Genomic DNA, 72,089 nt, shown 5'->3' on the forward strand with positions numbered 1-72,089 from the left:
AGCCTTTCTTTCCCTGGTGGACCGCCTCGGTACAAATGTCTGTTCTGGTGTATTGGCTGTGCCCTCGCTGGGCTGGCGTGTTGTTGGCCCTGCAGGGCTGCTAGGTGAGCCTGGCCTTGCTGGGCTGTTGGGCGTGATGGGTTCGATTTCCTGGTCCGGTGTGGTGTCGTTGATCCTTTGGGTGTGTGTTGTGGGCTCGAAAAAGGTGGTGTCTGCTGTGGGTTGTTCAGGGCAGTCTGTGAACCGCAGCCTTGTTTGGTCCAGGTGCTTTCTGCAAATTTGTCCATTGTCTAGTTTGACTACAAACAGCCTATTCCCTTCTTTAGCTATCACCGTGCCCACGATCCACTTGGGACCATGTCCATAGTTTAACACATACACAGGGTCATTCAGATCAATTTCCCGTGACACAGTGGCGCGAACATCGTTTACATTTTGTTGCTGCCGCCTGCTCTCTACCTGATCATGCAGGTTGGGGTGAACCAGCGAGAGTCTGGTTTTAAGTGTCCTTTTCATGAGTAGCTCAGCCGGGGGCACCCCTGTGAGCGAGTGGGGTCTCGTGCGGTAGCTGAGCAGTACTCGGGACAGGCGGGTTTGGAGTGAGCCTTCTGTGACTCGTTTAAGGCTCTGTTTGATGGTTTGTACTGCCCGCTCTGCTTGCCCTTTGGAGGCTGGTTTAAACGGGGCCGAGGTGACATGTTTGATCCCATTGCGGGTCATGAATTCTTTAAATTCGGTTCTGGTGAAACATGGCCCGTTGTCACTGATCAATATGTCAGGCAGGCCGTGGGTGGCAAACATGGCCCTCAGGCTTTCAATGGTGGCGGTGGCGGTGCTTCCCGACATTATTTCACATTCAATCCATTTTGAAAAAGCATCCACCACCACCAGGAACATTTTACCGAGAAACGGGCCCGCATAGTCGACATATATCCTCGATCATGGTCAGGAGGGCCAGGACCACAAACTTAGTGGTGCCTCTCTGGGCGCGTTGCTCAACTGAGCACACACGCTGCATTGCCGTACACAGTACCCTAAGTCAGAGTTGATACCGGGCCATCACACGTGGGATCTGGCTATCGCTTTCATCATTACTATACCCGGGTGTGTGCTGTGGAGATCCGAGATGAACGTTTCCCTGCCCTTTTTTGGTAGCACTACGCAGTTACCCCACAACAGGCCGTCTGCCTGAATGGACAGCTTGTCATTTCGCCGCTGGAATGGCTTGATTAGCTCTTGCATTTCAATGGGGATGCTGGTCCAGCTCTCATGCAGTACACAGTTTTTTACTAGGGACAGCAGAGGATCTTGGCTGGTCCAAGTCCTAATCTGGCGGGCCGTGACAGGTGACTTATCATTTTGAAACGCTTCCATGACCATCAACAAGTCTGCGGGCTGTGCCACCATCAACAAGTTTGCAGGCTGCACCATTTCCACCCCCGTGATGGGCAATGGTAGCCGACTGAGAGCATCCGCACAGTTCTCGGTGCCTGGCCTGTGGCGGATGGTATAGTTATACGCTGATAGCGCGAATGCCCACCTCTGTATGCGGGCTGAGGCATTAGTATTTATCCCCTTGTTTTCAGCGAACAGGGATGTGAGGGGCTTGTGATTGGTTTCCAGCTCAAATTTGAGGCCAAACAGGTACTGATGCATTTTCTTTACCCCGAACACACACGCTAATGCCTCTTTCTCAATCAGGCTCAATCTCGGCCTTAGACAAGTTCCTGGAAGCATAGGCGACAGGTTGCAACTTCCCTGTAACGTTAGCTTGTTGTAATACACACCCGACTCCGTACGACGACGCGTCACATGCTAGCACAAGTCTTTTACACGGGTTATTCAATACAAGCAGCTTGTTGGAGCATAAAATGTTTCTGGCTTTCTCAAAAGCAATTACTTGTTTCTTTCCCCATACCCAGTTCTCACCTTTGCGTAATAACACATGTCGGGGCTCTAAGAGAATGCTTAACCTCGGTAGGAAGTTACCAAAAAAATTGAGGAGTCCCAGGAACGATTGTAGATCCGTGACGTTCTGTGACCTGGGCGCATTCCTGATAGCCTCTGTCTTGGCGTCTGTGGGCCGAATGCCGTCCGCTGCGATCTTTCTCCCCAAAACTCCACTTCTGCTGCCATGAAGACTCATTTCGACCTCTTCAGTCGCAGCCCTACGTGATCCAGTTGCTGGAGGACCACCTCCAGGTTTTGTAGGTGCTCGGCAGTGTCCCGACCCGTGACCAATATGTCGTCCTGAAAGACCACTGTGTGTGGTAATGACTTGAGTAAGCTCTCCATGTTTCTTTGGAAGATCGCTGCAGCCGAGCGAATTCCAAACGGGCATTTGTTGTAGATGAACAGTCCCTTGTGCGTGTTGATGCAGGTGAGGCCCTTCGAAGACTCCTCCAGCTCCTGCGTTATGTAGGCCGAAGTCAGGTCGAGCTTGGCGAATGTCTTGCCTCCTGCCAGCGTCGCAAATAGGTCGTCTGCCTTAGGTAGCGGGTATTGGTCCTGTAGCGAGAAACGATTAATAGTTACTTTATAATCGACGCAAATCCTGACCGTGCCATCACTTTTGAGTACTGGAACAATCAGGCTGGCCCACTCGCTGAATTCCAGTGGGGAGATGATGCCCTTGCGTTGCAGCCTGTCCAGCTCGATTTCCATTCTCTCCCTCATCATGTGAGGTACCACTCGTGCCTTGTGGTGAATGGGTCGTGCCTCTGGGACCAAGTGGATCCGCACCTTCGCCCCGGAAAAGTTTCCAATACCTGGCTCAAAAAGGGAAGGAAATTTGTTAAGAACCTGGATACATGAGGCCTCATCGACATGTGATAGCGCTCGGATGTCATCTCAGTTCCAGCGGATTTTGCCCAGCCAACTCCTTCCAAGCAGTGTGGGGCCATCGCCCGGGACAATCCAGAATGGCAGTTCGTCCACCGTGTCCTCGTAGGTGACCTTGACCATGGCGCTGCCTAGGACAGTGATAAGCTCTTTGGTGTACGTTGTCAGTTTCGTATGGATGGGGCTCAGGGCTGGTCTGAATGCCTTGTTGCACCACAGTCTCTCAAACATCTTTTTACTCATGATGGGTTGGCTAGCGCCAGTGTCCAGTTCCATGGCTACGGGTAAGCCATTCAATTTTACGTTTAGCATTATAGGTGGACATTTCGTCGAAAATGTGTGCACCCCGTGTACTTCAGTATCTGTCTCCTCTCTCTGAGGCTCGAAATTGCTTTAGTTCACCATGGGCCGATCTTCCTCTGCCACGTGGTGGTTAGCAAGTTTTGCAAGCTCGTTGGAGGTGTCCCATTGTTCCTCAGCTCTTGCAAACATACCCTTTGAAGCGGCATGAATAGGCTGAATGGAAGCCTCCACAATGCCAACAAAAGTGTGAATTGTCTTGCATTCATCCTTCGTTGGGTACTCTGAGTCATCTGGGTCACCTGAGGCCTGCTGGCAGTTGCAGACTCATGGTTTCTGCCCTGTACATTTATGCTCGCAAATACAGTTCCAGTTAATTTATGAACATTGCTAGCACTTGTGTGCTGAGAGATTTGTTTGGTGTTATCACTGGTGGACATAAACGCCTGTGCTATCGCAATGGCCTTACTGAGGGTCGGTATCTCTACAGTCAAAAGTTTTCGTAGGATGGTCTCGTGGCCAATGCCCAGTACAAAAAAGTCTCTGAGCATTTGCTCCAGGTAGCCATCCAACTCACATTCTCCTGCAAATCGCCTTAGCTCGGCGACATAGCTCGCCACTTTCTGACCTTCAGATCGCTGGCACATGTAGAACTGATACCTCGCCATCAGCCGGAAAGCAAATGATTTTGTGGAGAAAAAAGCAGATAATAGAATATGTGGGAGAACTGAGGCGGTTTCTGCACGCGGCACTGATCCATTTAGCACATGGAGTAAGATGCTCCCGAACCAGTGTACACAGCTCTTCATACGTCATATCTGTGGGTTTCACTGGAGCCAGAAGATTCTTCATGCGGCTGTAGGTCGGTGCCCCGCAGACTGTGAGGAGGACCGTTCTCCTTTTTGCAGCGCTTCCTTCTCCGTCCAGCTCGTTGGCTACAAAGTACTGGTCTAGCCATTCTGCATAGACTTCCCAGTCTTCACCCTCTGAGAACTTCTGCAGGATGCGCATAGTTTGCTGCATCTTTGCGTTGGATTCGTATTCTCGTCGCCAGTTATTGTGTTCCTAACACAGATGAGACTGCACACAGGGAGCTTAAAGTAACAGTGACCTCAGTCTTTATTAAGACACTCCAGAGTGAGGAACAGGCCTTAGGGGCCAGCTTATATACAATATAAGTTCCAAGGGATGCTTATATAAGCATCCCTTGGGACTTCAGGGGATGAGCTCCCTGGTGGCGGAACATGGGAGTGCATGCTTTACAGATACACAACAAAAGGGAAGAAAGAAAATATTCAAACTTCTTCGACCCACACACAAACTTCCCCACTGTTACAACGAATGAAAAAATGAAGAATTAAATAAAGAAAAAAAACGTACCTTACTCTCTGGCCGATTCCGCCCAAGTTCCGCAGTTTACTCACCACTTTTTCCAGGCTATAAGAATGCCTGCCGGAAGGCCAACATTCAAACTAAATACCATGATAGAGGCACCAAGGAGGCGTTGTATGCTGGATGACATCACCACGCGGGTGGCGTTAGCCGGCGCAACGTTGCCTCTTGGCACGTCTGCCAAAGAGCCGACTGAATCTCAGCCGGGGTGTGGACGGCGCTTACCATCGAAGGTGGGCTTTTGCCGTCCGTTTGCCGCCTCCTGCGCGCGGTGACGGGTGGCATCCACAACTGAATTTCGATCCCTCGATGTCAAAAGGAAGCATAGGATTTAATAGGAGTAGCCCCACCCCCTTATGGCAATTGAGGGCTCTTCAATAAATTGTCAATTTTGATTTGTGACAGAGCCATCAGAAGCGATATTAGGTAGTCCCTCCTGTGATCGGGTTATGGCAGTCACAATCCGAGGGACACCATATTGATTGCCTTATTGACTTTATTGATATGGAATAAGTAAAGCAAATATAATCATTTGAGCAATGATACAGAGGAATAAGCAAAACAGTATTACTCAGTCCTCTGCATAGAGTTGAAACCCTTGACTCTTCATAGATTCATAGAATGATACAGCACAGAAGGAGGCCAAGTGCCTATGCCATCTCTTTGAAGGAGCAATCCAGTTAGTCCCACTCCCTTCTCTTTTCACATAGCCCTGCAAATTATTTCCCCTCGAGTATCCAATTCCCTTTTGAAAGTTATTATTGAATCTCCTTCCACCATCCTTTCAAGCAGTGCATTTTAGACATTTTACACAGTTGTGCATCACAACTTTAAACAAAACAAATTGTAATCACCTTGCCTCAGGTTCCTTTGCCAATTACCTTAAATCTGTGTCTTCTGGTTACCAACTGCCACTGTCACTAGAAACCGTTTCTCTTTATTTACTCTATCAAAACAGTTCATGATTTTTGTGACGTCATTGTAACCCATGTATAAACTGACCGAAGTTGTACACCGTGAGAACACTGACCACTAGGTGGTGAACTTGTGGGCTTTCAGGTATAAAACGGGAAGCTTCACCCACCTTCATCACTTCAGTGCTGGCTAATAAAGGTTACTGGTCACAAAGTGACCTTCTCTCAAGTATGGGCCTCGTGTGCATTTGTACTGTATAGTAAGGACATATTATTGGCGATGAGAAACTAGGATTTAAACCACGCGAGCATGGCCACTAGCAGCACAGACGAGAGGTACTGTGTTGGTATTGATTGGGACGATTTTATTGAGAGACTACAGCAAAGTTTCTTCATTAAGGAATGGCTGGGACAGCATTCGGCCGACAAACGCAGGGCTCATCTCCTGACGGTTTGTGGATCCAGAATGTACTCCCTGATGAAGGACCTTCTAGCGCCAGAGAAGCCAGCAGACAAGACTTTTGAAGAGCTCAGCAAGTTGATTGGGCAACACTTTAAACTGGCGAACAGCATGCACATGGCGAGACACCGGTTTTACACGCACCGGCGGCGAGAAGGGCAAAGCGTTCCAGACTTCGTAGCAGACCTCCGGCGACTGGCGAGCCTATGTAAGTTCCCAGATGCATGCAGAGCGGAGATGCTGCTAGACTTTTTTTTATTGAGGGCATCGGGCACGCTGGGGTTATCAGGAAACTGATTGAGACCAAAGACTTGACCCTGGAAACGGTGGCTTTGATGGCCCAGACATTTATCTCAGGGGAGGAAGAGACCAGAATGATGTTTGACAAAAATCTTGGTTTAAATGCAGCAAATGGACAGGGAGCCAACATTGTTAATGCGGCACACAGTTCTCCAGGCAGACAGGGGCAATTGGATATGCCCAAGCATGTAGTCGAACCCAAAGGGGGAATTCAACAGAAACAATGGCTAACTGAACGGCGATGCATGCCATCGCAAGGGACAATGCGGCCAGTAATGGGGCCATCAACACCTGTCAATGGTGCGCTTAAGGACAGTTACAGAGACAGTCAGAGACGATCGACTGGTAATGGACCTTTTGTTTCCAACAACGGCTCATGTTGGAGGTGTGGAAGCAAGCACACAGCCAGAGCTTGCAGGTATCAGCAATATACCTGCAGAAACGGCAACGTCAGCGGTCACTTGGCGCGTATGTGCAGGAAGCCTGCAGCCAGGTTGATGTACGAGGAGGACGGGCCCGATGTAAGCCCTACGAGGCCAAATGAATACTGGGGGAAATTGCTGGAAGTTGAAGTGCAGCGAGTTCATGTGGAGCACATATACAGTTCATATACCAAGACGCCACTGATAATGATGAAAGTGCTCCTCAATGGCATCCCAGTATCAATGGAGCTAGACACGGGGGCCAGCCAGTCCCTGATGAATATCAAACAGTTCGACAAGTTGTGGGCGTCCAAGGCCAGGAGGCCAAAATTATTGCCGATTGACGCACAGCTACGGACATATACAAAGGAGATCATTCCGGTGCTAGGCAGTGCCACGATAGTCGTGACCCACAAAGATTCAGAGAACAGCTTGCCACTCTGGATTGTCCCGGGGGATGGTCCCGCACTACTGGGGAGGAGTTGGCTTGCTGTCATGAACTGGAAATGGGGCGATGTCAATGCAATTTCTTCTGTGGAGCAAATATCATGCTCACAGATCCTGGACAAATTTGACTCACTATTTCAACCCGGCATTGGCACTTTCATGGGGACCAAGGTAGTGATTCACATAAACCCGGATGCCAGGCCAGTACACCACAAGGCCAGAGCGGTGCCGTACGTGATGCGGGAAAAGATAGAAGACGAATTGGACCGCCTGATGAGAGAAGGCATCATCTCGCCAGTCGAATTCAATGACTGGGCGAGCCCGATAGTGCCGGTGCTCAAGGTGGATGGGTCGGTCAGTATATGTGGTGATTACAAGGCCACCATCAATCGGGTGTCACTCCAGGACCAGTACCCGCTACCGAGAGCGGAGGACCTCTTTGCGACGCTATACGGTGGCAAACTTTTTTCAAAATTGGACCTGACCTCAGCTTACATGACCCAGGAGCTGGCGAGTGAGTTGAAGAAGCTGACCACTATCACGACACACAAGGGGTTGTTTGAGTACAACAGATGTCTGTTCGGGATTCGCTCGGCCGCGATCTTCAACGAAATATGGAAAGCCTCCTCAAGTCGATTCCAAGGATGGTGGTTTTTCAAGACGACATCCTCATCACGGGTTGCGATACTGAAGAACACCTCCGCAACCTGGAGGAGGTGCTACACAGACTGGACCGGGTAGGTCTGCGACTGAAAAAGGCGAAGTGCGTCTTCCTAGCTCCAGAGGTAGAATTCCTGGGAATGAGGGTAGCAGCAGACGGGATCAGACCTACTGTGTCCAAAACGGAAGCGATCCAGAGTGCACCCAGACCCCGTAACACGATGGAGCTGCGTTCGTTCCTGGGGCTCCTGAACTGTTTGGGTATCTTTCTTCCCAAATTGCGCACGCTGTTAGAACCGCTACACGTGCTCCTACGCAAAGGTCGCAAATGGGTCTGGGGGGACAACCAGGAAAGGGCTTTTGATGGAGCATAACAAATTGCGTGCTCTAACAAACTGTTAATGCTATATGACCCATGTAAAAAACTTGTTTTAACGTGCGATGCGTCGTCCTATGGTGTCGGGTGTGTGTTGCAGCATCTTAATGCCAAGACTCAGTTACGGCCGGTAGCTTATGCCTCCAGAAGTCTGTCCCAGGCAGAAAGGGGCTACGGGATTGTAGAAAAGGAAGCGCTTTCATGTGTATATGCAGTAAAAAAAATGCACCAGTACCTGTTTGGCAGGAAATTTGAGCTGAAGACAGATCACAAACCCCTTGCTTCCCTTTTGGTGGACAACAAGGCCAAAAATGCTAATGCGTCGGCCCGCATACAGAGGTGGACACTCACGTTAGCCGCCTATGACTATACAATTCGGCACAGACCGGGCACTGAAAACTGCGCCGATGCACTCAGCAGGCTCCCATTAGCCACCATCGAGGGGGCTACCGAGCATGCTGCTGTGATGGTCATGGCTGTTGAAGCTTTCGGAAGCGAAGGCTCACCCGTGACTGCCCGTCAGATCAAAGTCTGGACAAATAGAGACCCACTACTGTCTTTAATCAAGAAATGTGTCCTGAATGGGGACTGGGCAGCCACGTACGGGGCATGCCCTGAGGAATTTAAACCATTTCACAAGCGCAAGGATGAACTCTCGATTCAGGCCGATTGCCTACTATGGGGAAACCAAGTAGTCATGCCCCAGATGGGCAGAGAGGTGTTCATCAGAGAACTCCACAATGAGCACCCGGGCATTGTCATGATGAAGGCAATTGCCAGGTCACACATTTAGTGGTCAGGGATAGATGCAGATCTGGAACTTTGTGTTCGCAGGTGCAACATGTGTGCTCAGCTGGGCAATGCGCCCAGGGAAGCCCTCCTTTAGCTCCTGGTCCTGGCCTGCCAAGCCATGGTCACGCATCCATGTGGACTACGCAGGTCCTTTCATGGGAAAAATGTTTTAGGTTGTAGTAGAAGCCTACTCCAAATGGATCGAGTGTGACATTCTTAATTCAAGCACATCCTCTGCCACAGTAGAAAGTCTAGGGGCAATGTTGGCCGCCCATGGTTTACCTGATGGCTTGGTCAACGACAATGATCCGTGCTTTACAAGCATTGAATTCCAGGACTTCATGGCAGGCAATGGTATCAACCATGTCAGAACGGCACTGTTCAAGCCGGCCTCAAACGGCCAGGCGGAGCGAGCAGTGCAGATAATCAAACAGGGGATGCTCAGAATCCAAGGGGGTTCCCTACAAAGCCACTTATCATGCCTCCTGTTGGCCAATAGATCCCGACCACACTCGCTCACAGGGGTTCCACCTGCAGAGCTGCTAATGAAAAGGACGCTCAAAACCAGGTTATCCCTTATACACCCCACCATGAAAGAAATTGTTGAGAGCAGGCGCCAGTCACAATGTGACTACCATGACGGGAATGCGAGGGCGCGATGTATTGATGTCAATGACCCTGTCTTTGTCCTCAACTACGCTGCAGGGCCCAAATGGCTCGCAGGCACTGTGATTGCCAAAGAGGGGAATAAGATTCTGCTAGTTAAACTTACCAATGGACAAATCTGCTGCAAACACGTGGGTCAACCAAAAAGAAGGTTCAGCAACCCTATAGAAGAAGCAAAGGAAGAACACGATGTAGAGTTCACTCCACCACAGGTGACCGAACACCGGAACCAAGTGGAGGAGAGCCCAGTCACTGTGGGCAGTCCGGACAGGCCTGAGGCACCGCAAACAGGAGACATTCAGGCCAGCGCCCAACAACCGGAGCCTCAACTCAGGCGCTCTACAAGGGAGCGTAAACCACCAGAGAGACTTAACCTGTGATCCCAATAAGACTTTGGCGGGGAAGTGATGTCATGTATTCAACTGTCATTGTAACCCATGTATAATCTGACCTAAGTTGTACTCCGTGAGAACATTGACCACTTGGTGGTGAACTTGTGGGAGACACTCCTAACCTGGATTTTCAGGTATAAAAGGGGAAGCTCCACCCATCTTCATGACTTCAGTGCTGGCTAATAAAAGTTACTGGTCACAGAGTGACCTTCTCTCAAGTATGGGCCTCATGTGCATTTGTACTGTATAGTAAGGACATTTTAATTTGAACACCTATCAAATCTCTCCTTTACCTTCTCTGCTCTAAGGAGAACAACCCCAACTTCTCTAAGTCTCTCCACGTTTTCATCCTTGGTACCATTCGAGTAAATCTCCTGTGCACCCTTTCTTGGGCCTTGACTTCCTCCCTAAAGTGTGGTGCCCAGAATGGGACATGATATTCCAGCTGGGGCCTATCAAGAATCAGCATAACTTCCTTCCTTCTGTACACTATGGCTCTGTTTTTAAAGCCAATGATCTCGTATGCTTTATTAAAAGCCTTTTCAACTTGTCCTGACAACTTCTAAGGTTTGTGCATGTACACCCCCAGGACTCTCTATTACTGCACTCCCTTTAAAATTGTACCATTTAAATTATATAGCCTCGCTTCACTCTTTCTACCATTAAATTTCATCTGCCACGTTTCTGCCCACCAGTCTGTCCATGTCTACTTGAAGTCTGTTACTATCCTCCTCACCAGTTACTACATTTCTGAGTTTTGTGTTCTCTGAAAATTTTAAAATTATGCCCTATATACCCAAGTCCAGTTCATTAATATATATTAAAAAGAGCAGTGGTCCTATTACTGACCAGGGAGCCACTACTGTACACTTCCCTCCAGTCTGAAAAACAACTGTTCACCACTACTCTCTGCTTTCTGGCCCTTCGCCAATGTTGTATCCACACTCCCACTGCCCTTTTAATCCCGTGGGCTTCAACTTTGCTAACAAGTTTGGTATTGAGCCGAACAGACAGGAAATCAGGCAGTTAAGGTCTCAATTCAACGGCCATCTAAATAAAAGACGGCACTTCTGCCAGCACTGCACTCACTAAATACAGTAATGAAGTGTCAGCCGAGTACTCAAGTCCTGGAGTGGGACTTAAACCAAGGACCTCTCGACTCAAGGGAGAGGGTGCAATCAATTGAGCCAAATCAACACTTGCAAATTAGTAAGGACTTCTGAAAATACGTAATCCTGAAAAAACAATAAAAGTAAGAAGGTAAACCAAATCAAAATGCACCGTCATTTTCGGTCCTCATCCCACAGAGAATCAACTAAAAATAAGGAGATAGATTTTTAACTTGCCCCAGGCATAAAACTGGCATTGCAGATTAGTTGTCTATTGTAGAAACTGCCCAATTTTCAGTTCCTTGATTTAAATCTAAGCAAGTGCAAAGTTTTCCATTGTGGATCAGTCAGACTTCTCTGTACAAGTGGTGGACTGTCCCACTACTGGAAGTGTATTTTTCATCATCAAAAGAAACATTCTGGCTGTGATTTAACCATCCTTGGCAGGGGTCTGTGGCAGACGGGTCGCGACCCCACTGCTGTCTTCATCCCGGCCACTGAAATGAATTTACTCTGATTGAGCTTGGTAAGCCTGCCCAGTACATTTGCCAGCCAATTAGAGGAAGTGGGTCTGGTGATGTCATTTGATGACATGGCATCAACCGATTTCCTTAAAGGGACCGTGGCCAACTTTAATTTGACATTTGTGCTGTCAGTGTTCTGTAGCATTTCTCAGGCAAACATGAAGCTATGATTGCTATCACCATTGGCTTTTGATACTTAGAAAATGTACATATTTTAATCACAGCTGCATAGTTCTGTATCTAGATTCAATGTGTACAGAAGCTTTTTTAAGCAAAAGTGTGCTGCTTCCTCACTCTGAAATGTCCATTAACCAGCAATGCCCACAGTGGGAAGAGAAGCCATTGCTGGAGGCAATCAGTCCGAGGCAGTTGGGAGTTTGATAGCACAGTTCTGAGTGACTTAACAACGCACCATTCATTTTAAAACAGCTACTCGTGTGTGGATACATTTTAACTTACATTTTTCAACATTAAATATAATCTATAATTCATGTTATAGTTCAAGGTCTCCCCCAACTGTTCACAGCAAGGTGGTCGTTTCCATAAGTAGAACCACATCTTCTGTGACCAAAGCTTGAGAAGTGAAGGGAGTATCATGCCGCAGAACTAACAATTACTTTTACAGTGTCTGCTGTGGCTCAGTGGGCAGCACTCTCGCCTCAAAGCTGTAGGTTCAAGTCCCACTTCAGCAGAAAAAATCTACTGCAGTACAGAGGTAGAGGTGCCAGGGCCAAAATTGCTATTACTGTCTTTGTGGACGCAGTGGCCTCTTGAGCAAAATTCCGCTCTTTGGCTTTCTTTCAACGGACCGGAAGTCGGTCATAGTCGGTCACAGTCCAGAGGGGTGGAAGTGGGGGGCTGGTGCAGTGGCTGCCACTATCAGTTGTCAGTGTAGCGCTGATGATGTCATCATGGCACCGCATCTCCATGGCTCTCCCCTTCACTTACAGATTCTTTAAGTTCGATCCACTGGGCCACCAGGGAGGGTTTCGGCCGGGCCAAGAGGGGGTGCCAGGCTCCCTGTTGCTGGCCCAGCCAATCCCCGGGGGCAAAATTGTCGGCCCGACATGGCAGTCAGCCGACAAAAAACACATAGCAGCAGTGGCAGTAGGTCTTTCCCTTTAATGGGAACCGCACTGCCACTTTGGAAGAACTCCAAGCTTACTGCACTGGCAGAAAAAGCTGCTTTTGGCACCGCTTGGCGGGAGCAAGATTTTCTCGGCGGAATTTTGCCATCGGGGGGCGGGGGAACATCAGCGATGCACACTTCGGACGAATCGGTGGTAGCGGAATGGGAGGGGGGAGTGGGTCACCGTCGGGATACCGCAGGAGTAGAATTTTCAAAATGGCGGCCTTTACACGATTTCCGGCAGTAACAGGCCTTAGGGAAGAGGCATTTTTGGCCCTGCCGTCTTTCGGATGAGACGTTAAACAAAGGAACCATCTGATCCTCTCAGGTGGATATAAAAGATCCCACGGCACTATTTTGGAGAAGAGCAGGAGAGTTATCCCTGGTATCCTGGCCAATAGTTATCCCTCAAGCAACATAATAAAAACACATTATCTGGTCATTATTACATTGCAGTTTGTGGGAGCTTGCTGTGTGCAAATTGGCTCCCGCGCTTCCTACATTACAACAGTGACTACACGCCAAAAATACTTTAGTGGCGCGCTGTCCGGTGGTTGTGAAAGGTGCTATAGAAATGCAAGTCTTTCTTTTTATCACATCTTTCACACCAGAGATTGCTGTGCACTTCAAAAGGCAGCGCACTGCTTAAGTGTAGCATTCAAGCTAAACTAATAATTATGTTACTATCCTCCTCCCTGTTTATTACATTTCCGAGTTTCGTGTCAACTGCGTGACTCTTCTTGTTGTTCTTCCTTTTATCCTCTAACATGAGCTCCCTCTTGCTCCTAATAATTTATATCCTGTCTCCTTCCGATTGTACTGTGTGCCCACCCACTGTGATCGAATGGTCTCTCATCAGTAGCTCACATACTGTGATCAAATGTTCACAATGGCCCTGAATGTATGCCCGTAGGGGTCCCCCAAATTCCGGGTTTAGGCATGTGCGATGCACCTAAACCCGATACTTGCGATCGGTCAAAAATCCTCTTGACTGATCGCACGCATCCGGAAGTAAAGGGCCTCCACGGGCGGAGAGTTGGGTTATGGCCCAGCAAATGCCCGTGAAATTTTTACGACTGATAAAAGCAATACATATGGAACTCACCACACGTCTGAATGGGAATACCCCTACTTTGAAAGAAAGAAAGAAAGATTTGCATTTATATAGCGCCTTTCACGACCACTGGAAGTCTCAAAGCACTTTGCAGCCAATGAAGTACTTTTGAAGTGTAGTCACTGTTGTAATGTGGGAAATGCAGCAGCCAACTTGCGCACAGCAAGCTCCCACAAACAGCAATGACCAGATAATCTGTTTTTGTTATGTTGATTGAGGGATACATATTGGCAAGGACACCGGCGATAACTCCCCTGCTCTTCTTCTACATAGTGCCATGGAATCTTTTACATCCACCTGAGAGAGCAGACGGGGCCTCGGTTTAACGTTTCATCCAAAATACGGAACCTGCAACAGTGCAGCACTCCCTCAGCACTGCACTGGAGTGTCAGCCTTGATTTATGTGCGCAAGTCCCTGGAGTGGGACTTATAGACCGACAACCTTCTGACTCAGAGGTGAGTGAGCTACCCACTGAGCCACAGCTGACACTTGATTGGTTTGATTTACTCTAATTGGTTGGGCCGTCCCACGTGATTCCAGGGACATGTGCAAAGCACCTATATCCCTAGAATACTTGGGCCGCTATGCAGGTCTTCACGTAGAGGTCCAAGACAATGAATCTCCGAACCTCTTGGACCACCAGGTAAATTTGTAGAAATTTTTCATGTTGGAGGCATCCGCCCGCAATTTCTGGGCCATTGTGATCAAGCAGGTTGCAGCTTAGCAATTCTAGCTTATTGTTGCAAAACCTAAAACTTATTAAACTTATGTTTGATCTAACCTAATACTTTCTAAAATGTAGTTCTACTAATGTAGAAAGGACAGGAATTAGATGAAGGGAATTAAAGCAAAGTCGACTAGCATGGTGTTTGAAAGCGTGTGTGTTAATGTGAAGAGTGTTGCAAATAAGGTTGGTGAACTGCAGGTGCAAGCTATCACATGGGATTATGATATAGTGGCTATAACGGAGACCTGGATTAAACATGGGTATGAATGGGAGCTAAGCATTCCTGCCTGCAAAGTACACAAGAGGGTTAGAGAAGGAAAAAAAGACAGGAGGGATCAGGATGTGTGGCTGTATTGATCAAGAATAATATTACAGTTCTATAGAGGGACAATCCATGAGAGGGTTCAAAGACTGAATATATTTGGTTAGAGTTAAGGAACAGAAAAGGAGCTGTACAATGCTGGGTGTTTGCTGTAGACCCCCAAATAGTGAGAAAGAGATAGAGGAGCAAATCTGTAGGCAATTTTTGTAGAAATGTAAAATTAATAGCGCATTAATAATAGGGGACTTCAATTACCCTAACATAGACTGGGAATAAAAAACAGAGCAAAGAGCAAGGAGGGTGAAGAAATCTTATCTTCCAGGGCCCCAAACACTCCTTCCAGGTGAAACAGCACTTTATTTGTACTTCTTTCAATTTAGTATACTGTATACGCTGCTCACGATGTGGTCTGCTCCACACTGGGGAGACCACACGCAGAATGGGTGATCTCTTTACTGAACACCACCATTCTGTCTGCAAGTGTGACCCTGAGCTTCCAGTTGCTTGCCATTTTAATTCTCCGTCCCACTCTAACTCTGACCTCTCAATCCTCGTCCTCCAATACTGTTCCAATGAAGCTCAACAGAAACTTGAGGAACAGCACCTCAAATTTTGATTAGGCGCTTTACAGCCTTCCAGACTCAACATCGAGTTCAACAATTTCAGATCAAAACCAGTGCTCCCATTTTTTCAGACAGCAGGTGTTGTTTATGATTTAATAATAAAAACAGAAAATGCTGGAAATACTCAGTAGGTCAGGCAGCATCTGTGGAGAGAGAAACAGAGTTAACGTTTCAGGTCGATGACCCTTCGTCAGAACTGGAAAAGGTTAGAGATGTAACAGGTTTTTAAGCGAGTGTAGGGGCAGGGAAAGGGGGGAGGTGAGGAAAGAACAAAAGTGAAGGTCTGTGATAGGGTGGAAGGCCAAAGAGATTAAGAAACAACAGGATGAGGGTGTAAGGCAAAAGGAGATAGTAATGGGACAAGTTAAGAAACAAAAGATGAGTCTAGATAGTGTGTGAATGGAGATGGCAGAATCATCAATAGTTGCCGGGGGAAAGAGAAGAAAAAAAAAGACAAAAAGTAGAGGCAGAGGTTATGGTTTGAAATTGTTGAACTTGATATTTAATATTTAGCAGGACTAAAAATAAACTTACCTTAATGGACAGAGTTTTTAATATATAAATGAGAGATAACATTTTATTTTTCTATTTTTTAAAACTCTTATGCTGGTAAAAGCAGGCATTACGCCTACATTTACCAGCGTAAGAATTTGAAGGACCTTCTCTCGGCAGAAGTTGGACAAATAGCCCAACTCTCCACCCACGGAGGCCCTTTTCCTTCGCATGCGTGTGATCGGTCAAGACATTTTTTGACAGATTGCAAGTGCCCGGTTTAGGCGCATATGCTTCGCTTACCTAAACCCGGAACTTGCAGGGACCCCACGGGTCCAAGCGCACTTCGTATGCGCCCTTGTGGAGCCCGATTTCAGGCCCAATATTTATATCCATTGCTAGGAAAAAATGAATATTCTTCCAAGGTTCACCAGATGACCTCTTTCTACATCACAAGGGAACTTGTAACATCTACAGAAGCATAAACTGTCTTTTACATTGCACATACGGAACTACTTCTTCTTGAAAAATTTCACTAATAGCATTGACTCCCAGTGCTATCAAACCTATTCAATTTACATCGTATACATAGTATTTACAGCATAGAAACAGGTCATTCAGCCAAACAGGCCATTGCTCCACACAAGCCTCCTCCCACCCTTCTTCATCTAACCCCATCAATTCATCTTTCTATTCCTTTTGGGGGTTTATCTAATTTCTCCTTAAATGCATCAATGTTATTTGCCTCAATTACTGCTTTTGGTAGCGAGTTCCACATTCTAACCACTCTCTGGGTAAAGACGTTTCTCCTAAATTCCTTATTGGATTCATTGGTGACTATCTTATATTTATGGCCCTTAGTTCTGTTCTCCCCCACAAGTGGAAACATCTTCTCTATGTCTAGCCTGTATAACCCTTTCATAATCTTAAATCCTCTATTATGTCGCCCCTCAGTCTTTTCTTTTCTAGAGAAAAAAGCCCTTGGGCTAGGCTTTACACTTTTGTGCAGATTGCCCAAAAATGGGCGGTATTTCCGATGTGGGAGTAAAAATGAGTTTTCGCTTGTCGCCCATTTTCAAAGCCCCTAGTCTCCATTTTAAAAATTGGGTGTTACCGCGAGCAATATGAAATGGGCGTTAGCGTTAAATCTCTCTGACCTTCTGCCGTAAAGTGTCGCCGTCATTAGCAACGGCATGGCAACGCTCAATTCCCGCGATTCAGGAGGTCAGGGTTCATCATTACATGCGCAGAAGAAGAGGCAGAGAGAAAGGGAGCAGAGAGGGACTGACAGGGTGTGTGGCTGTGGCGTGTGCTTGTTTGGCTGTTGTGGGAGGCACGAAGGAGATTCACCAGCAGCAAAAAGCCTACTAAGCACCAAGAACATAGTTGGCACCGAATTTTTGTCCAGCAAATAATACATAACATGGAATAGATGGAGGAGGCCCTGGAGCTGTTAGCCAGGAACACTGGTGACAGAGGGCTCCCAGTGGTCCCAGGGCACGACACTGCACCCCAAAGTGCCGCACTCCCATTGCCAATGGCACATGAGAGCCAGGAACAACATCTTGTTCTGGCTTGGAACACATTCCCACCTTGGGACAGTCCTCTCCTGTATCCATCCAAGCAGTGGTTCTGATGTAATTCCCCCCCAATGAAGCAGTGCCTGAGGAGCTCCTTGGCCAGGCAGCTTCGAGTCAGGAGGGGAAGGGGTAGGGGTAGAGGTGTGGAGGAGAAATGGGGGCGGGGAAGGAAAGTGAGCAGCATGGCCGCAGGTGTTGTCTGGGGCATATTTTTAGGTTGCTGCTGCTATTTTGGTGGGAGGGTCGGGGCAAGGGGCAAGGGGGCTATCTTATTGGTTTGCATTTTTGTGTTCTATTTTGCTGGAAAAGGGAACCATTGTAATGATGTAAATGTGAAAAATGTGTTGTGGGCTGGTGCGGGGATGGGGTGGGGTGGTTTTTACAGATATACTTATGATTTCAGACAAATGGTCGGATTAAATGTTTTTTTATTTAACATAACCTTGTTGCGCATTGGCTCAGATAGCTGCACTGTTACACACTGGTGATTCCTTAACATGAAAGGGTATAATTTCACTTAACTTGAATCAACTTAAACTTTAACTGTCCCCAAGTTGATGCCCACCATTGATGTATAACCTGCACACTCAGCAGTGTGTCAGCCTTGTAAATACCACCAACATTCTTTCAAGCAAAGCGCTCATTTATGAGCTCCTGACGTAAGGCTCTTGCAGCTATGATGCCACCACAGGCCCTTTCCTGCAGTCTACAGGGGGCTGCGGGGACATGGCTTCAGCATCAGCCTGATTGTCTGGCCCAATGTCAGCGACCATCTCCTCGTCCTCCTCTTCCTCTCTCTCCTGAGGTGGACCGTCAGACCCTTCCGGCAATGCTTGTCCCCTCCTGATAGCCAAGTTGTGCAGCATGCAGCACACCACTACGAATTGAGCTACCTGCTCAGGGTGGTTTTGGAGTTTGCCTCCTGAGTGGTCCAGGCATCTAAAGCACTGCTTAAGCACTCCACTGGTTTTCTTGACGAAATCGCGAGTTGTTCTGTGGCTCTCGTTGTATCGCCTCTTGGCTTTGGTGTGGGTGTCACGCAGGGGGGTCATCAGCCAGGTGGCGATGCCATATCCTTTGTCACCAAGCATCCAGCATTGACCTTGTGGCTGATTGATAAACAAGTCAGATGCAGTGCTCTCACGCAGGATGTGAGTATCGAATGTTGCCCGTGGTCGACAATGAGTTGCACATTCAGGGAGTGGAATCCCTTGCAGTTCCTGAAAAACTTCTGCATCCTGAAAAGGTGCCCGCATCGCGATGTGCATACAGTCTATTGCCCCCTACACCTTCGGGAAGTTAGCAATTTAGTAGACTCCGAATGCCCTCTCAGTCTGAGCCTCCCTGGTCATAGGGAAGCTGATAAAGTCTATCCTGCGTGCGTACAGGGCTTCAGTGACCTGTCTAATGCAGCAATGTGTGGCATGCTGAGATAAACGGCAAATATAGCCAGCTGAGGCCTGAAAGGAACCCAACGTGTAGAACGAAAGTGCCACAGTGAACTTCACCTCGACGGAGAGTGCAGTCCTGATAGTGCTGGCAGGCTGTAGATCTCTCCTTATGAGCTGGCATATCTCACTGATCATCATCATAGGCAATCCCTCGCAGTCGAGGAAGACATAGAAACATAGAAACATAGAAAATAGGTGCAGGAATTGGCCTTTCGTCCCTTCGAGCCTCCACCACCATTCAATAAGATCATCGCTGATCATTCACCTCAGTACCCCTTTCCTGCTTTCTCTCCATACCCCTTGATCCCTTTAGCCGTAAGTGCCATATCTAACTCCTTCTTGAATATATCCAATGAACTGGCATCAATGACTGCGGTAGAGAATTCCACAGGTTAACAACTCCCTGAGTGAAGAAGTTTCTCCTCATCCCGGTCCTAAATGGCTTACCCCTTATCCTTAGACTGTGTCCTCTGGTTCTGGACTTCCCCAAAATCGGGAGCATTCTTCCTGCATTTAACCTGTCCAGTCCTGTCAGAATTTTATATGTTTCTATGAGATCCCCTCTCATCCTTCGCAACTCCAGTGAATACAGGCCCAGTCGATCCAGTCTCTCCTCATATGTTAGTCCTGCCATCCCGGGAATCAGTCTGGTGAACCTTCGCTGCACTCCCTCAATAGCAAGAACGTCCTTCCTCAGATTAGGAGACCAAAACTGAACACAATATTCCAGGTGAGGCCTCACCAAGGCCCTATACAACTGCAGTAAGACCTCCCTGCTCCTGTACTCAAATCCTCTAGCTATGAAGGCCAACATTTGCTTTCTTCACCGCCTGCTGTACCTGCATGCCAACTTTCAATGACTGATGTACCATGGCACCCAGGTCTCGTTGCACCTCCCCTTTTCCTAATCTGCCACCATTCAGATAATATTCTGCCTTCGTGTTTTTGCCTCCAAAGTGGATAACCTCACATTTATCCACATTATATTGCATCTGCCATGCATTTGCCCACTCACCTAACCTGTCCAAGTCACCCTGCAGCCTTTGAGCATCCTCCTCACAGTTCACACTGCCACCCAGTTTAGTGTCATCTGCAAACTTGGATATATTACACTCAATTCCTTCATCCAAATCATTAATGTATATTGTAAATAGCTGGGGTCCCAGCACTGAACCCTGTGGCACCCCACTAGTCACTGCCTGCCATTCTGAAAAGGACCCATTTATCCCAACTCTCTGCTTCCTATCTGCCAACCAGTTCTCTATCCACATCAGTACATTCCCCCCAATACCATGTGCTTAATTTATATGTGCTCCACATGAACTCGCTGAACTTCAGCTTCCAGCGATTTCCCCTGGTATTCATTTGGTCTCGTAGGGCTTACATCGGGCCCGTCCTCCTCGTACATCAACCTGGCTGCAGGCTTCCTGCACATATGTGCTAAGTGACCGCTGACGTTGCAGTTTCTGCAGGTATATTGCTGATACCTGCAAGCTCTGGCTGGGTGTTTGTCTCGCCATGTGCATGCTGCTCGCCAGTTTAAAGTGTTCCCCGATCAACTTACTGAGCTCTTCGAACGTCTTGTCCGCCGGCTTCTCTGGCGCTAGAAGGTCCTTCATCAGGGAGTACGTTCTGGATCCACAAACCGTCAGGAAATGAGCCTTGCATTTGTCGGCCGAATCCTGTCCCAACCATTTCTTAGTGACAAAACTTTGCTGTAGTCTCTCAATAAAATCGTCCCAATCATCACCAACACAGTACCTCTCTTCTGTGCTGCTCGTGGCCATGCTCGCGTGGTTGAAGTCCCAGTTTCTCGTCGTCTATGATATGTCCTTACTATACAGTATAAATGCACAAGAGGCACATACTTGAGAGAAGGTCACTCTGTGACCAGTTACCTTTATTACCAAGACCTCAAGTGATGAAGGTGGGTGGAGCTTCACCTTTTATACCTGAAAGTCCAGGTTAGGAGTGTCTCCCACAAGTGCACCCCTTGTGGTCAATGTTCTCAAGGTGTACAACTTAGGTCAGCTTATACATGGGTTACAATGATAGTTGAATACATGACAACCACAAATGCCAAAATGCCACAAGCCACTTCTGCAGGCTCTGGCAAACCTACCGGGGAATAACTGTAGGAAACTGTCTTCTCAGAGTCTGGGTCAGCAGAGGCACATATCAAGCAAACCAGTTAATCCTGAATTATTGCGATACAACTGAACTGCCTTTATAACCTCTCTTATTCATTTTGTTAGTTAACCTTATCTACTAAGTGTCAGCTGTGGCTCAGTTGGGAGCACCCTCATTTCTAGGTCGATGAAGGTTGTGGGTTCACGTCCCACTCCAGGAACTTGACCACATAAATCCAGGTTGACATTCCAGCGCAGTGCGGTGCTGTCTTTTGGATCAGACTTTAAAATGAGGCCCTGCCTGCTTTTGTATCCCATGGCACTATTTTGAAGAAGAGCAGGGGAGTTATCCCCGGTGTCTTGGCTAACATTACTAAACAAACACATATGATCACATTGCTCTCTGTGGGAGCTTGCTGTGGGCTAATTGGCTGCCTCGCCTTCTACATTACAATAGTGGCTACACTTCTTCAAAAAGTACTTAATTGGCTGTAAAGCACTTTTGGACATCCTGTGGTTGTGAAAGACACGATACAAATGTAAGTCTTTCTTTCTATCTTACCTTAGAGGAGTGACTATCAAAAGACAAAATGAATAGATTCAGCCAGATAAAAACTAAGAGAGGCTAAGTATATGCCAGCAAACCTAATTGCAGCTCTGCTATATTAGACGAATGAGAGACAGACCAGGGAATTAATTTAGGATGAAGAACTAGCTTCACAACATTTTGAGTAATGGCTAGCTCAGGATCTTCAGGCTTAAGAGACTGCCTTCCAGGTAGAATTCGAACAATGGGCAGTCAGCTCAGTTCAAGCTCAGGGAAATGCCTTACAAGCAGAACTCACAGGTTAGGTTCACACTTTGCTAAAAGAGAGGCCCAAATTAAGCACCAGCTAATTTAGAATGAACTGGAGTTTGTGTGACAGTCAAGTCAGAAAGAAAAAGAAAAAGAAAAGTGAACCAAAAAGAGTTAGCCATGCAGAAGGTAAGATCACAGTTTGCACATCAGGGAATAATTCTATAAGAGGCCAAGCAAAGATTGGTTGAGCAAGATACAGAAAGTAAAAGAGTCAGCAGGTATCAATCAGAACTCAAATAGAATTAGACCGCTGTAAAGGAGAAAGACCAGGGTAGAAAAAGAGTGCATTGACAGACTGCTTAAATGCAAGTTGTTGTTGTTGTTATAGGAAGAATTAGAGGGAAAACAAAAGGGCCAAGTGTTTCTACTTTGGGCACAATCGGCTACCAGGGCGCAAATTGCGCAAGTTTTGTAAAGTGTTTTTTTCTCAAGTTTCCACTCAAATGTATTTGCATATTGCCAAATGCAAAATCTGCCTGAACCAGCGCAATCGGGCAGCGTTTTAGAACATCATTTGTTTTTAATGTTTGAATTAAAAGTGTTCCTTGACATATTTAAGAGTGGTAACCTGGTGTAGCTTTATAAATACAGCTGAAAATGGGTTTATCATCAAAAATAAGCATTTTTAATCAGCTTGTCTAGTCCACCAACAACTGAAAATTACGTCAAAAAGCTATACAGAACCATTTCCTAGTTACATTGGTGTACAGTAGTCAGTTTCTTAGTAAATTAGAAAATTATTTAAAAGCTTTTAAAACAGCACCTATAAAAAATACAGCTTAATTCTAAGAGCCTCCTCAAGGGCCTGCAAATGGGCACAATTAGCAGAAACTTGCATGGCGATTAATTCAAACAGAAGGTGTGGCCAGTTTTGTGGGCAGGATGTTTTACAACTAATGAAACAGATCCCGGAAACTTGCACTTAAAATTCCGTGATCTATTGCAATAGATATCCTGTACATAGTTGAGGAATTCTTCAAATGTAAACAGAAAATGCTGCAAATACTCAGCAGGTCAGGCAGCATCTGTAGAAATAGAACAGAGTTAAAATCCTGCATATTAACACGGTTACATAGGTGGGGGGGAAGGGTGGCAGCGTTTGTTGAATCCTTAACTCTTAAACATAATCACACGAGGCACGTACTGCAGACACAGTCACTCTGTGACCTTCATCTTTATTCCCTGGACCAAGGAGTGCTGGCCCTGCGAGGGACCTCCCCTTATATACCTGAATCTCCAGGTAAGGAGTGTCTCCCACAAGTACACCCCCTGTGGTGAAGGTGTGCATTTCTAGTAAGTATGTACAGTATGTAGTGGTTACATGAGGGTTACAATTGTATAAGGGTTACAGTAGTATGCTGGTTACATACATGACATCACCTCCCCCCTCAGTCATTTTGACTTAAAGGTTAAGTCTATCAGGTGGTCGACGCTCTCTCGTGAAGCGCTGCAGTTGAGGCTCTGGTGGCTAAGCCTTGGCATGCGTTTCTGTCACTTGAGGTGATTCCGGCCTGTCCAGGGTGGCCGCAGGGACTGTGCATGCTGGTGATTGTCCTTGTTGCTCGTCCACTGGCAGTGGTGTGGTTGACATCTCATGCTCTTCATGTTCATCGGTGTCTATGCTGAACCTTTTCTTTACTTGGTCCAAGTGTTTGTGGCATATCTGCCCATTATTGAGTCTGACCACTATGACCTTGTTTCCCTCTTTACCAATTACGGTGCCCTCCAGCCTCTTGGGTCCCAATGCATGGTTAAGTACATATATTGGATCATCCATTTCTATACACCTCTCCCTTGAGTTACGATCGTGGCACTCGGTTTGGGACTGGCGCTTGCCCTCAACAATGTCTTCCAGGGTTGGGTGGATGAGGGACAGCCATGTTTTGAGCGTACGTTTCATGAGGAGTCCCGTGAGCGAGTGTTGCCGGGACCTATAGGCCAGCAGGAGGAGTGATAGGCGGTACTGCAGAGAGGGTCCTTGGATGCGGAGCATGCCTTGCTTTATGACTTGGACTGCACGTTCCGCCTGGCCATTGGAAGCCGGCTTGAACGGCGCTGTCCGGACATGTTTGATGCCATTACCCGACATAAACGCCTGGAATTCATGGCTGGTGAAACATGGGCCATTGTCGCTGACCAGAATGTCCGGTAAGCCGTGGGTCGCGAAAACCGTGCGCAGGCTCTCCACGGTGATGGATGTCGTGCACGAGTTTAATATGATGCACTCGATCCATTTCGAGTATGCATCGACAATTATCAAGAACATTTTTCCCATGAACGGGCCCGCATAGTCCACGTGAATACGTGACCAAGGCTTGGTGGGCCAGGGCCACGGGCTGAGCGGGGCCTCCCTGGGGGCGTTGTCCAGCTGGGCACATGTCATGCACCGGCAAACCCAGTGTTCCAGGTCTGAGTCAATCCCCGGCCACCGTACATGTGACCGGGCAATGGCCTTCATTAACACGATGCCAGGGTGCTCGCTGTGGAGTTTCCTGATGAATGCTTCCCTCCCCTTCTGGGGCATGACCACTCAGCTGCCTCATAGCAGGCAGTCGGCTTGGATGGAGAGCTCATCCATCCATCTCTGAAATGGTCTGACCTCCTCGGGGCACGCCCCGTGCGTGGGCGCCCAATCCCGCGTCAGGACACATTTCGTTATCATGGATAGGAGGGGGTCCCTGTTGGTCCAGAGTTTGATCTGGTGGGCTGTGATGGGGGAGCCTGTGGTGTCAAAGCCTCAACGGCCATGGCCATCTCAGCGCTTTGCTCCGCCGCCCCCTCGGTGGTGGCCAGGGGAAGCCTGCTGAGCGCGTCAGCGCAGTTTTCGGTGCCTGGCTGGTGCCGTATGGTGTAGTCATACACAGCCAGCGTGAGAGTCCATCGCTGTATGTGAGCTGACGCATTTGCATTGACCGCCTTGCTGTCGGACAACAGAGAAGTTAACGGCTTGTGGTCCGTTTCTAACTCGAACGGTCTGCCGAAAAGGTATTGGTGCATTTTTTTCACACCATAAACGCAAGTGAGTGCTTCCTTTTTGACCGTGCCGTACCCACACACTGCCTGGGAGAACGACCTGGAGGCATTAGCCACCGGTTGGAGTTGCCCGTCTCCATTACCCTGCTGCAACACACACCCAACCCCGTAAGATGATGCATCGCATGTTAAAACTAGTTTTTTTACAGGGGTCATACAACGTTAACAGTTTGTTAGAACAAAGCAGGTTCCGTGCCCTGTTGAAAGCCCATTCTTGACAGTCCCCCCAAAACCATTCGCAACCCTTATGCAGGAGCACGTGTAATGGCTCCAACAATGTGCTTAAGTTCGGCAGGAAGTTCCCGAAATAGTTCAAAAGTCCCAGGAACGATCGTAACTCCGATGTGTTGCCGGGCTGGGGCGCACGACGGATTGCCTCCGTTTTGGATTCGGTAGGCCGGATCCCGTCTGCGGCAACCCTCCTGCCCAAAAACTAGACCTCTGGGGCCAAGTGCTGGCCCTGCGAGGGACCTCCCCTTATATACCTGAATCTCCAGGTAAGGAGTGTCTCCCACAAGTACACCCGCTGTGGTGAAGGTGTGCATTTCCATTAAGTATGTACAGTATGTAGTGGTTACATGAGGATTACAATTGTATAAGGGTTACAGTAGTATGCTGGTTACATACATGACAGCGTTTCTGATGGGAAATCCGGAAGTCTGGATCTCCCCACATGCTGACACAGTCCCTGCCTGGAGGTCAGCCTGATTGACAAGCTTGGCTTCCAGTTGGGCAGGGAGGGGAGGGGGGGGCGGAGGGGAGGGGAGGGGAGAGGAGAGGCGGGGGGAGGGGAGGGGAGGGGGGGAGAGGAGAGAGGGCGAGAGGAGAGGGGGGGCAAGAGGAGAAGAGGGGAGGAGGAGAGGGGGGAGAGGAGAGGGGGGGGAGAGGAGAGGGGGGGGAGAGGAGAAGTGGGGGGAGGAGAGGGGCCGAGAGGAGAGGGGGACGAGAGGAGGGGGGGGGAAGAGGAGAAGGGGGAGGAGGAGAGGGGGGGAGAGGAGAGTGGGAGGAGAGGGGGCAGTGGGAGGAGGGGGGAGAAGAGGGGTGGGAGGAGAGGGGGGGAGAGGAGAGGAGGGGAGGGGGAGGGGAGGAGGGAGGAGAGGGGAGAGGGGATAGGGGAGGAGAGAGGGGGAAGGGAGGAGGGGGAGTGGGGGTAACGGGGAAGAGGGAGAGGAGAAGCGGGGGGGAGAGGGAGAGGGGACGGGGGGGAGAGAGGGGTGGAGGAGAGGGGGAGGGGTGTGGAGAAGATTGAGGAGAGGGTGAGGAGAGAGGGGGAGGAGTGAGGAGAGGGGGAGGAGGAGAGGGGGAGGAGAGGGAGCTGGGAGGGAGGGGAGAGGGAGAGGGGGGAGGGGGGGCAGAATTTCTGATGAGAAATCCGGAAGTCTGGGTTTCCCCACATGTTGACACGTTCCCCGCCTGGAGGTCAATGTGATTGACAAGCTTGGCTTCCAGTTGTGCAGGGGGGGGGGAGGGGAGAAGAGAGGTGGGGGGAGAGGAGACAGAGGGAGGAGAGGAACGGTAGGAGGAGAGGGGAGGGAGGGGGGGCGAGCGGGAGGGAGAAGGAGAGGGGAGGGGGCAGAGAGAGGGGTAAGAAGGGGGGAGTGGGGTGTAGAGTGAGAGGGGAAGGGGGAGAGGGAGAGGGGAGAGAGGGGGGGTGAGATGTGAGCAGGGGCAGAGTTTCTGATGGGAAACCCGGAAGTCTGGGTTTCCCCACATGCTGACATGTTCCCCGCCTGGAGGTCAGCCTGATTGACAAGCTTGGCTTCCAGTTGGGCAGGGAGGGGAGGGGGGGGCGGAGGGGATGGGAGGGGAGAGGAGAGGCGGGTGGAGGGGAGGGGAGGGGGGAGGAGAGGGGGTGAGAGGAGAGGGGGCGAGAGGAGAGGGGGGGGTGAGAGGAGGGAGAGGAGAGGGGCCGAGGGGGATGAGAGGAGAGGGGGGGAAGAGGAGAGGGGGGAGGAGGAGAGGAGAGTGGGAAGAGAGGGGGCAGTGGGAAGAGGGGGGAGAAGAGGGGTGGGAGGAGAGAGGGGGGAGGAGAGGAGGGGAGGAGGGGGAGGGGAGGAGGGGGAGAGGAGGGAGGAGAGGGGAGAGGGGATAGGGGGAGGAGAGAGGGGGAAGGGGGGAGGGGGAGATGGGGTAACGGGGAAGAGGGAGAGGAGAAGCGGGGGGGAGAGGGAGAGGGGACGGGGGGAGGGAGAGGGGTGGAGGAGAGGGGGAGGGGTGTGGAGAGGATTGAGGAGAGGGGGAGGAGAGGGGGGGAGGAGTGAGGAGAGGGGGAGGGGGGGGCAGAATTTCTGATGGGAAATCCGGAAGTCTGGGTTTCCCCACATGCTGACACGTTCCCCGCCTGGAGGTCAATGTGATTGACAAGCTTGGCTTCCAGTTGTGCAGGGGAGGGGGGGGGGAGGAGAGGTGGGGGGCGGGTGGGGAGGGGAGGGGAGAGGATAGGTGGGGGGAGAGGAGACGGGAGGAGGAGAGGAACGGTGGGAGGAGAGGGGGGAGGAGGGGTGAGCGGGAGGAAGAAGGAGAGGGGAGGGGGAAGAGAGAGGGGGGAGAGGGGGGGAGTGGGGTGTAGAGGGAGAGGAGAGGGGGGAGAGGGAGAGCGGAGAGGGTGGGGTAGGATGTGCGTGGGGGCAGAGTTTCTGATGGGAAACCCGGAAGTCTGGGTTTCCCCACATGCTGATACGTTCCCCGCCTGGAGGTCAGCCTGATTGACAAGCTTGGCTTCCAGTTGGGCAGGGGGTACTCTGGAGCAGGCCGCAGGAGCAGGTAAGTCTGATCCACGACCCATGTGTGGGGGGGGAGGGAAGTCCAATCCCAGGGGTCTTTATATGTTGAGGGAGGTCTGATCGGATGGGGTGGGGGGAAACGATCCTGCCCTTCCTGGCCCTAAAGCAATGATGTAAAGACACGTAACTTCTCCCTGAAACTTTCCTCGCTTTCCTTCGAGGGCCAAGATGTGACGGAGTTTGTCGCCGACCTGAGACATCTCACTGGGCCATGCAGCTTCGGAGCTGCATTGGAGGAAATGCTGCGGGACTTTTTCGTGCTTGGCATTGGCCACGAAGGTTGCTGGCTGCTGAATCTCTTGACCTGAGCAGGGCCATCATGATCGCCCAGGCATGCATGTCCATGGACGAAAACTCGAAACAGATATCTTCCCAGCATTGAAACTTACCGGCAAGTACTGTGCATCGTTGGCAGGCAGAGCTGCACATGACAGGGCCTACTCTTCCGCAATCGTACGACCTGTAACTGCTCAAAGTCCGCCATCGCGGTGAATCAAATCTCGCCTTGTTGGCGTTGTGGGGGCAATCATCGGGCCATCAATGCCGATTCAAGCAATACATGTGCATAGGCTGTGCAACAATGGGGCACCTTCAGCGAATGTGTTCGCAACCGAGCAAGCGTGCTGTGACATATCATGTGGCTGAGGATGATTGATCCAATGTGGATCAAGTGGTACAGGCAACTCAACCCGGGACGAAGAAGTGTATGGGGTACATTCTGTTACCAAAAATCCTCCGATAATGCTGGAAGTTAAATTAAATGGGGTTCCAGTATCCATGGAGTTGGACACAGGTGCGAGTCAGTCAATAATGAGCCAGAGGGCTTTTGAAAAGCTGTGGGACATGTAGGCAAAAAAACCCAAACTGAGCCCAATCAATGCGAAGTTGCGTACCTACACCAAAGAGCTCATACCAGGCATTGGCAGCGCGGCAATAAAGGTATTGTATGTTGGAGCTGTGCATGATTTATTGTTGTGGATCGTACCAGGCAATGGCCCAACGCCAGGAGTTGGCTTGAGAAAATTAAATGGAACTGGAATGATATTAAAGCCTTATCATCAGTGGATGATGCTTCGTGTGCTCAAGTGCTGAGCAAGTTTCCCTCGTTGTTCGAACCAGGCATCGGCAACTTCATGGGAGCCAAGGTGCAGATCGACCCAGGCCTGTATGCAAGACCCATCCATCATAAGGTTCGAGCGGTTCTGTACATGATGAGGGAGAAGGTCGAGATCGAACTAGACTGACTTCAATGTGAAGGAATCATATCACCAGTCGAGTTCAGCGAATGGGCCAGTCCAATTGTCCCAGTGTTGAAAAGTGATGGCACGGTCAGGATCTGCGGAGACTACAAGGTAACGATCAATCGAGTCTTGATACAGGATCAGTACCCATTACCCAAGGCTGACGACCTGTTTGCAATGCTAGTGGGGGGGGGAAGTCATTCACCAAATTGGACCTGACCTCCACTTACACGACACAGGAGCTGGTCGAATCTTCGAAAAAACTGACGTGCAATAACACGCACAAAGGAGTGTTTATATACCACAGAGGCCCTTTTGGAATTCGCTCAGCGGCAGCCATATTTCAGAGAAACATGGAGAGTTTGCTGAAGTCCGTCCCAAGAACTGTCGTGTTCCAAGATGAATTCCTGATCACCGATCGTGATACCACCGAACACCTGCACAACCTGGAAGAAATTCTAGGTCGTCTGGACAGAGTGGGACTCAGGCTAAATTGCTCCAAGTGCGTTTTCATGGCACCAGAAGTCGAATTCCTGGGGCGAAAGATTGCAGCAGGTGGCATCAGGCCTATGCATCAGAGGCCATCAAGAATGCACCCAGACCCCAGAGTGTGACAGAGCTATGGTCGTTCCTGGGTCTTCTCAACTATTTCGATAACTTTCTACCTAGTTTGAGCACATTGCTAGAGCCCTTGCGCACGTGTTGCTGAGAAAGGGTAATGACTGGGTTTGGGGCAAATCTCAAGACAGAGCCTTTGAGAAGGCCAGGAACCTGCTATGTTCCAATAAATTACTAGTACACTATGACCCAAGTAAGCAGTTAGTGCTGGCTTGCGATGCCTCATCATATGGGGTCGGTTGTGTGCTCCAGCAAGCCAATGTATCAGGCAAACTCCAACCAGTTGCACACATGTCCAGAATTCTGCCTAAGGCTGAAAGAGCTTATAGTATGGTAGAGAAAGAGGCTTTAGCATGCGTATATGGGGTTAGGACAATGCACCAATACCTGTTTGGGCTTCGGTTTGAGCTTGAAACAGACCACAAGCCGCACATTTCATCGTTTTCTGAGAGCAAAGGTATGCCTCGTCCTGCATCCAAAATTGTGCACTGACATTATTTGCTTATGATTATGTCTTCCGCCACAGACCAGACACTGAAAACTGTGCTGATGCGCTTAGCCGGCTACCATTGCCCACAACCGGGGTGGAAATGCCACAGCCCGCAGACTTTTTGCTGGTCATGGATGCCTTCGAGAGCGAGGGGTCACCAGTCACGGCTCGCCAAATTGGGACCTGGACCAGCCAGGATCCTGTACTGTCAAACGTAAAAAGGTATGTCCTAAATGGAAATTCGTCTGCCATTCCCAGGGAAATGCAGGATGAAATTAAGCCTTATAGCCACCCGCAAAGATGAATTGTCTATTCAGTCTGATTGTCTGTTATGGGGTAATCGTGTTGTTATGCCAAATAAAGGCAGGGAAACTTTTGTGCGAGGTTTACACAGTACCCACGCAGACATTGTCATGATGAAGGCCATTGCCAGGTCTCACATTTGGTGGCCCGGCGTTGACTCAGACTTGGAGTCATGTGTTCATCAGTGCAACACTTGCACCCAACTGAGTAACGCACCTGTGGAGGCTCCGCTGAGTCTGTGGTCATGGCCATCCAAACCGTGGACAAGGATCCACATAGACTTTGCCGGCCCCTTTCTCGGCAAAATGTTTTTGGTGGTAGTGGACGCTTACTCCAAATAGATTGAATAATAAATGGCATAATCATGTCATCCAGCACGTCCACAGCCATGTCCTGCCCGACGTCCTTGTCAGCGACAATGGATCGTGTTTCATCAGTTCGGAGTTCCATGAGTTTATGACCCGTAATGGCATCAAGCATGTCAGGTCTGCCCCTTTCAAACCCGTGTCTAACGGTCAAGCGGAGCGGGCTGTCCAAACCATTAAGCAGAGCCTAAAACGCGTGACTCACGGCTCCCTACAGACCCACTTGTCCCGCATTCTGCTCAGTTACCGGGCGAGACCCGACTTGCTCACTGGGGTCCCTCCTGCCAAGCTGTTAATGAAGATAGGGCTCAAAACCAGGCTCTCCCTTGTACACCCGGATCTCAATGATCATATCGAAACCAAAAGGCAACGGCAGCAATGGTACCACGATCGCGTGGCCGTATCACGTGACATTGCTGTTCATGACCCTGTGTTTGTCCTGAATTATGGTCATGGTCCAAAGTGGGTTGCTGGCACAGTTTTGGCCAAGGAGGGGAACAGGGTGTTTGTCGTCAAACTGTTAAATGGCCAAACGTGCAAGAAGCACATCGACCAAACCAAACTGCGATTCACAGACAACCCAGAACAAATTGAAGATGACATCATCATCGACCAACCACCACACATCCAACCATCAGTTGACCCTTATGTCATTCACGAAGACGAACCTACCATCCCCGACAGTCCTGTCAGACCGACTGCTCCGCAATACAGCAATGGTCCTACTAACTCACCCAAGCTTGGGTTCGAACTGAGAAGATCAACCAGGGAGCGGAAAGCCCCGGACCATCTTAATGTAAATACAACCTGTACCAAGGACTTTGGGGGGAATGATGGTATGTATGTTAACTGGGTTTTACCTGCCACCGGAGGGCGCGACTATCGGAGACCTAATGGTCACTGGCAGACACGTGCAAGCTGTGTATATAATGTTGGCAGCCATGTTGAATCCTCACTTTGAGAGTAAATAAACTGGAGTAAGGTCATGCCTGAACTAGCTCACTGTACTTAGCCTCATGGAGTTATTCGATATTTAACAGGTTTTAAGCAAATATAGAGGCAGGAAAAGGATGAGGGTGGGGGTGGGGGAACGAGGAAGAACAAAAGGGAAGGTCTGTGATAGGGTAGAAAGCAGGAGTGATTAAATGACAAAAAAGATGATGATGCAAGGCAAAAGGGGATGGTAATGGGGTAAGTAATGAAACAAAAGATGGGCTGAGTGGTGCTGTAAATGGTAAAAGCAGAATCATTAATTGGGGGGGTCATCCAAATTAAAGGTGTTGCTATGGGAACTCACATGGGTCCTTGCTATGCCTGCCGATTTGTGGGATATGCGGAACATTCTTTGTTCCAGTACTACTCAGGTCACCTCCTTCACCTCTTTTTCCAGTACATTGATCACTGTAATGGTGCTGTTTCCTGCTCCCACCCTGGACTAGAAAATTCCATTCATGTTGTTTTCAATTTCCATCCTTCCCTCACCTTCATGTGGTCCATCTCTGACTCTTCCCTTCCATTCCTCGATCTTTCTGTCTCCATTTCTGGGGATAGACTATTGAAAAACATTCAATATAAGCCCACTGACTCCCCACAGCTACATGGACTACACTTCCTTCCATGCCGCTTCCTGTAAGAACTCCATTCCATTCTTCCAATTTCTCCGTCTCCGTCGCATCTGTTCTGATGATGCCACCTTCCATACTAGTGCTTCCAATATGTCTTCTTTTTTTCTCAATGGAGGATTCCCCTCTACCATGGTTGACATGGCCCTCGACTGTGTCCGTTCTATTTTCTGCACCTCTGCTCTCACCCATTCTCCTCCCTCTCATAACCATGATCAAATTCCCCTTGTCCTCACCTTTCACCCCACCAGTCTCCATGTTCAACGGATCATCCTCCGCCATTTCCAACACCTCTAGCATGATCCCACCCCCAAACACATCTTCCCCTCTCCTCCCCTTTCAGCATTCTGAAGGGACCGCTCCCTCCATGACACCCTGATCCACCCTCAGCACCTTCTCCCCTTCTCACGGCATCTTCCCGTGTAAGCGCAGGAGATGCAACACCTGCCCTTTTACCTCATCCCATCCCACTGTCCAGGTTCCCAAACGCTCCTTCCAGGTGAAACAGCGGTTTACTTGTACTTCTTTCAATTTAGTATATTTATTCTCTGCTCACGATGTGGTCTCCTCTATATTGGGGAGACCAAATGCAGATTGGCTGACCGCTTTACAGAACACCTCCATTCAGTCCGTATGTGTGACACCGAGCTTCCGGTCGCCTGTCACTTTAATTCTCCACTCCATTCCTACTCGATGTATTTTCAGTGTGTGTTTTTTGGGCTATTCCCATTCATACTTGCGTGAGCTCTGTACATATGGAATTACCAAAAGTATGAATGGGGATCTCCCTACTCTGATAGGTTGGGCCGGCCCACGTGATCCCAGAGATCCGTATGAAATCCTTGCAATCCTGGGATACGTGGGCCCCTACACTGGCCTTCACTTAGAGTCCCAGGACCACAAGTCGCCGAACCTCTGGGATCACCGGGTACTTTCGTAGGAATTATTGCGGTCGGAGGCATCCGCCCACGGGAAGCTTCCGACCACAATTTCTGGGCCATTAACGAGTTACTTTGTTTGATGCCTCTGGAGAGCAATGTGCATTATGCCAGGCAGATACCCATCAACACATTTGGAACAGGGCATGCTTTTGAGATTGTGACATTTCTGGAACGACCCAATCCTCCCACAAACAGGTGCAAATTGATTATTACAGTTATTTCAAATGATGAAAGTGGCCCATAACTAGTGTCATCTAGCAGACAACAGGATTTGTAGAAACATGCAGTGGTAATGTCATGTGTTGAACTGTGTTGCTAAAGTTATTTCAGTGGGTGGTCATTTGTCATCATGAGCTCATATCCACAGCAAAACTTAATTTAAAAAATATGGAAATGAAACTTCTTGCAATGAAAATGGTGATGTGCCATTCTCACTAACTTCTTGTACAAATAAGATTGTTGACAGGTACTATCACAGTATCATTTCTTTCTTTCAACTGCTCAGCACGCATACGAGTCCAGCAGTAAAGGTGTTATTTGGTCAAGACATCAGTTGAATTAATGTTATTACACTTGTCTAGCTTTCCTTTAGGTCTACTTTTCAAATACTGTATTGCAAATGCAACTTAACCTATTTGCATCTTTCAGTGCTCAGTGAATTTCCTTAATAAATTTCCTTTATCATCTTTATTTCAATGATTTAATTTGGTACGATTGCAATACTGCATGACACTATGACAAGGGCTAGTTCTAAACTAGGGCTCGAGATAGGGCATTAAACTAAAGAGGGGAGGAGGGGTCAGATGAGGGGAAATTTAGAAATCTAAAGAGAAAAGTCAAGGCAATGCAGTGGTGTAGTGATTTGGGTAAAGATAAGCAGAGAGTGAAAGAAAGGTACAGCGAGGTTAGTGGTAAAAGTGCATCAGCGAATAAGATGAAAGCAGGGACTAATGATAAAACGTTAAAATTAAAGGCTGCTTTGGGGCTGAAATTAAGCAGCCCACCGCCCACTCCCGCTGACATTTCTCCTGCAGATCCGCCCAGTGCCACTTTGGAAGTGACCTGGAGCGGGCGGGAGGGGAGAGCCGACGGGAACCGCCCGCTAACGTCAACGGATGGCTGGGTGGCGCAACTGAGCTCCCGCCCGCCGAGCCCCCAGATTCCTGTGGGCGGGAGTCGGCGGCAGAACGGGGGTGGACCGCTTGCTGCAGGCTGGTCTGTCCCCGACGGTAAATCTGAAGAACCTGAAAAAAAGCTAAGTGAACATTTAAAAAAAAAAAATTTCAACAGCGACTTACCTGCATGGGGTCCCCTGAAGGTCTTCGGATAGTTTTTGTATTTTTTATTTGTGATTTTGTTTTTCAGGTCTTCGATCCTCCATGGGCCCGACTCTATCCTCGTGGCACTTGGGCGGCAAGCACCTCTGCCGCCGAGAATACGATCTCCCGCCCGCTGCCGCCGAGATTGGCGGCATACGTCTTCCGCTCGCCGACCTTCGAGGGACCTCGGCGATGAATATCCCGTGCAAAGTACCGTCCGGTACATCGGTGGCCATCGGCGGCACTTTGGGCGGAACTTGGCCGGGTGGAGGCCTTGCTGAAAATTGGCCCCTTTATCTGAATGCATAAAGCAATTATAACAAAATAAATAAATTAGTGGCACAAATAGAGATAAATGGCTTTGATCTGATAGCCATTACAGAGACCTGGTTGCAAGGTGACCAAGGTTGGGGGCTAAATGTTCCAGGGTATTTGATGTTTAGAAAAGACAGGCAGAATGGAAAAGATGGTGGTGGGGGAGAGGGGTGGGGTAGCCCTTATAATAAAAGATGATGTAAGGACATTCGTGAGAAAGGATCTTGGCTTGGAAGATTAAGACGTAGAATCAGTATGGATGGAGATAAGAAATAATAAGGGGCAAAAAATACTGGTGGGAGTAGTTTATAGGCCTCCAAACAGTAGCTATACCATTGGATAGAATATTAATCAACAAATAACTGGAGCTTGTTAACAAAGGCAATACAATAATCATGGGGGACTTTAATCTTCACATAGACTGGGTAAATCAAATTGGCAAAGGTAGTCTGGAGAACGAGTTCATGGAATGCATTTGAGACAGTTTCCGAGAACAATACATCATGGAACCAGCCAGGGAACTGACAATTTTAGATCTTGTTTTGTGTAATGAGACAGGATTAATTAGTAATCTCAGAGTAAAGGATCCTCAGGGGAAGAGTGATCATAATATGGTAACATTTCAGATTGAGTTTCAGAGTGAAATAATTCAGTTAGAAATGAGTCTTAGGGATGGATTTTAGGCTTTTCTGTTTTTGGGATGAACACAGAGGCGGGGCGGGTAAGTTATCGGCTGGGAATAGTCTGTGCTTTGGTAAGGAATTTTCACCATCTGGGCCCTGTGTCAGGGGGCGCGAAGGGAGCGTGAAGGGAGATGTTGTACACTTTGAGGTGCATAAATGGGAATCTTGCCAACTAAAGTTCTTGGCCATGAGTGCTCCGAGAGAGGGGCCAGGGAGGGGGGTGGGGGGGGGGGGAGGTGGGGAACGGGAACGACCTTAAAAAAAGACCCACAAAAACAATCCCAAAACATTGCCCATGCCACCACAACATAAATTGCTTAAAAATTTAAAGAACAAACACTTGCACTTACTTTCGGAGTACTTTACCTTCCTCACCCTGGCTGGACTGCACTGATTTCCCAGGCGGTCATTGCGTCGTACTTCCAGGTGGACAGATCGGGCAAGTGGCCAAACTACTGCTGGTGTCACAACGAGAGGCGTTGCACACCCTCCACAGCTCTTCCCGGCGGTGCTGCTGAGCACCACTACAAAAACAGACCGGAGGATCGCGATGGGGCGTAGGAGAGCTGAAATCGCCTTTCATGTCGCTCCGGGGAGAAACCCGGAGCGCAAAGGACCGGAAAATCCAGCTGTTAAACTTAAATAAAGGCAATTACATAGTATGAGGATCGAATTAGCTGATGTAGATTGGGAAATTAGGGGTTAAATACATAACGGTAAGCATTGGTCCCTTAGAGGCTGAGGCAGGTGAAATTATAACGGGGATAAGGAAATGTCAGAGACTTTAAACAAATATTTTGTATCTTTCTTCACAGTGGAAGACACAAAAAGCATACCAAAAGTAGTGGGGATCAAATGGGTTAATAACAGTGAGGAACTTAAAGTAATTAATATCAGTAGAGAAAAATTACTTGAGAATCTAATGGGTTTAAAAGCCAACAAATCCCCTGGACCTGATGACCTATATCCTCGGGTTCTAAAAGAGGTGGCTACAGAGATAGTGGATGCATTGATTGTGATTTTTTTATACATTCATGGGATGTTGGCATTGCTGGCAAGGCCAGCATTTATTGCCCATTCCTAATTGCCCTTGAGAAGATGGTAGTGAGCCGCATTAGAAACTTAGAAACATAGAAAATAGGTGCAGGGGTAGGCCCTTCGGCCCTTCGAGCCTGCACCACCATTCAATAAGATCATGGCTGATCATTCACCTCAGTACCCCTTTCCTGCTTTCTCTCCATACCCCTTGATCCCTTTAGCTGTAAGGGCCATATCTAACTCCCTCTTGAATATATCCAATGAACTGGCATCAACAACTCTCTGCGGTAGGGAATTCCACAGGTGAACAACTCTCTGAGTGAAGATGTTTCTCCTCATCTCGGACCCTCCAGGATGTTGTTGGTGGGGGTTTTGGTGATGGAAATGCCATTGAATGTCAAGGGCTGTGGTTAAACTCTCGCTTGCTGGAGATAGTCATTGCCTGGCACTTGTGTGGCGCAAATGTTACTTGCCACTTATCAGCTCAAGACTGACTGTCGTCCAGTTCTTGCTGCATGCGGGCATGGACTGCTCCATTATGTGAGGAGTTGCGAATGTCACTGAACACTGTGCAGTCATCAGCGAACATCACCACTTCTGACCTTATGATGGAGGGAAGGTCATTGATGAAGCAGCTGAAGATGGTTGGGCCTAGGACACTGCCCTGAGGAACTCCTGAAGTGCTGTCCTGGGGCTGTGACGATTGACCACCAACCAGCACAGCCATCTTCCTTTGTGTTAGGTATGACTCCAGCCAGTATTGAATTTTCCTCCTGATTCCCATTGACTTCAGTTTTACTAGGCTCCTTGATGCCACACTCAGTCAAATGCTGCCTTGATATCAAGGGCAGTCACTCTCACCTCACCTCTGGAATTCAGCTCTTTTGTCCATGTTTGGACCAAGGCTGTAATGAGGTCTGGAGCCAAGTGGTCCTGGCGGAACCCAAACTGGGCATCGGTGAGCAGATTATTGTTGAGTAAGTCCTGCTTGATGACACCTTCCATCACTTTGCTGATGATTGAAAATAGACTGATAGGGTGGTAATTGGCCGTACTGGATTTGTCCTGCATTTTGTGGACAGGACATACCTGGGCAGTTTTCCACATTGTTGGATAGATGCCAGTATTGTAGCTGTACTGGAACAGCTTGGCTAGAGACATGGCTAGTTCTGGAGCACAAGTCTTTAGCACAATAGCTGTGATGTTGTCAAGGCCAATAGCTTTTGCTGTATCCAGTGCACTCAGCTGTTTCTTGGAGTGAATCGAATTGGATGAAGACTGGCTTCTGTGATGGTGAGGACCTCAGAAGGTGGCCAATATGAATCATCCACTTGGCACTTCTGGCTGAAGATGGTTGTAAACGCTTCAGCCTTGTCTTTTGCACTCTCGTGCTGGGCTCCACCATCATTAAGGATGGGGATATTCATGGAGCCACTTCCTCCCGTTAGTTGTTTAATGGTCCACCACCATTTACGACTGGATGCGACAGGATTACAGAGCTTTAATCTGATCCGTTGGATGTGGGATCACTTAGCTTTCACTTTTTAGCATGCATGTAGTCCTGTGTTGCAGCTTCCCCAGGTTGGCATCTCATTTTTAGGTACACCTGGTGCTGCTCCTGGCATGCTCTTCTACACTCTTCATTGAACCAGGGTTTGTCCCTTGGCTTGATGGTATTGGCAGAGTGAGGGTAGATTATGATCTTCCAAAATTCCCTAAATTCTAGAATGGTTCCCACAGATTGGAAGGTAGCAAATGTAATCCCGCTATTCAAGAATGGAGGGAGAGAGAAAACGGGGAACTACAGGTCAGGTAGCCTGACATCAGTCATCAGGAAAATGCTGGAATCCATTATCAAGGAAGTGGTAACGGGGCACTTAGAAAATCCTAATATGATTAGGCAGAGCCAACATGGTTTTATGAAAGAGAAATCGTGTTTAACAAATTTATTAGAGTTTTTTGAGGATGTAACTAGCAAGGTAACAACCAGTGTATGTAGTATATTTGGATTTGCAAAAGGCATGCGATAAGTTGCAATATAAAAGGTTGCGAAACAAGATAAAGGCTTATGGGGTTTGGGGTAATATATTTGCATGGATAGAGGATTGGTTAACAGACAGAAAGCAGAGAGTAGGGATAAACGGCTCATTTTCAGGCTGTAACTAGTGGGATGCTGCAAGGATCAGTGCTTGCCCCTGAGCTATTTACAATCTATATTAGACTTAGATGAAGGGACCGAGTGCAATGTATCCATGCTTGCTGATGACGCAAAGTTAGGTGGGAAAATAAGCTGTGAGGAGGACACAAAGAGTTTGCAAAGGATATAGACAGGTTAAGTGAGTAGGCAATAAGGTGGCAGATGGAGTATAATGTGAGGAAATATGACATTATTAATTTTGTAGGAAGAATAGAAAAACAGAATAATTTTTAAAAGGTGAGGAACTATTAAATGTTGATGTTCAGAGAGATTTGGGTGTCCTTGTACAGGAAACACAGAATGCTAGCATGCAGGTACAGTAAGCAATAAGGAAGGCAAATGTCATGTTGGCCTTTAGTGCAAGGGGGTTAGAGTGCAAGAGTAAGGAAGCCTTGCTAAAATTGTACAGGGCCTTGGTGAGACTGTACCTGGAGTACTGTGCATAGTTTTGGTCTCCCTAATACTTGCCTTAAAGGCAGTGCAACAAAGGTTCAATTGATTGATCCCGAGGATGAGAGCGTTGTCCTATGAGGAGAGATTGAGTAGATTGGGCATATACTCTCTGGAATTTAGAGGAATGAGAGGTGATCTCATTGAATAAGATTCTGAGGGGATTGACAGGGTGGATGCTGAGAGATTGTTTCCCCTGGTTGGAGAGTCTAGAATTAAGTGACATAGGGCCCAAACTTGGTCAAGGCTAAGGCCTGCCCAATTGCCACCCAAAGAACTGCTGAGAGACCTGGTGGTACTTTGGGTGTGAGATTCCTCAAAAAAATCTGCAAAGACTGCCTGGCGGCAAAAAAGCGACTTACGCCATTAATCTGGGCGGCAGCGGGCGGGAGCTCCAAATCTCGGTGGCAAATGCACCTTGCCAAAGTGCCACCAAGGATTGAGTCGGGCCCAGGGAGGGGGGAACACATAAACATAAAAATTTACACAGAAAAAAACCCACTGCAAAACCTTCAGGGGACCCCATCCAGATGAATCGCTGCAAAAAAAAAATAAAAGAAGTTTACTAAACTTTTTTTGCAGGTCTTCATACTTACCGTTGGGGTTGGACCTGCCTCCATGCAGTGGTCCTTCCCCCTGCTGCCGCCGACTTACGCTCAGCGGAATCTGCCAGCTCGGCGGACGGGAGGACACTTACGTCTCTTGTGAGCTAGCAGCTGTCAACGGGCGGTTCCCGGCGGTCCTCCCCTCCCGCTGGTGAGAGGCCTCGTGGAAAATGGCACCGAGGGGAGACTGCCCAAAAAACTCGGCGGCAGCGGACGGTAAGGCCACCAAATTCGGGCCCAAAAGTCTCAGGATATGGCGTTCCCGATTTAAGACTGAGATGAGGAGGAATTTCTTCACTCAGAGGGTTGTGAATCTTTGGAATTCTCTATCCGAAAGCGCTGTGAATGCTGAGTCATTGAGTATATTCAAGGCAGAGATCGATAGATGTTTAGACTCTCGGGGAATCAAGGGATATTTGAATCAGGCGGGAAAGTAAAGTTGAGGTTGTAGATCAGTCATGATTTTATTGAATGGTGGAGCAGGCTCAAAGGGCTGTATGGCCTGCTCTTGCTCCTAATTCTTATGTTCTTATGTTCCAAAGTTATTTCTGATCTTTATTGTGAACAATTTTGGTGGGTAACGAAATGACATTAACAGACCTAACAATTTGTAAATTAAAAAAGTTATCTTTGGATGTGTCATCATCATAGGCAGTCCCTCGGAATCGAGGAAGACTTGTTTCCACTCCTGAAGTGAGTTCTTTGGTGGCTGAACAGTTTGGATGTGTAATACTAACATCACTTACAACTTACAAAAAAGAAAGCCATTCTTTTGCAAGAGTGTCAAACTGCTGTTTTTTGGGCATTCAAAGTGGCATGAACATCATTAAAATCATAGTGAAAAGGAGTGTACTTGGGTTACTCCCATTATTTCTAGGGCAAATGAATGCCTTGTTCCACAAATTGGTATTTGCCATATTACCTTAATTTTGTAAGTGATCTGTAAAATGCACAAAATCTACTGGATTACCGTGGAGAGTTAGAATGCAGACTCTGCTATTCTGCAGTTTCTCATTCTGTGTGGCAGGCTGTAATAATAAAGGCTGCTCTTCAGCAGGTGAACCTTATCCTTTGGCTTCAAAATCTTTCAGACTTGCAGGGAAATAGCTTAATTGTACGCTGCAGTCACTACAGGCACCTTTTAGTGAAAGTATGAAGAAGGCACAAACGCCTTGCTCCCATGCAATCTATGAAAACTTCTCCTTCTGTCACATATGCAAAATAAAGAATGGTAAATCCAATAGACACTGGCGTTGAAAATTTGCTATTAAAGGGTTAAAATAAAGAAGACAATAATCCATTGCAAGCATATTTATGTTCATATTGTTAAAACATTTAATTAGCTTGCATTTTAACATAAGGCGAACACTAATCTTCATCAACCAAGCTCCAAAGCCAGTGAAAGTCATTGATTCACAGGAACAGGAATGTTGCCTTGAATTATGATATGAATTTATTTCTGTTATCTAGGAAACACTCCTTTCCTTTTATTGTAATGAACTAATAGTATAATCCATTAAAATTTTGCGGGGAATTTAAATTACAATGAGTTTCTGACGATCTGGTGTTTTTATGTATTAGTAATAACATTGTTATGAATTGGCTCAGTGACACGAGGCAGTTTTAAGTCTCACCATTGATCTAATTTTCTGAAAATAAATTTTGCAGAATTGTGATTGATTTTCCTTTTGAGCCCACATGAGCCCACATACAACATAGTGCAACAACTATAAAACTAATTTTCATGATAAAAGTTGCAAAACAATTATGTTTTTTCAGCTCTGTTGGACTTGGCCTTAACAAAGAACATAAGGTAGCACTCATGCATGCAGCCATGTCAGCAATCACTGGTCCCTGCCCACTGCACATAATGTACTTCTATTCTGTTCAAAGACACTTGCTTCACACATTGTGCAAAATGTCATTTATAAGCTACCAGCTATTCATCTTTTCAGGTAATTTTACACCAATGGGACCAAACAGTTGGGATCTGAGAAAATTTATTCTTTAATTCTTTTTAAATGTAATAATCAGTGAATTCAGCAAAATTGGATGGTGCTATCTATTCTCTGAATAAAAAGATTTGGTGTTATGCATTTTACTGGTACACGACAGCGAGGCATGCCTCAATTAGCATTGCTGGTAGAATGATAAATATTTCATTATATTGCAAACATTCTGTACAGAATTTTCAGAACTTCATGAATTAGCAAGGAATGAAAGAACTGCAGCTGTGGTCTTCTCACCTACCTTCAGTCTGACACATTTGTAACAGAGGAACAGATTCACAGCATTCATATTGTAATTATCACTATAACCCGCCTTTTCAATAAGGAATGCTGCACAATGTAGGTACCAATCTCATTATCACTATAAATCCTAACATCAGTATGGAGCTTTACACCACACCAATTACACTACAGTCTGATTCATGTTGTGATGAAAGGTCTGAAGTAAATAATAAGGCACTCATTTAAACTATTTATTCTAAATTTATATACAAAGATATAAATAAATCTACCCTAGTGGATTTACACTAACGAGCAACGTTATCCCACTTATTGCTTACAATGGATGTTTACAATCGTCAACACCTTCACCGAGGTGTACGGAAGCATGGGCCTTACACTAAACAACCGTAAGACAAAGGTCCTCCACCAACCTGGCCCCGCCACACAGCACTGTCTCCCGGTCATCAAAATCCACGGCGTGGCCTTGGACAATGTGGACCACTTTCCATACCTCGGGAGCCACTATCAGCAAGGGCAGACATCGACAATGAGTTCCAACACTGCCTCCAGTGCGCCAGCACAGCCTTCGGTCGCCTGAGGAAGAGAGTGTTCGAAGACCAGGACTTCAAATCTGGCACCAAGCTTATGGTCTACAGGGCTGTTGTGATATCCGCCCTCCTACATGGCTCAGAGACATGGACCATATACAGTAGACACCTCAGCCCAGAAATCTCGGCCTCCCTGGGTCTGTACGGAGTGTGTACGGACCTGGGAAGGCATCGCAAAAGCCGGTTTTCAGCGTGCAAAACGCATGCGCTGAAAACCGACTTTTTCGATTTGTCAAGCTCCAGCTTGACAGGTCCGCCGCATCTCGGGAGCGAGGACATTTGCAAGGGCAAGATTGCGGCATTTACCCATATCTTGCCCAGCAAATATCCTGAAAACTCTTGCGCTTGATAAAAGCAGGTGCATAGCCTGCTTTTAAAGGCGCAAGAGTTTTAATACAGACAAAAACATATTGGCATGGAAATTCCAACGTCCCAGGCCCGTACAAAGTTTCTACGGACCCGGGAAGGCATCGGAAAACTCGGTTTTCAGAGTGCAATGCACACGCACTGAAAAACGCCGTTTCTGGTCTGTCAAGCTGGACAGACCATCCGCAGATTGGGAACGAGGACATTTGCACAGGCAAGATTGCAGGATTTAACCATATCTTTCCCGGCCAATGTCCTCAAAATTCTTGCGCCTGATAGAAGCAGACACATAGCTGACTTTTACATGCATAAGTATTTAAAAACATATCAAAAACATGATTAAAATAAAATTAAGAAAAACATATCGATGTTAAAACCATGCCCACTCAGATAATGATATTTTAAACCCTAACCCTAACTTTTTTTAAAAATCGGCAAATTAAGAAAAAACATTTATAACAACTTTAATTTCTATTAGTGTATTTATGTGAGGTGTTTTTTAAATGTGGGTTTTTCTCATTCATACTATGAATGAGAAAATACTTACCTATGATTGGGTGTCCAGACCCACGTGACTCCTGCGGACGTCCCAACGTGAACGCGTTGCGACGCGCAGTCACGAGAGTCCTCCGGACCGGGATCTCAAGCGGACGCAGCAGCTTAAGGTAAGTGCACATTTTCTGTCCTTTCTACAGTGCCAGACATTGATGCAGAGATTCAACATTGCCTCCAGTGTGCCAGTGCAGCCTTCGGCCGTCTGAGGAAAAGAGTGTTTGAAGACCAGGCCCTCAAATCTACCACCAAGCTCATGGTCTACAGGGCTGCAATAATACCCGCCCTCCTGTATGGATCTGAGGCATGGACGATGTATAGAAGGCACCTCAAGTCGCTGGAGATATATCACCAACAATGTCTCCGCAAGATCCTGCAAATCCCCTGGGAGGACAGGTGCACCAACATCAGTGTCCTCGACCAGGCTAACATCCCCAGTATTGAAGCACTGACCACACTTGATCAGCTTCGCTGGGCAGATCACATAGTTTGCTTGCCAGATACTAGACTCCCGAAGCAAATGCATTATGTGGAGCTCCTTTGTGGTAAACGAGCCAAAGGAGGACAGCGGAAACGTTATAAGGACACCCTCAAAGCCTCCCTGGTAAAGTGCGACATCACCACTGACACTTGGGAAACCCTGGCCGAAGACCGCCCGAGGTGGAGAAAACGCATCCGGGAAGGCATTGAGCTCTTCGAGTCTCAACGCAAATTCAACGTGAAGAGGCCAAGTGCAGGCAGCGGAAGGAGCACGCAGCAAACCAGCCCCACCGACCCCTTCCCTCGACGAATGTCTGTCCCACCTGTGACAGGGTCTGTGGCTCTCATATCAGACTGTTCAGCCATCAAAGAACTCACTTTGGGAGTGGAAGCAAGTCCTCCTCGATTCCGAGGGACTGCCTATGAATGAATGAATGACAGTGGTTTGCCCGCGGGAGGACCTCGAGAGGAATTTCTGGGCCTTTAAAATAAAATTTTAAAAACACATTTTAATATTAAAAACCCGACCCACTACTGTAAGTTTGTTTTAAACTATAATTAAAAATTTTTTTTTTAAATTGGAATTTTTTTTCTAAGATATTTATTAACTTTAATTTCAATTAATTTTAATTATGTGAGGTGTGTTTTTTGTTTTTTATCATGATGTTTAGTCTGTTTTTTTTCTCATTAATAGCATTGAGAACTCTTAGATGCGGCATTCTCATTGCTATTAATGAGAAAGCTGTGGAATACAGTACCTGATTGGCTGAGCAGTCAAATGTGACTGCACCTTCTACGTGGGAACCTCGAGGACGGCAGCGCACTTCACAGCGCAGTAAGAGAAGGCCTCCCCAACGGAATCGCAGGAGCCTCTTGGGCCACCAGGTAAATTTGTTAAAATTCTCCGGTCAGAGGCGTTAATGTCATTAAGTTTGCTCCTTGATTCAACACATTTTTCCTTATGTCTATCCTACTTGTTCAGCAGCACGTTCTATGTCCTAGCTGGTTTTAATCAGCCATCTGCTCTTTGATGATCTATAGGCCCATCAAATTTAATGTTCTAGTCTCACACCTTCGTTCCATTCATTGTCCTTAACACATCATATCCTTTGATCCTTTGTTTTCTGTCTAGTATTAAGCTTCCATGGAATAGCTTGAAGACAAGCTTACTGTTGAATTTACAAAAAATGTCTTTTGATCATCATGGTTGAGTACAACATAGTCAAGTATCCTGTGATGCACCAGTATACTGTCGTTCAACATATTCGAGCAGTCTCGACAATTTTAGAACCCACCACTTCGAAACTTCCAACCTCCAGATTCGCCCAAATTCAAGTCTTTCAATCTGAGACTCAAACCAATTTAGAGTCATAGGGTTAGATGTTACACTTTTATGCAGATCGCCCAGAAATGGGCGGTATCTCCGGCATGGGAGATAAAAATGGGTTTTTAGATCACCGGCTTGTCGCCCATTCTCTATGGGCGAGTGATATGAAATGGGCGTTAGCATTTAAGCTCTCTGACCTTCTTCCGTAAAGTGTCGCCATCCTTAGCAACAGCATGACAATGCTCGATTCCCGCGATTCAGGAGGTCAAGGGTCATCATGACATGTGCAGAAGAGGAGACAGAGAGAGAGGGAGCTCAGAGGGATTGAAGGCATGTGTGGATGTGGTGTGGCTGCTTTGGGAGGAAGGAGGGCGAGTTTAGAGCTTTAGAGCAAATAGGGAAACAAAAATTAGCTGTTACCAGCCACATATTTGCCCGAATTTAGTTTATAATGGAGGGAGAGAAGGCGTCACAGCATGCTGTGGAGACTGACGCTGGCCAGAGCAGTGAGCTGGGAGAGGAGCACATTAGAGGCCGCAAAAGAGCGAGGAGGTTCTTCGGACGAGGCAAATGCCTCCCTCCTGTAGGAGGTCGAGTCACGCAGGGGTGATTTGACACAAGGAGGGCGTGGGAAGCCCACCCCAAAAGCCTACCAGAAGATATGGGCAGAGATAGCAGAGGTGGTCTCGTCGGCGACCAACGAGGTGCGTGAGGGCAACCAATACCGCAAACGATGGAACGAACTTGTGGGATCCGCAAGATAAGTATTACATTTATTTACATGTACTTATGTATTTATATAATTTGATTTGTAACAGTCATGAGTGACTATCAGCAGATGTGAGGTCTTCCACTTGTACTGGGAATGTTGTAGTCAAAGCCTGTGGTCACGGTGTACAACTTTAGGTGAAGAATGATAATTATCATAATAATCATGATTACATCTGTCGATTATGTGTTGTATCAGTGTCTGTGACAGTACCTAGCAATGATATCACGCAATGATCACATGCCATATCGTCCTGTCTCCTTTTGCAGAAGAAGCTCTCGACGATGAGGTCCGTGCAGAGGCGAACGGTTGGGGGGCTACCAGTCCCCAGCGACATCACTGACATGGAGGAGCGGGTGCTCGCACTCGTGGGGAAGCACACCTGGACAGCCACGGATGCATCTGCAGACCCTGAAGTGAAGCGACGTGAGTAAAGTTTACACCATTGCGTGATGTAAAGTCAATAAATGCCACACCCACTCATATCTGAACAATCATATACGAACATACGAACATACGAAATAGGAACAGGAGTAGGCCAAACGGTCCCTCGAGCCTGCTCCACCATTCAATAAGATCATGGCTGATTTGATCATGGACTCAGCTCCACTGACCTGCCCGCTCCCCATAACCTCCTATCCCCTTATCATTTAAGAAACTCTCTATTTCTGTCTTAAATTTATTTAATATCCCAGCTTCCACAGCTCTCTTAGGCAGTGAATTCCACAGATTCACAACCCTCTGAGAGAAGAAATTTCTCCTCATCTCTGTTCTAAATGGGTGGCCCCTTATTCTAAGATCATGCCCTCTAGTTCTAGTCTCCCCCATCAGTGGAAACATCCTCTCTGCATCCACCTTGTCAAGCTCCCCCTCATAATCTTATACATTTCAATAAGATCACCTCTCATTCTTCTGAATTCCAATGAGTAGAGGCCCAACTTACTCAACCTTTCCTCATAAGCAAATCCTCTCATCCCCGCAATCAACCTAGTGAACCTTCTCTGAACTGCCTCAAAAGCAAGCATATCCTTTCGTAAATATGGAAAACAAAACTGCACGCAGTATTCCAGGTGTGACCTCACCAATACCCTATACAGCTGTAACAAGACTTCCCTGCTTTTATACTCCATCCCCTTTGCAATAAAGGCCAATATACCATTGGCCTTCCTGATCACTTGCTGTACCTACATACTATCCTTCTGTGTTTCATGCACATGTGCCCCCAGGTCCCGCTGTACTGCAGCACTTTGTAATCTTTCTCCATTTAAATAATAACTTGCTCTTTGATTTTTTTCTGCCAAAGTGCATGAACTCACACTTTCCAACATTATCCTCCATCTGCCATATTTTTGGCCACTCACTTAGCCTGTCTATGTCCTGTCTGATAGATGATTTCTAATGCTGGCCTAATGAAAATCATTGCAATGCACAATGTGTTGATGGTCATGAAATGTGATGATTCTGATGATCTTGATAGCAGTGGTGCTTTTGTCATGCATATGCTGTGTGCAGCGCTGGAATCATCTTGTGACCGTAGCACCCCCTTCTCCTCTAATAACCTCATTTGTGTTTTGCAGCTCAGCCAGCAGCGCAGCCCCAGGCAAGACCACAGAGGCCAGAAGGTGGGGGCGCAGGGCTGGACTCACCCGATGATCCTACATCTGCTGAGGAGGTCCGATTTTCGCCCGTCACTCCGCTGGGTCTGTTCTCTACGGCTGAGAGCGCTAACTTCGAGGAACCTGCATCGCCACGCTCCAGAAGCCATTCCACCCCAAGGCCATCTAGTGCTTCTCCGGTCATTCCTGCCTCCACTCTGGAGGTACCCACCCCAAGCACCTCGCCATAGGGCATCCCATTTGTCCCCAGGATGGCGCCGACCTCGCAGAGGTTTCGTGGACGCGGCAGGTCTGGTCCACGAGCGCGACATGAGAGCGGAGAGATGGTACAGTTGTCCAGGAGGACTGTAGACATTGGTGTCCAGCTCCTTGATGCATTGGGAGGCATATCCTGACAGCTGGTCACCATGACTAAGTACGTTCCGCGGATGGCGGAGGCGCTGGAGGCGATAGCCAGGAACACTGTTGGCACAGGCCTCCCAGTGGTCCCAGAGCGCGGCACTCCACCCCTAGGTTCTGCACCACCACTGCAAATGACAGATGAGAGGCAGGATCAAAATCCTGCTTCTGCATCAGAGAATGTTACCCCCTCGGCACCCCCCGCTCCCGTACCTGTGCAACCACCGCCTCTGCTTTCATCACCCTCAATGAGGCACCGCCTGAGGAGTTCTTCGCCCAGGCGGCGTGGAGCGAGGAGGGGACGGGGTAGAGGTGGGGAGAAGAAGGGGAAGGGGAAAGGAAAGTGAGGTGCATGTCCACAGGTGATGGCTGTGTTATATACAATTATGGATGTATGCAATTTGTTGTAATGTATGGGGGGAGGGGACCACCCTCCTGCTTTTCATTTGTATTCTGTGTTGCTGGACATGTTGACCATTTGATTGATGTCAATGGTGGAAAAAGAGGGGTGTGGGCAGGGGGGTGGGGTGTTTTTGCCCGTGATACTTATGATTTCAGACCAATGGTGGTATAACATTTTTGTTATTGAACATAACCTTGTTGAACATAACCAACTTTAACTGGCACCAAGGTGATGGCCGCCATTGATACCTGAGCTGCACACACACAGCAGTGTGCCAGCATTGTCATTCACAGCAACGTTCTTTCAGGCAAATCGTTCAGATATCATCTCCTCACGTAAGAGCCTTGCAGCTACAAATCCACCCACGGGCTCTTTCATGCGGTCTGGAGGGGGCGTGGGCATGGTTGCATAGCCAGCCTGATTGTCTGACCCTAGGTCAGCATCCAGCCCCTTTTCGCCCTCTTCCTCTCTCTCCTGAGGTGGAGCATCAGTCCCTTCTGACAATTCTTGGCCCCTCCTGATAGCCAGGTTGTGCAGCATGGAGCACACGACCACAAATTTAGCTACTTGCTCAGGGTTGTATTGTAACTCTCCTCCTAAGCGGTCCAGACATCTGAAGCGCTGCTTAAGCACAGTTAATGTTTTCTGGACCACATTGTGTGTGTCTCTGTGTCTCTGGTTGTATCACTTCTCGGCCTTGGTGTGGGTGTCATGCAGGGGGGTCATCAGCAATATGGCTAGGCCATATGGGTTATCACCAAGGATCCAGCATTGTCCTTGTGGCTGACTCTTAAACATGTCGTGTAATGAGAGAGGATTAATTAGCAATCTTGTTAGGCGAGGCCCCTTGGGGAAGAGTGACCATAATATGGTGGAATTCTTCATTAAGATGGAGAGTGACACAATTGATTCAGATACTAGGGTCCTGAACTTAAAGAAAGGTAACTTCGATGGTATGAGACGTGAATTGGTTAGGATATACTGGTGAACGATACTTAAAGGGTTGACGGTGGATAGGCAATGGCAGACATTTAAGGATCACATGGATGAATTTCAACAATTGTACATCCCTGTCTAGCATAAAAATAAAACGAGGAAGGTGGCTCAACCGTGGCTAACAAGGGAAATTAGGGATAGTGTTAAATCCAAGGAAGAGGCATATAAATTGGCCAGAAAAAGCAGCAAACCTGAGGACTGGGAGAAATTTACAATTCAGCAGAGGAGGACAAAGGGTTTAATTAGGAGGGGGAAAATATAATATGAGAGTATGCTTGCAGGGAACATAAAAACTGACTGCAAAAGCTTCTATAGATATGTGAAGAGAAAAAGATTAGTGAAGACAAATGTAGGTCCTTTGCAGTCAGAATCTGGTGAATTTATAATGGGGAACAAAGAAATGGCAGACCAATTGAACAAATATTTTGGTTCTGTCTTCACTAAGGAAGACACAAATAATCTTCCGGAAATACTAGGGGACCGAGGGTTTAGCGAGAAGGAGGAACTGAAGGAAATCCTTATTAGTCAGGAAATTGTGTTAGGGAAATTGATGGGATTGAAGGCCGATAAATCCCCGGGGCCTGATAGTCTGCATCTCAGAGTACTTAAGGAAGTGGCCATAGAAATAGTCGATGTATTGATGGTCATTTTCCAACATTCTATAGACTCTGTATCAGTTCCTATGGATTGGAGGGTAGCTACTGTAACACCACTTTTAAAAAAAGGAGGGAGAGAGAAAACAGGGAATTATAGACCAGTTAGCCTGACATTGGTAGTGGGGAAAATGTTGGAATCAATTATTAAAGATGTAATAGCAGTGCATTTGGAAAGCAATGACAGGATCGATCCAAGTCAGCATGGATTTATGAAAGGGAAACCATGCTTGAAAATTCTTCTAGAATTTTTTGCAGATGTAACTAGTAGAATGGACAAGGGAGAACCAGTGGATGTGGTGTATTTGGATTTTCAAAAGGCTTTTGACAAGGTCTCACACAAGAGATTGGTGTGCAAAATTAAAGCACATGGTATTGGGGGCAATGTATTGATGTGGATAGAAAACTGGTTGGCAGACAGGATGCAAAGAATGAGAATAAACAGGTTCTTTTCAGAATGATAGGTAGTGACTACTGGGGTACCGCAAGGTTCAGTGCTGGGACCCCAGTTATTTACAATATACATTAATGATTTAGATGAAGGAATTGAATGTAATATCTCCAAGTTTGCAGATGACAATAAGCTGGGTGGCAGTGTGAGCTGTGAGGAGGATGCTAAGAGGCTGCAGGGTGACTTGGACAGGTTAGGTGAGTGGGCAAATGCATGGCAGATGCAGTATAATGTAGATAAATGTGAGGTTATCCACTTTGGTGGCAAAAACAGGAAGGCAGAATATTATCTGAATGATGACAGAATAGGAAAAGGGGAGGTGCAACGAGACCTGGGTGTCATGGTACATCAGTCATTGAAAGTTGGCATGCAGGTACAGCAGGCGGTGAAGAAAGCAAATGGCATGTTGGCCTTCATAGCGAGGGGATTTGAGTATAGGAGCAGGGATATCTTAGTGCAATTGTACAGGGCCTTGGTGAGGCCATACCTTGAACATTGAAGAAAGACTGCATCGACTAGGCTTATATTCACTGGAATTTAGAAGAATGAGAGGGGATCTCATAGAAACATATAAAATTCTGATGGGATTGGACAGGTTAGATGCAGGAAGAATGTTCCCGATGTTGAGGAAGTCCAGAACCAGGGGTCACAGTCTAATGATAAGGGGGTAAGCCATTTAGGACTGAGATAAGGAGAAACGTCTTCACTCACAGAATTGTGAACCTGTGGAATTCTCAACCACAGAAAGTTGTTGAGGCCAGCTCATTAGATATATTCAAAAGGGAGTTAGATATGGCCCTTACGGCTAAAGGGATCAAGGGGTATGGAGAGAAAACAGGAATGGGATACTGAAGTTGCATGATCAGCCATGATCATATTGAATGGTGGTGCAGGCTCGAAGGGCCGAATGGCCTACTCCTGCACCTATTTTCTATGTTTCTATGTTCCTATGTCAGAGACAGCGCTCTCACGCAGGATGTGAGCCTCATCGAAGCTGCCCGGACAATTGCCATTCACTGCCATTATGATCTGGTTGTCGTCGACAACTAGTTGGACTTTCAGGGAGTGAAATCTTTCTCTGTTACGAAAAAGCTCTGGGTCCTGAGAAGAAGCCCGCATGGCTATGTGAGTGCACTGTATAGCTCCCTGCACCCTGGGGAACTTAGCAATGCGGTACAATGCTCCAGCCCTGTCAGTCTGAGCCTCAGTGGTCATGGGGAAGCTGATAAAGTCCATCCTTCGCGCGTACAGGGCCTCCATGACCTGCAGCAATGGGTGGCATGATGAGACAGAAGGGAAATCTCGACCACGGAGGCCCGAAAGGAACCGGACGCGTAGAAAGACAGTGCTGCAGTGACGTTGACCTCGACCGACACTGATATACTGATGGCAGGCTGCATATGTGGCCTGATGATCTCACATATTTCATTGATCACCACCTTGAGGAAGCGCAGTATCCGAAGTCAGGTCTGGTCAGACACGTCGAGGCAAGACCTCTTTTCCCTGTATGTGTGGGGTTTGTATGGTCTGGCCCTCTTCCTCATTCTTGCATATCTTAAATTGGGCACATAATGATGTGCATCACACATTGAGCCATCTGCATTCTGCAGCATCTGCATATTAATCGATGCAGGCTGAGAAATGGCTGGCCCCATTGCATTGAAAATATAATAGCGATTGATCGGAAGCAATCATTTCCTCACTAAAATACACTTAGAGTAAACCCCCAATAGTCTAGAGTCTGAAAATATGTCTGTTGAGATGGTCACTTCACCTGAGAAGAACTCCAGAGTCAATCCAAATTCCCCTGAAGTTGAAGCAGCCTTTTGAATGAAGCGACCTATGAGTTAAAAAATGGCGCCTACACGGCTGTGTTTTGGGTGAGCGATATTGTGGGCGAGATGTGTGCGAGGTGGTGAAAGTGACGCTCGGCAATCTCCTGAGCATTAGTTTCGGCAAATGTGATCTTTATGACAAAAAAAGGTGGGCGGTCGGCATTATTGAATCTTAGCATTAATTACGTGCGAAAACTAATGCTGGCCGATATTATGGGCTTTGGTTTCGCCATTCTGATGATTCCGCCCCAAAAAAGTGGGCAGGCGGTATTATTTTTTCCCAGCGTTACGCACATGGGGGAAAGTAATGCTCAGCGATAAATGCCCGAAAAATGGACGTCAGTTTCCATTTTGTGGCTAAATGGGCGAGATCTGGGCATTATATGTCATTTCAGTGGTAAAATGGATGTTAAGTGGGCGTTATGCATGCAAAAAAAGTGGAAAATCTAGCTCATAAACCTGGGTTCTTAAAAAAATTGTTTGCTACTGAACCTGACTTCCTCTGTATTCCAATTTCATAATTCAAAAAGAAAATACTGAGTTTGTATGTCTGACTTGAATACGGGAAAAAATAGCTTGTTGAGAGAGTGATCTGATTAATGGGGGTGTGGGACGGGAGTGGTGTGGGACGGGAGTGGTGTGGGACAGGAGTGGTGTGGGACGGGAGTGGGACAGGAGTGGTGTGGGACGGGAGTGGTGTGGGACAGGAGTGGTGTGGGACGGGAGTGGGGCAGGAGTTGTGTGAGACGGAAGTGGTGTGGGACGGGAGTGGGACAGGGGTGGTGTGGGACGGGAGTGGGATAGGAGTGGTGTGGGACGGGAGTGGGATAGGAGTGGTGTGGGACGGGAGTGGTGTGGGATGGGAGTGGTGTGGGATGGAAGTGGTGTGGGACGGGAGTGATGTGGGACGGGAGTGGGGCGAGAGTGGTGTGGGACAGGAGTGGGACAAGAGTGGTGTGGGACGGGAGTGGGATAGGAGTGGTGTGGGACGGGAGTGGTGTGGGACGGGAGTGGTGTGGGACGGGAGTGGTGTGGGACGGGAGTGGTGTGGGACAGGTGTGGGACGGGAGTGGTGTGGGACGGGAGTGGTGTGGGACGGGAATGGGACAGGAGTGGTGTTGGACGGGAGTGGGACGGGAGTGGTGTGGGACGGGAGTGGTGTGGGACGGGAGTGGGACGGGAGTGGGATGGGGGTGGTGTGGGACGGGAGTGGTGTGGGACGGGAGTGGGACAGGAGTGGTGTGGGACGGGAATGGTGTGGGACGGGAGTGGGACGGGAGTGGGACAGGAGTGGTGTGGGATGGGGGTGGTGTGGGATGGGAGTGGTGTGGGACGGGAGTGGTGTGGAACGGGAGTGGGACGGGAGTGGTGTGGGACCAGGAGTGGTGTGGGAGTGGTGAAGTGCAGTGGTAACCATTTTCTTGCAATGGTATAATAGCAACTATTTGCAGAGAGCTGACAAGTCCATCATCTTTACAAAGTTGCCTCCTCTCTTTTCCCACCAGACTACAGAGGTAAAATGGAGATCCACGCATCCACAAACTGCAAACCCTTCTCCTTATTAGACCTTTGAAAAGCTAAAATAATAATAAAGGTATTGGACACATTCTGTATTTGTGATAATAGTAACTGGACCCCTCTACCAGTCGACTGTCAACAGACCTGTAAAGAATCCATTTCAAAATATGCCTTTTTGGGAAAAAGATACTGTGCTTCATTGTTATCTTTAATAATAGAAAAACAGCAAGTGCTTAGTTGGAAAGAATCCTGCAAAAAAAGCCAATTTATCTCTAGTTATTTTAAAAAAAGAAAGACCAGACAAAGAAATGTCCAATTTGTCCCAATATCAGCACCCAGTGATTTGACTCAACCTAATTTAGTTCAGGTTACTTTGGGATCCAAAATCAGTTAGTGGCTTATTCCTAGTGTTAGCAATTCTGCTGCCCCATGGTAGTCCCTGCATTCTAAGACATGTTGTCACTATGAAAGATAATGAAAGCAAAAAAACCATTGTGACCCGGCCATGCTCTCCAGTTAGATTTTTAAAGATATGATATTAGGTGCATTTACATTACATAGTATTACACAGTATTTACAGTGCAGAAACAGGCCATTTGGCCCAACAGGTCTATGCTGGTGTTTTACTCCACATGAGCCTCCTCCCATCTTCATTTATCTCACCCAATCAACATATTCTTCTATTCCTTTCTCCCTCATGTACTTATCTAGCTTCCCCTTAAATGCATCAATGCTATAACTCTGGGTCAGTATGAAACAATTGTACTCCATACTGATGATACAGTTATAGTATAAATGCAACTTGAATCTGTCTTGATGGCAAAGTGAGAGTCCCTGGTTGACCAGCACTTAACATCCAATTTACACTACACAAATTCACACTATTACTCGTGTAATTTGTAGTGTAAATACACTCTAAATGTAACATTTATCAAATGCTCTTTGAAAACGAAGTTCCTCCTCCAAGACTGGTTTTCTACCAAAGTTCACAGCTACTTTTCTGGCACTTGGTGCTCATTTCACAGTATTTATGATTAGTGATGGCAGAGTTTTATCATTCATTTCACAATGCGTAATCTTACAGTGAGTTCCAGTAACACTGAGAAATTAGCAAACACATTGAATATCTAAAATGTTTTTAAAAAGCAAAAATATTTTGGAAAAAATATCACATTTTAACATTTTGCATGGCATATATGCAATAATATTCAAAAGTCAATTTGCAGTAGAGGGCATTGCAAAAACTCTTCCTCACTTTTGCTTATAACGATATAAATTAAATTTAAATGTATGTTTCCTTCAGAATCTTTGTTATTAAATGACTTACAGCTCCCTGATTGTTTGTGGCTATGAGTTCAGAGATGAGTTTAAAACCAAAATTTGTTATTGGCTTTCCTTGTGACTAACATTTATTCTGATACAGGGGAATCTGATTGAATGTAATTTTATCGCAGAATAGAGATGAAATGTGAATCGGTTGAGCACCAATCACATGAGTTACTGCACTGACATTTCTCATGTGTCGTAGTTTTTACAGCCTGAAGCACTACTGATTTATTTTCATGCTCTGTGGATTTCATACTGTCAAAAATACTGACAGAATCAACCTTGCATGCTGCTGTGTATGAATGTACCGTTAAAAATCAATGTGGGAGTTTACTTGAATATCAACTGCATACTTAATGATTGCTCAGCTTTGCAACATGGGTGAAGTAATCTGAGATAGAAAGTCTCTGTTGTTAATATGTTTCCAGTTCCAAAGGCTTGGCTGGTGAACTCAATCATTATTTTCATTGCATCATGAATGCAGTAGACCTAAATAATAATTATTCATCTTTCTAAACCAAACAGGAAAATAGTAACGCAAAGTGTAGAAACAGACTGTTGGGATCAGAGATAGTTGTATTTCACACTGAATTATACATGTATGCGATGAGCAGTGGAATAAGATTCTGAAGTGAGAAAAATGAGAAAATACTTTTATAATTTCATTGGAATTAATTTCATTTTTCCCACTAATACAAAAGCAAAATGCGGATGCTGGAATCTGAAATAAAAACAGGAAATGCTGGAAATCTCTGGGTCAGGCAGCATCTGTGGAGAGAAACCTTCCACCCTATCACAGACCTTCTCTTTTGTTTTTTCTCCCCTGCCCCCGCCCCCTCCCCTTTCAGTGCTTCTTAAGAATATGCTCTTTTCAAACATTCGCCAGTTCTGACGAAGGGTCGTCGACCTGAAACGTTAACTCTGTTTTTCTCTCCACAAATGCTGCCTGACCCGCTGAGATTTTCTGCGTTTTCTGTTTTTATTTCATTTTTCCCACTCATCAGTTTGGTTTGATCTGAATATGATTCGCTACTTATTCCATCCACAGATTCCACAATAAGGAAAGTGGAGATGGTTGGCAGAGAGAATAAATAGTTCGGTCTCTCTTGGATATTTTCTAAATCCTCTGCTGAAAGACCAGCAATACCAAGTATTGCCCATTTGTAGACTGGGTCACTGATCGTGCAATAGCTTTGCACTGGACAATACCTTGCTGCACAACTGAGAAAATTAAATATTTTTTTCACAACTATTTGAATAAGCTCTTGATGACAAATCACCAAAAAAGAAAAGGAAAAAAAGACTTTTGACTGGATGTTTGATAGAATGGGTGCATTTCTGTCGCATTACAAAATCCTTTGATGTTGATACTTCTGTCAAAGTATTGATGACAACTTTGAGTACTCAGCCCTATTGGTTTCAGTTGTCTCAAATAGAATGACGTTTTGCCCTTTTCTTCTAAACAGAAACATGAGACTTCACTTTGTTCAGATTGACAATATATTTTTTTAAACAAAATCATAACCCGTGCATACTAACCTAGTTTGGAGAGCAGGACAGTCCAGCCTATGAATGTATCAGTGGATTAAGTCAACATTGCTCCTTGGTAGGCTGCCTGAGGATCTCAATTCGCAATGCAGGGAGATTCTTGCTCCAGGCAGGTTGCCTCCATTTCTGACCCACAAATGGCCTTAAGGGTAGCCCAAGGAAAGTCTGAGTGCACGTGTCAGTTGTAGCTATGATATGAACTTGACTCCGAGAGAGATTATCTAACTATTATACCTTTGCTCCTTTCACAGTCTTGGAGCACCATCTGGAACTCCTCATGAACATACATCGAAAAGTATATAAATGAGTTTATAATTTGGCAACCATCATCATCATCATCATCATAGGCAGCCCCCCAAAATGAAGATGACTTTCTTCCAGGTCAAAAAGGGATGAGTTCACAGGTGTTTCAATGAAGGACCTAATATTCCGGATCCTGAACTACATGTTGAAGGGTGGAAGATGCCTGTGCGTGGATTTTTTTAATGTGTGGTGGCCGTTGCACACCAGCCACCACACGAGCTTAACGGAGCTAAGTCTTGGTCCAGTGGCAAGGATTACCCAAGACGACTGGAGACCAGCTCTGCTGCATGGACCTAGCATGCACACATAACACAGTGTGGGCTGGCCCGTGCTGCTCCAGAGCCCTCGCCTCTTCTGAGCCCCAAACTCACGCCTCTCCTGGGCCCCAGTCACTTCCCTCTACATAATCTTTCTGCTCCTTCACCCTTCCTGCTGTGCCTGCTCGCACTGCATTCAGCGGCCTCTGCAGGGGAACTGGGAGCTGTATGAACAGGGCAAGCAATTGCATATCTCCTTAACCAATAGATTGAAGAATCCTTACTGAGCAGCGCAGAGTCTGAACCAGGAAGTGTCAGTTAAGTATATTCAATGTCAAATCAGGTACAGACAGCAAAACAAAGAGAGCGAAGAAAAAGGTGAGATTAAGAGAGAGAGAGATGAGAGAGATAAAAAGAGACAGAAAGAAAAAGTAAAAAAAATGCTTTTAAATCTCCAACAATAATTAAAAGTTGAAGGAATGAGACTCCACAATTATAAAAGATAATTTTCAGTGCCAGAGAGGTTGCTTGGTAGTAATTAAGACTTATCATGCCGTTAAAAATTCACTTTCACTAAAATGGGTAAGCGCTAACTTTTTCTGGTGAATTTATTGGGTATCTAGTGGGTAAGTGCAGCAATTTCACGTCATTCCATATGTTTCAATGCCGAATCTCTTGGTGAGATACCGGTATAGTGCAGCTGCTGGAAGAGCAGGGAAACTCAGACACAACTTCTTGATTTCCGTGTTTAACTGCGCATGTGCTGTCGGTGGACGTTGTTGTCCGATTTACTCCATAATGGTGGTGAGCACTGATAGCCTCACTGTTATTTTTACCACAAAATCTGGGCCATTGTGTACTGTACTATACAAGTATAATATTGGGAATTCATTACCTCATAACTGTGCTTCTTATTGTGAAATAAAGGCCTAGAAATTGGCCTCCTTAGTGCCTCCCATTATTGCCTCCGGGGGTGATAACGGGGCGCTAATGACTTATCGACCGGGTGTGGCGGGAAGATCGACTCCCACCATAATCGGCGGGAGGTTTGCAGTGGTGGTACGGCTTTGAGCCCCGATTTCCTTCACCCGGAGATCGTGATGTCATCACCATGCGCATCACCCCGGTAGCACCCTGGACCTGAACTTGGGTTCCACCCCCTGCAGCATTGGCGGGCGCAAACACCGACAGCTGCAGGGAGGCGTTCATCAGGAGGCCGGCTGCTTGGGGGCGATGCTCAAAGGTGAAATGGCTGAGGTAAGTGAAAAAAATTTGCCAGTGTTTTGTTTGATTTTTTTTGCAGTTTTCTCCCCCACCATCAATCAGCCCAGCATTGTGCTGCAGTGCATCGGGCTGATCGGGCCGGATCGTGGCTGCCGTCGGGGTCCAGGTAAGTTCTTTTTTTGCAGAGCCTACAGCGATGACCCTTCACTTTAAGGGAGGGAAGGAACCTTTCAGCACGGTCCATTGTGCAGCGCTGCACATCTCCCACTCCGCCCTGCTGCCTCTTACGGTCCAGTAAGGAAGTGGTGTACTTGATTTAGTGCTCCACTTCCTTCCTGGAGTGCAAATGATGAATTTTTTAAAAGTTTGAAAACATAAGCGCCTTGCGCTAATTTTTCAAACTTTTAAAAGTTACCGCCCAAAACGGGGCGCTTCAAATGTCTCCCCCAAAGGGTTTAATAAGAGATTTCATAGGGGATTAGAAATTATCATTCTGATAGCAACTGCATTACAGTAATGAAAGTTTGAACAATTACTTTTTATTCAACATCCGATATTTTAGGTTAAATTCCTTGTTAGCAGAATGATTATATTTGAACTCTTTTATGTTTGTCAAGTTCTGTTCTTTTGGGAAATGCCTCAGTGTCAATGGAATACAAGGCAGCAATCCAGAAGAAATGCTTTTGCAGCAACATCAGCCCGAAAAAGGATAAACAAATCAGAGAAAGTGAAAAGTAAGGGTAAAGAAGCAGGGCTCGATTCTAGCAGGAGCTCAGCTGTTCAGTGTCATTCTATTTGTGGTAGTGAATAGCACACCCTTAACATGTAATCCAATTCTTGAGTTCTAGCTTAGATTAATCTGTTCAAAAGCACCATTACATTGGGTTCAATTTTCCCCATTGATTTGCGCTGTTTTTTTGGGCGTATTTATTTTGTCAAAGTTTCCCCCTGCAATCTGTGCCGGCGTAACTGACTTAGTTACAATTTTTCTGTGTCAGTTTTTTCAATTGGTTGCAATTTGGCCAACATTTTTTTCTCTTATGTCGGCGTATCTGGCCATTCCCGAAAAACCTTCTGGTGAGTTAAGAGAACCAGCGCACATTCACAAATCTGCGCTGAAATACGCCATTGTTTTTAAATCAAAGATTTTGGAGGGAGTCAAGAACACTGGCAAAATCAATAATAAAATTCAACTTTTTTTTTAGCTGTCAATGTGGAAGTGTAAATTTGTTGGATTTCAGAAGTTCTCTCATTTTTTTACTCATTCACACACCAGCACTGAACGTCTTGAAGCAGGGCTGGAGCGTCGTAGCTTTGGCCGGCAGAATCGGCCTCGCGCCCTGACACAGGATCTCGGGGCTTGGTTACAAAACAAGCAGTGGTGGGGGGGGGGGGTGGAGGAGGATAGAGAGAGAGAGAGCGTGGTGCTGATCGGAAGGCTTAGATCCCGGGCAGTGAAGTACCTTCTGCACTGAAGACTGCAATGAGTGGCGGGGGGGCAAACGGCGGGGAGGGAGAGAGAGAAGGGGAGAAGTCACAAGACTCCAATTAGTTAAGGGGGGGGGTGTAAAGTCCTGTCCCTGCAGAACAGATTCACACAAGGCACATACTGAAGTCAAGGTCACTCAGGAGCTGCACCTTTATTACACAGCTCTCGAATGCCTCACTTGCCTGACACCTGTCCTTATATACCTGTTTGGAGCAACTATCCAGTGTCTCCTGCAAGTGCACCCCTGGTGGTAAGGTATGCTGGTGGTTACAGGTCATCTCTAGTTACAGTCATGTATAGCATGGTAAGATACAGTTATGTGCAGTAGTGTGAGATACATGACATCACCCTCCCCCAAGGTCTTATTGTCTTTATAGGTTCAGTCTCTCAGGTGGTCTACGCTCTCGCGTGTAGCATCTTAGTTGTGGTTCAGTTGTTTGCTTTGGTGCCTGTTTTTCTTTTGGTGTGATTGGTGGTATCTTGCCTGGGCTGTCTGTTTCATTCAGTATGATTGTTGGTGTCTCGCCTGGGCTGTCTGTTGGGATTGCCCTTTCCTCAGGTTGTTCCCTCTGTCTGTCCACCAGGTGTGGTGTGAGTTCCACATTGTAGTCTGCCTCTGGTTCAGCAGTGTTGTTGGTAAATCTACTTTTGACTTGGTCTACATGCCTCCGGCAGGTTTGGCCATTGTCCATTTGTACCACCAGTAGCCTGTTTCCTTCCTTGCCTGTTACTATCCCTGCAAGTCATTTGGGACCCCTGCCACAGTTTAGCACAAACACTTTGTCCCCTATTTCATTCCACCTCCCCCTCAAATTTCGGTCATGGTACTCAGTTAGCTTACGGCGCTTTGCCTCAATGATTTCATGCATGTCTGGGAGGATTAATGAGAGCCTTGTCTTTAAGGTCCGTTTCATTAATAGTTGCGCGGGGGGAACTCCCATCAATGAATGCGGACGAGATCTGTATGCCAGCAGCAGTCGCGACAGGCGGCCCTGCAGCGTGGGACCTTGGATTTTGAGCATGCCTTGTTTAATGACCTGCACTGCTCGCTACGCCTGGCTGTTGGAGGCCGGCTTGAATGGTGCCATCTTAATGTGATTTATGCCATGGTCACTTATAAAATCTTGGAATTCTGCGCTGGTGAAGCACGGGCCATTATCACTGACCAATATGTTAGGAATGCCATGCATTGCAAACATGGTTCCAAGGCTCTCCACAGTAGTGGAGGTGGTGCTCGAGTTTAAAATGGTGCATTCGATCCACTTTGAAAATGCATCCACAACTACGAAGAACATTTTGCCCATGAATGGGCCCGCATAGTCTACGTGCACCCGCGACCACGGTTTGGTGGGCCAGGACCAGGGGATCGGGGGGGCCTCCTTGGGGGCATTGCTGAGTTGGGCACAAATGATGCACCGTCGAACGTAGAGCTCCAAATCCGCATCAATGCCAGGCCACCAGACGTGGGATATGGCTATGGCCTTCATGAGAACGATCCCCGGGTGCTCGCGGTGGAGCTCCTGGACAAATGCCTCTCTGCCTCGCAGAGGCATAACTACACGGCTGCCCCACATCAGGCAGTCTGCTTGTAGTGACAGCTCATGCATGCGCCTATGAAAAGATTTGATCTCCTCGGGACAGGCATCGCGAGCCTTTGCCCAGTCACCAGTTAAGACACATCGTTTTACTAGGGATAACGTGGGGTCGCTGGTCGTCCAGGCTCTGATTTGGTGAGCCATCATGGGCGAACCTGTGGACTCAAAGGCATTGATTGCCATGACTATCTCACAGTCCTGTTCGTCAGACCCTTCCGTGGTCGCCAGGGGTAGCCTGTTAAGCGCGTCGGCAGAGTTGTCTGTGCCTGGTCTGTGCCTTATGGTGTAATCGTAAGACGCCAGCATGAGTGCCCACTGTTGGATGCGCGCTGAGGCGTTGCCGTTTATTGCCTTGCTCTTGGATAGTAGAGATGTGAGGGGCTTGTGGTCGGTTTCTAACGTGAACTTAGCCCCGAAAAGGTATTGGTGCATCTTTTTGACACCGTACACGCACGCGAGCACCTCCTTCTCCACCATTCCGTACCCGCGCTCCTCCCGCGAAAGTGACCTGGAGGCATAAGCTATGGGTTATAATTTACCCGCACTATTGACATGTTGTAAAACACACCCGGCCCCATACGCTGACGCATCACATGTAAGAACTAGCTTTTTACCTGAATCAAAGAAAGCCAAAACACTGTTGGAATACAGAAGGTTGCGTGCCTTATTGAAGGTGCATTCCTGGGCGTCCCCCCAAAACCAATCGCACCCCTTTCTGAGTAGCACGTGGAGAGGCTCCAGCAGCATGCTTAATTTCTGCATAAAGTTCCCAAAGTAATTGAGTAGCCCGAGAAAGGCGCGCAGTTCTGAGACATTCCGGGGCCTGGGTACTAGGCGAATTGCTTCGGTTTTGGACTCTATTGGGCAGATTCCATCAGCGGCAATCCTTCTGCCCAAAAATTCAACCTCGGGCGTGAGAAATAGGTACTTGGATTTCTTAACTCTTAGGCCTACCCGATCCAACTGCTTTAGTACTTCCTCCAAATTGCGGAGATGGGAGTTGGTGTCCCTGCCCGTGATAAGTATGTCGTGTTGAAATACAACTGTCCCCGGGATGGACTTGAGCAGACTCTCCTTATTGTGCTGGAATATAGCAGCTGCCGACCTGATGCCGAATGGGCATCGATTGTACATGAAAAGGCCTCGATGTGTGTTGATGGTGGTGAGTAGCTTAGACTCCTCGGTCAATTCTTGCGTCATATACGCAGATGTGAGATCTAGTTTTGAGAAAAGTTTTACCTCCAGCCAATGTGGCAAATAAGTCCTCCACTCTGGGCAGCGGGTATTGGTCCTGTAGGGAGACTCTGCTTATGGTAGATTTGTAGTCCCCACAGATTCGTACGGATCCATCAGGCTTCATGACTGGGACGATGGGACTTGCCCAGTCGCTAAATTCCACAGGTGAGATAATGCCTTCCCGCAGAAGCCTGTCCAGTTCATTTTCAATCTTTTCCCTCATCACATAGGGCACAGCTCTAGCTTTGTGATGGACCGGTCTAGCATCCTGTGTGATGTAGATTTTGACTTTAGCCCCTTTGAAGGTGCCCACACCTGGCTGAAAGAGATGTTCAAATCGACTTAGAACTGCTGAGCAGGAGGTCCGTTCCTCTGACGACATGGCGTGAACATTATCCCACTTCCAGTTTAGTTTTGCCAGCCAGCTTTTCCCCAGCAGTGCTGGGAGATCTCCGGGGACAATCCACAGGGGAAGTCGGTTCACTGTCCCTTTGTGTGTGACTGAGAGCATGGCGCTGCTGAGGACTGGGATGATTTCTTTGGTATAGGTCCTTGGTTTGGTGTCGACCTTTGTGAGTTTTGGTTTGTCTCTTTTGTGCGGCCACAGCTGTTCAAATTGTTGAGCGCTCATGAGAGATTGACTCGCTCCCGTATCCAGCTCCATTTGACGGGTATCCTGTTGAGTAGGACCCTCATCATTATTGGAGGCGTCTTTTTGTAGGAGCAGTGGCCATTGATCGCGTTGACCCGCTGTACATCGGTGTCCCGGGTACTGTCCCCACCGTCTTCTGGTCCGCTTTCCGACCCTTCCAATTCGTATACCAACTGAACTGCTGTTTTTCTGCATATGCGGGCCAGATGCCCTGTATAGTCGCAGTTTCTGCAAACAGCATGCTGAAATCGACACCCCCTTGATGAGTGCCTTCCCCCACATCTCCAGCACAGACCGCTTCCATTGTTTCCAAAGGATGAGCTGCGTCTGGCTGATCTCGCTTGAGCTTCTCTCAGTTTGTAGTTGATTGCTCGCATTGTGGGTTGATGAAGTGTGAACGGCCGTTCATGTGGCCCTTGATGGCTTCTGGCACCACTGCCTGCTGTTGAGGGCCTGCTCTCCTGCTTTTGTCTGTGTGGGGGTAGCGGCTTGTTTCACGCTGTGAACCTCTTATTCCGCTGTTTCGTTAGTTGTCGTAGCCGCAGTGTAGATCAACCTCGTCTCTTCTTCTCCTGCCAGGAATGTCTGTGCAACCAGTGCTGCTGCCTCTAGGGTCAGGTTCTTGGTCTCTATGAGCTTTCGGAATATTCCTGCGTGGCCTATTCCTACAATAAAAAAGTCTCAGTACTTCTTTCCTTAGTTCATCGGAGAACTCACATAAGCTAGCCAACCTCCGAAGTTCCGCCACGAAGTCGGGTATGCTCTCGCCCACACAGCGTCTGTAGTTGTAGAACATGTGTCTGGCCATGTGTAGGCTGCTCACTGGCTTCAGGTGGTCTCTTACCAGTGTGCTCAACTCTTCAAACGACTTGCTTGCTGGTTTTTCGGGTGCCAGCAGGTCCTTCATTAAGGCTTATGTTTTCGAGCCACAGCTGGTCAAGAGATGGGCTCTTCTCTTGTCTGCCTTATCGTTGCCTAACCAGTCTTTGGTTACAAAGCTTTGCTGGAGCCTTTCTATAAAGTCCTCCCAATTATCTCCAGCATTGTATTTTTCATCTGAGCCGTTGGTCGCCATTCTGTGGATTCTGTAATCCCGTAACTCGTCGCCACTGTAAAGTCCTGTCCCTGCAGTACAGATTCACACGAGGCACATACTGAAGTCAAGGTCACTCAGGACCTGCACCTTTATTACATAGCTCTCGAATGCCTCACTTGCCTGAGACCTGTCCTTATATACCTGTGTGGGGCAGGTATGCAGTGTCTCCTGCAAGTGCACCCCTGGTGGTAAGGTAAGCTTGTGGTTACAGGTCATCTCTAGTTACAGTCATGTATAGCATGGTAAGATACAGTTATGCACAGTAGTGTGAGATACATGACAGGGGGGAGAAGAGAAGCCAGAAGGCTCCAATTAGTTTAGGCGGGCTGGGGGAGGAGAAGTCACAAGGCTCCAATTAGTTAAGAGAGGGGGAGGAGAATTCACAAGACCTTTGGGTGTGGTCCATCCATACAGACCTTGGGGAGAGAGAGAACTGCAAACCTGTCCTGCCTGCCTGCTAACTGCTATTTTGAGCTTCTTTCAAAGGTTCAATTTAAATATGGGGGCAATACTGACAATGCCATACCTTGTGTGAGCCTTCTGCATCATGGTGCTACGTAGGAGACAATTGATTCGACTTCACTGCATCAGGAACATCAGAGCCCATAGGGTGCTGAGCAGGAGGCCTTACCCATCTCGGGTATATGGAAACAGGCATCCATACCTCCACCTGAGTGATGCAGACTATGTCAGAAGGCTGTGTTTCCACAAAGAAGTTGTAAGTGAGATCTGAGAGTTGGTCAAAACAATCCTGCAACCTAGAAGCATCAGCAGCTTTGTCAGTTGAAGTGAAGGTTACAGCTGCACTTTCATTCTATGCATCTGGATCATTTCAAGCTACAACTGGGGATGAGTGCACTATCTCTCAACATGCAACACATGTCTGCATTTGCGAGGTCACGGCTGCACTGTATGTGCGTAGGAATGACTTCATAAAGTTCCCCATGACCGCCCAAGCAATCCATGACATGGCTGTAGGCTTCTCCAGGATTGCTGGCTTCCCAAAGGTACAGGGCTGCATTGATTTTACCCACATCGCCTTGTGAGCACCTTTGGAGGATTCTGAGATGTACAGGAACAGAAACGGCTTCCACTCCATTAATGTGCAGCTCGTGTGATGACATGCTGACGATACAAAGATAGGAGGAAAAGCAATTTATGAGGAGGACACAAAAAATCTGCAAAAGGACATAGACAGGCTAAGTGAGTGGGCAATAATTTGGCAGATGGAGTATAATGTTGGAAAGTGTGAGGTCATGCACTTTGGCAGTAAAAAATCAAAGAGCAAGTTATTTTTTAAATGGAGAAAGATTGCTAAGTGCTGCAGTACAGCGGGACCTGGGGGTACTTGTGCATGAAACACAAAAGGATAGTATGCAGGTACAGCAAGTGATCAGGAAGGGCAATGATATCTTGGCCTTTATTGCAAAAGGGATGGAGTATAAAAGCAGGGAAGTCTTGCTACAGCTATATAAGGTATTGGTGAGGCCACACCTGGAATACTGCGTGCAGTTTTGGTTTCCATATTTACGAAAGGATATACTTGCTTTGGAGGCAGTTCAGAGAAAGTTCACAAGGTTAATTCTGGGGATGAGGGGGTTGACTTATGAGGAAAGGTTGAGTAGGTTGGACCACTACTCATTGGAATTCAGAAGAATGAGAGGTGATTTTATCGAAATGTATAAGATTATGAGGGGGCTTGACAAGGTGGATGCAGAGAGGATGTTTTCACTGATGGAGGAGACTAGAACTAGAGGGCTTAATCTTAGAATAAGGGGCCATCCATTTAAAACAGAGATGAGGAGAAATTTCGTCTTCCAGAGGGTTGTAAATCTGTGGAATTCGCTGTCTCAGAGAGCTGTGGATGCTGGGACATTGAATAAATTTAAGACAGAAATAGACAATTTCTTAAACGATAAGGGGATAAGGTGTTATGGGGAGCAAGCGGGGAAGTGGAGCTGAGTCCATGATCAGATAGTTCATGATCTTATTGAGTGGCAGAGCAGGCTTGAGGGGCCTTATGGCCTACTCCTGTTCCTATTTTTTAGGTTCTTATTATGTTCTTATATCATGTCAGTCAATGCAAAATACTCTGGCAGCACCCATGATGTGTTCATCCTACGCGACAGCGTTATATCTGCCATGTTTCAGCAGCAGCAGCCAGAAGGGCAGAGCTAGCTACTGGGAGACAAAGGGTACGACCTCGCCGCCTGGCTCATGACGCCCCTACACGTAACCCGGACGGAAACTGACCGTCAATACAACATGTCGCACATTGTGACGTGCAACATCATAGAGAAGACCATTGGCATCTTGAAACAGCGTTTCCGATGCCTGGACCATCCCGGAGGCTACTTGCTGTACTCCCCTGAGATTATCGGTCAGTTCACTGTTGTGTGCTGCATGCTGCATAACTTAGCCATCATGAGGCAGCAGCAGCTGATAGTGGAAGACCCACCTGCGGTGAGAGTGGCTGATGATAATGATGTGGAAGATGCAGGTGATGAGCAGGAGGAGGAGGAGGAGGCGGAGGATGACGAGGATGAGGAAGCCATGCAAGTGCCTGAGGCCGGGGCACGGCGGCAAAGGAGGGCCGGCCATCGTGCTCCTTTAACGATTGCTCGAGCTTTGCGCCAGCAGCTCATCCGTGAACACTTTACTGATGGCTGAGGGCTCAGCGACAACTATTCCACATGACATGTTTACTGTTTGGAGCTGTTCCGTAAGGTTGTGTTGTGTTAATGGAACATGATTCAGTTTTAGTGTAAAATATATTTTATTCAAAAGTTTACAATGTACTTAAATTAACTTTAATAAAATTATTCTTGTATCAAACTTTATTTTAAGATCACTCTTTAAAATCACTTAAAAACTTTAAGATCACTTCTAAACTTGTAAATTTACATAACTTACAATAAACTTTTAATTTGAGAACAGTTACAATAGTAACAATAATAATAACAGCAGCAAAGAAAGGCTGCACCCATCTCTCATCCGCCTTATTCTAAGAGCGCCCACTGCGCTTGGTTTTGGACACTCCACCACCCCTGCCAGCAGGCGGTGGCACAGTGTTTCTTGGCTTGATACCAAGCTTATTCTTTTTAACATCTTGGGTACTGCGCTCCTCTTGATGGGGGGGCGGCGTCGGCGTCAGGCAGCAAGTTGGAGGGCCCGGCTTTGGGCTCTTCAGAGGCTGGTGCGGGGATTGGAGTGACAGTTGATTCTATCAATGGACGTGGGGTCTGGGTGTGTTCCCTTATTGCAGCAACTAACTCCAACATGCCGTCCCTCATGCGCCCTGACAGTGTCTCAACTACCTGTAACATTCCCTCCCTCATGGTCAGTGACGTGGTTTGCACCACCTCTGACATTTCCTCCCTCATGGCCACTATTCCCTCCCTGATGGTCACTGACAGCGCATCAGCTACCTCTGACATTTCCTCCCTCATGGCCACTATTCCCTTGCTGATGGTCCTGGATATCATTCCCATTTCTCGTGTCATTGCCATTACTTCTCCTGACAATCCCGCTACCCCATCACTCACCCTACTGATGGTGTCCAGATGTGATCGGGTAAGGTCAATGCTCACCGTACTCAATTACATCATTTGACCCTGTTAGATACTGCACCTCAGGAAAGCGTGGTCGAGCTCTCCTTTCCCTCCTCCCCATGGGTGTGCCTCACTGCACCCCAACACTGGGATCCGCAGCCTGGGATGGTGGGGCCATGGTTGTGCCTTGCTGCACCCCACCACTGGGTCCTGCAACCTCGGAAGGTGGGTCCCTGGGTGCGCCTCGCTGCATCACACCACTGGGACCCGCCGCCTCGGAACATGTGAAACCATAGAATGTCCCACCAACACTCAAACCACTAGTCACGGAAGCGGCTGTCACCTCCATGAGTGGCACTTGCTCCAAAGTCAGTACAACAGTGGGAGCTTCATCCAGTTCCATCTCCTCCCCCTCACCCCCATGTTCTTGGTCTGGAGGGTTGGATTGGAAGATGTTCTCCTCTTCAGGTTCATCCTCATCTGAATCTTCTTCTGCATTGTCAGGGTTGGCTTCAAGTTCTGCAACAGTTAACAGAACAGTTAACTGGTTAGCAGCAAAGGACGGGTCAGGGTGGGTGGCATGAGTAGACAAGTCCCCTGGTCCTGATGAAATGCATTCCAGGGTATTAAAAGAGATGGCGGAAGTTATAGCAGATGCATTCGTTATAATCTACCAAAATTCTCTGGACTCTGGGGAGGTACCAGCAGATTGGAAAGCAGCTAATGTAACGCCTCTGTTTAAAAAAGGGGGCAGACAAAAGGCAGGTAACTATAGGCCGGTTAGTTTAACATCTGTAGTGGGGAAAATGCTTGAAACTATCATTAAGGAAGAAATAGCAGGACATCTAGATAGGAATAGTGCAATCAAGCAGACGCAGCATGGATTCATGAAGGGGAAATCATGTTTAACTAATTTACTGGAATTCTTTGAGGATATAATGAGCATGGTGGATAGAGGTGTACCGATGGATGTGGTGTATTTAGATTTCCAAGAGGCATTCAATAAGGTGCCACACAAAAGGTTACTGCAGAAGATAGAGGTACGTGGCGTCAGAGGAAATGTATTAGCATGGATAGAGAATTGGCTGGCGAACAGAAAGCAGAGAGTCGGGATAAATGGGTCCTTTTCGGGTTGGAAATCGGTGGTTAGTGGTGTGCCACAGGGATCGGTGCTGGGACCACAACTGTTTACAATATACATAGATGACCTGGAAGAGGGGACAGAGTGTAGTGCAACAAAATTTGCAGATGACACTAAGATTAGTGGGAAAGCAGGTTGTGTAGAGGACTCAGAGAGGCTACAAGGAGATTTGGATAGGTTAAGCGAATGGGCTAAGGTTTGGCAGATGGAATACAATGTCGGAAAGTGTGAGGTCATCCACCTTGGGAAAAAAAACAGTAAAAAGGAATATTATTTGAATGGGGAGAAATTACAACATGCTGTGGTGCAGAGGGACCTGGGGGTCCTTGTGCATGAATCCCAAAAGGTTAGTTTGCATGTGCAGCAGGTAATCAGGAAGGCGAATGGAATGTTGGCCTTCATTGCGAGAGGGATGGAGTACAAAAGCAGGGAGGTCCTGCTGCAACTGTACAGGTTATTGGTAAGGCCGCACCTGGAGTACTGCGTGCAGTTTTGGTCACCTTACTTATGGAAGGATATACTAGCTTTGGAAGGGGTACAGAGACGATTCACTATGCTGATTCCGGAGATGAGGGGGTTACCTTATGATGATAGATTGAGTAGACTGGGTCTTTACTCGTTGGAGTTCAGAAGGATGAGGGGTGATCTTATAGAAACATTTAAAATCATGAAAGGGATAGACAAGATAGAGGCAGAGAGGTTGTTTCCACTGGTAGGGGAGACTAGAACTAGGGGGCACAGCCTCAAAATACGGAGGAGCCAATTTAAAACCGAGTTGAGAAGGAATTTCTTCTCCCAGAGGGTTGTGAATCTGTGGAATTCTCTGCCCAAGGAAGCAGTTGAGGCTAGCTCATTGAATGTGTTCAAGTCACAGATAGATAGATTTTTAACTAATAAGGGAATTAAGGGTTACGGGGAGAGGGCGGGTAAGTGGAGCTGAGTCCACGGCCAGATCAGCCATGATCTTATTGAATGGCGGAGCAGGCTCGAGGGGCTAGATGGCCTACTCCTGTTCCTAATTCTTATGTTCTTATGTTCTTATGTAGGCTCACACGGCACAAGCAGCGGGCTGATTTGAAGGACCAGGATGAATTTGAAGGACATACCCTCTCCCTCGAATGTGGGCCCAGCTTGTGCAGTGGTGGTTGCTTTTTTCCAGGCAGGACCCATCAAAGCAGCGACCCTGTCTTCAAGTGTGTCAGTGGGGGCAGATTTGCCGGGCCTCCTCCTGTTCGAGTTCTTTCCCTTTTGTTGTATGCCACCTTCCTTTGCAAAGATGAAAATGCAACTTTTTAGAGAGGATGTCTTTCTGCTGGGTGGGACATATACAGATGGTCACATTTACAACTGCAATTCCATTGAATAAATGAAAATATTACTTACGCTAACTACTTGACCAAGGTATTGCCACTTCTTTTTGCACTGGCCTCCAGACCTCGGGGTGGTCACCATTGCACAGCAATCTTCTACAACTTGGTTCCAGCGTTTCTTCATTTCTTTATGTGACCCCTGCTGGTGTTCAGCTCCTGCCATCTGTTCTCAATCACAGTAACTAGTGCCTCCACTTCTTCCTGTAAGAAATTCTTGGTCCTTCTAGTTGCATCTAGTATTGCTCCAGCTATGAGTTTTCCAATTCTATCACACAGCACTCCTTCTCACACACACAACTGGCTCTTTAAAAATGACCGATTGACAAATCCGAGCCGTACTGAGCATGCGTGTCCATTGGAATGATGTCAAAAACATAACTTTTTTTCTGCGCATGCACAGAAGGTGCGGTTTTGTTTTTTGGCGCAGACAGCAGACTCCACCCCCCCGAGGTGACTGGACACGCTGCACAACACCAAATCCGAATTATACATCGGGGAAACTTTGGCAAATTATTTCTGGCGCATTTCTGGCCTAGTAACTCTGGCAATATGCCAGAAAATGGGCTTGGGGAGAATTGAGTCCTATATAATTAGAAGAATACAATGGGATACTATAGAGATCATTTTCAATTTGATAGCAAAAGAGAGAATTAGAGAGAATTTCATCTTAATGTTGATAAGTTAGTAAAGTGCCAAAATTCCACATATCCATAATTTTGTGAATAGCTCTGTACTATACTATAAAGTACTGAATACAGATACCAGAGATGGCGAGCAGCAGTAAAAAGTTACCTCAGGAACATTATCTTCATTTAACTAAAGGAAGTTCAACAACAAATAAATTATTTTGGAGTAAGATAGCTGTAAAATTGATCTGAAATGATTAAGTATTAAAATGTGACTTCACAGGGAGTTATACCTTGTACATATTCAATTACGGTGCAGCATTTGGCACAGTTGCACGTGTTCATGCTGCTGCAGACAGCTGGCAGTCTCAGGCCCGTTGAGCTCCTGATCTCAGCAGTGCCACTGTGGATAAGCACCAGATGGAGGCCAAGAAGAGGAAGGGAAA

The sequence above is a fragment of the Pristiophorus japonicus genome, chromosome 13 (genome assembly GCF_044704955.1).
Source record: "Pristiophorus japonicus isolate sPriJap1 chromosome 13, sPriJap1.hap1, whole genome shotgun sequence".
NCBI classification, from domain to species: domain Eukaryota; kingdom Metazoa; phylum Chordata; class Chondrichthyes; family Pristiophoridae; genus Pristiophorus; species Pristiophorus japonicus.